Source organism: Phasianus colchicus, chromosome 3 (genome assembly GCF_987193195.1).
Source record: "Phasianus colchicus chromosome 3, bPhaCol1.hap1.1, whole genome shotgun sequence".
NCBI lineage: Eukaryota > Metazoa > Chordata > Aves > Galliformes > Phasianidae > Phasianus > Phasianus colchicus.
In genome coordinates, this window is record NC_143438.1 from 8,138,918 (window position 1) to 8,211,006 (window position 72,089).

Sequence of the window (72,089 nt, forward strand, 5' to 3'; positions counted from 1 at the left end):
CTTTCACAAGTCTTTAGACCTAAAGTGGCAAAAACGTAGAAACCACTTTTTTCCACTTTTCCTTTGTGCCCCATATAATGCTAGGTGTAAAGCTGGCACCTGAACAACAGCAGCTCCATCTGCATAGCAAGCCATTATCACACACGTTTTGCCTTCAGCACGCTATCAGCTCTGCAGTAAGAAAGCAGGGATGGCTTAAGCTGCTATCAATCCTTCCACCAGGCTTTTCTGTTTACTTTTTTCAACTTCTGCTGCCTTTTCACTGAGGTGCGGCGGTGTCACTTACAACTCCCCCAGGATATGTTAGATAAATACACAGCTTATTCAAGCAGCCCCGACATCCTCTTGGAGCAGATGAAAGCTCCCTCTCAGCTGGAAGATATTTGCAGCAGCTCAGTGCCCAGCTCCCTCCCTGCCTCTGTCCCTGCCTCCCTCTCTGCATCCCTGTGGTTCCAGGCCAGCACAGGGAGGTTGGGTGAGGCATCTGGTGCCATTCGTGCGTGATGGGCTGTTGGAGGGATGGCCTGCACCTTGGGTGGAGGGTGTTGGGAGAGCAGCTGCAGCTCTGCACTTCCCCTGTGGGTATTTTAAAGCAACTGTTTATCTGCTTACTTCCAAGAAATTCTTGCTTTGTGACTTCTGCAGATTTAAAGTCACATTAACAGTCCCTGCGTGTTTTGTTTTCTTTCTCTCTCTCTCTCTCTCTCTTTCTCGCTTTCTTCCTTTCCTTTCCTTCCTTTCTTTCTCCCTTTCTCCCTTTCCCTTTCTCCCTTTCCCTTTCCCTTTCTCCCTTTCCCTTTCTCCCTTTCCCTTCCCTTTCCCTTTCCCTTTCCCTTTCCCTTTCCCTTTCCCTTTCCCTTTCCCTTTCCCTTTCCCTTTCCCCTTCCCCTCCCGTTCCTTCCTTCCTTCCTTCCTTCCTTCCTTCCTTCCTTCCTTCCTTCCTTCCTTCCTTCCTTCCTTCCTTCCTTCCTTCCTTCCTTCCTTCCTTCCTTCCTTCCTTCCTTCCTTCCTTCCTTCCTTCCTTCCTTCCTTCCTTCCTTTTTTTCTGTAATAAATCTAAGCAAGGCAAACAAAATGATCCTCGGGCCTCTTCACCTCAAGTCCTTTCATTCCAATAACCTAAGGCATCTTCCCTCATCTTCAAATATCTTGGAATAATGTGTTACTGTGACCTGAGCCTTGCTGTATTTGCTGTTTTTCCTCGCAGCTCAAGCTCCTGGAGAATCTCAGATTTCATTAAAAATATTTTTGAAGCAGATAAGTGCTCTCAGAGATCAGCCTGAAAGCAAAACTTGAGTGCAAGTAGGAGATCAGCAGCCAGGACTCAGAGAGCAGACACACACAGCTTTTAGCTGTTAAGACACGCTGTGCAGCAGACTCTTCACTTTCTTCTTGCTCCTTCACTGTGGAGACTGAAGGAGGATGGTTTTGCTTTGTGCTGAAGGTGCCAGGCTAATTCCCTGCTGCTGGAGAAGTCTGTGAATGTTGTGTGGTGTAACCCAGGAATGATGATTGTGTTGCTAGTTATAAGATTTTTGGGGGAATGGGCAATGACATGAGTCCATCACCTCCTGCACACTTGGGGCTATAAAAAAGAAGGAGACAGACTCTTTAGCAGGGTCTGCTGTGAGTGAACAAGGGGAAGTGGTTTCAAACTAAAAGAGGGGAGATTTAGATTGCATATAATGAAGATTTTTACAGTAAAGTTGGTGCAGCACGGGAACAAGTTGTCCAGAGTGTTGGTGGATGCCTTGTCCCTGGAGACTTTCGAGGTCAGGCTCGTCCAGGACCAGGGGAAGTTTTGATAAAATGGCTGTAATAATATCCATTGTGCAAGCAAGTCTTTGGGTAAAAACAAAGGTGCTATCAAAGCTTTTCTTACAACTTTTTCCCCCTATGAATTATTTTATTTAATTAATTTTATTCCACCTGTATTTAATAGGAAAGAAATTCCAGCCCCAGCCTTGATTCAGTTTTGGTTAGATGGCTTGTCCATGTTCCCATTAAGCCACACATTCAGATCCATTTCTGTGGAGCTCTGCTGTCACCATCCTTGCAGCCTTTTGGCACAGCCTTGATTTATTCTGCAGAAGCACATAACTGGCTTGCTACCTTTGCACCAAAGCTCATTCCCAAAAATTACTGCTGCTCAACCTGGGCTTGACATCAAGCTTATTACTGGCTTGTGGTGCACTGTTGTTTTTTACCCCCCATCTTCTCTCTTCCTGTCAGTCACTGTCATCATCTCAGGGACCTGGCACAAAGGCTGGAGCAACACAATGTGCCTGATGTGGGCTGGAAGCCAGCACGTTTTGTGTGGGTTAACTGTCCTCCTCGCAGAGCGCATCCCTCAGTTCAGGCATATGCCAGCAGTCAGCTATTCCTCTGCACCTCCTCCACTCCCGTTATTCCTCCCACTCAGACTTTCATGCTCAACCCAAGTTGATTAAAACATTGCTGTCATTATAAAGGAAAAAAAAAAAAAAGGACAGGGGATTGTGTGTGGGGGGGAGTAAAAATTTCCTTGCAGCTGCTGCTTCTGTCAGCCGGCAGGTTGCCTTTAAACTCGTCCTGATAGAAAACAGCAGCCTGCTCTGGCTTTCCTTTCCCTGCTGCTGAAGGGCTCCTGCATGAGACATTTCCACACCGTAGCTACCTGAAGGAGCCTGCCATTGGCACGTGATAGCAAGTGGGATGCCCGCCAGCACCCTTCTGGCTTCCCACAAAGGAGTGCATGGGGTCCTGCTCTCCTGGCAGAGTCCAACCCAGTCATACAGTGATGGGACGTGTGGAGATGGTCCTGTGCAGGCTATCTGATAGGGAAAGACAAGGCAGTGGTGTTACTAGCATGGCAGAACTCAATCCAAACCTTACAGCCTGAGATATCTGTTTGTAAGTTGTTATAATGAGCAGAATGATATACTTATTATCTTGGCTTGGGAGCAAATGTCATTCCCCAACACAATCTGCAGGAACAGCTAGTGAATTCCAAATCATGCAAACAGGGGAAGCAGATAGCTGGGAGTGTACCATTGCTTTGACAATAAATTATTACACTTTACAAATAAGATCAAAACGTGCTCAGCACAATAAGAAATGCCACCATCCTAATTCTGTACATGCTTTCACTCTCCTTTTTTCTTTACTATTTCTCAGAAAGTCCTTTTTCCTTTGGGCCTCTCCCCATGGCATTGATTCCCTTCTCACTGAAGTGGACAGAAGTACGTAAAATTTGGTTTCATAAGGCAGGAAAACCCTGGTGTGCTGCAAAATGCACTTATTAAATGGTCTTTCAGCCCTCTAAAATGTAAAAGATTTTTAAAAAAAGACAGAGGCAAATCATAGACTGAAAAACTCTTAAATCCTTGGTTTTTTTTTGTACTTCTACAGCTCAAGGCACAGAAAAAAACCACACTTCAGCTTGATGCCTTATGAGTGATGACTCACATTTTCAACGTGACAGCAATGAAAGAACAAGGGCTCTCCACTTCAGGCATCCCAAAAGGAACCTGAGTTTCAGACGCAGCGCAGCCAACTGTCCTACAAAGAGGAGATTTCATTTATTAAGAGATAAGTGGCCATTTTAAAAAACATGACAATTAGTTTTCCCATGATTGGACAATGCAGATTTTAGGACCATCTGTTTTATAGGATACAGCAGATATGAAAAGGAACGAGCTATTTAATTATTAGAACAGGACTGCCAACCTTTTTCTGTTTCTTTGTTGATGAAACTTGCATTCCAGTTAATCTGTTGCATGACTTGCTATCTTAAAGCTGAACTCCTGAACTTTTCAAATCATGGCACCTCATATTGGTCCAATACTAATTTCCATTCTCTATCATTGGCAATACATTCAATATTTTTCCCAGGAAAAAAAAAATTCAGGGAAGTGTTCAAATCAAATGACTTTTTTTAAAAAAATAAAAGTGCGTTTCGTTTTACTTCCAACTTTGAAATCAAAATAAAAAGTATTTTCAAAAGGACAAGAAAATGGAGCATAGGAGCATTGTGTTCTAAAACAGTTCTTATAAATTGTTCTTACACCTCCAAGCCTATTCTTCAATTAGATTTCCAAACAAAATATTGCCAACCTGTGCTGACAAATTCTCCCAGCATTGATTCAGTAGTTCTTTCCCCTCACGTGGTGAGCTGAGATTGCACAAGGATGAGAATGGGCATCTTAACTAAAAGGCCTCAGGCCAAACTTCACCCATGTATATAGATATATCTGATATAGATGGCCATCAGAAAAATGGTGAATGCAATTATCAGCTGACCAGTCCCAGCATGTTGATGCTAGAATTATACAAATGACTGCCTGATGAAAGGATGTACTTGTTCAAAGCACATTTGCCTAGCTCACTAATCTCCATAGATACCCTGTTGGGAAATCCTTTGAATCTGGTACCTGATAAATGAATTTGGCAAGTGAATAAATGTTCCACAAGCCTATTATTGAAATACAGTACACCTGTTTAAAGAATGCTGCCTTACATTTATTTTCATACTGCACATTTGCTCTTTAAAAGTGTTTTTTGATGATGGAGAGAGAAAAGCTGATGCTGAAACGGAGCCAACATCTCTGCATTGCCTGAAGGATCTGAGTGGATGTATCTTGAATAAAGAGTGTCTGGCTCACCACAGCTCCCTCTGCTCAGGACAGCAGAATTCCCCAGAGGCAGAACCCCTGCCCTAAGCCTGGACAGACATCTCTGTGAGTCCTGCTGCCCACACCAAAGGCCTGTGTGAGTTTTTTCCACCCTAGCTGTGGAAGTCAGTCACAAAGGGAAACGCTCTGAAAGGAGGGAGTGCAGATGTTTGTTGGTGGAGGAGCAGTAAAGGCGTGACTTCAAGCTAATCATAAAGTATCCTGTAATCTTTACAGTGAAAAATGGTAAGCATCACCAATGCATCTTAGTGAATAAACATCCACCTTGTCCACAAGGACTTCAGTCAGTGGGTACCAGCGTATATGCAATGAATTTTATGACTTTGACTTTAACATCCGCACTTCACGGCTGCTTTGATCACACAATTGATATTCCAGAGAGGTTGCTTGGATGTGGAAATGAGCTTCAGCAGAGGACTCTGCATAGGTCTGGTGAAGGAGAAAGTAGAAATTCCCTGGGCATGCCAAGGAGGAAGGCTCACAAAGACGCAACACTTAGGGCACAGGAGGGGAACCTCAGGGCAGACTTTTCAGACTATTGTTCTAGCAAATAGGTTCCCAGGCAGAACAATTTCTGTGTCATGGCTAATAATATTTATGGAAAGTGACCTCTACATTTGTAAAAATGAACATCATATTTTTTGAGGCACATATTAAAAGCCAGTGGTTTAATCAAGGAGGAACACCAACTTAATTCCCTTGAAAAGCTGGGAACCAGGGTTTGCACTTCAAACTGTGTGGGGGTCAACTACAAGCAGAGAAATCGTTCACTGTCTAGCAGATGAATGCAATAAAACTGTACACTTTCATAGATAATTTGCAAAAGAAAAAGAGGCTAAATTAATTGAATAAATTATTTCCTGTGAATCATTCACTTTGCTCTAATTAACAGGAGCTTGTGTGCTGTGCTCTTTCTGCAGTATCTCCATGGCTGCCCCTAAGGGTCAGTCTTGGAGAAATCCATCATTTTACTTTCAAATGTGTTTTCATTAAGTTATAAATAGGAATAACAACAAAAGAGGAAGTCTGAGGAAGAAAGGAGGAGAAATTATCAAGGGGACTTAGTAGCAGTTGAACTTCAATTAGGGATGGCATTCCAGTTCTTCATGGAAATATTTGAACTCTTGCCCACAGCACCTGGATGAAGAGCTTCCCACAAAAAAACTCCTCTCTTCCTAGGTGCCATAATTCCCCTAATAATCCTCCTGGACCCTATAACCCCAAAGCTGGCCTGCCCACCAACATCTCCCAGGACTGCAGCAAACATTATTAGTTTGTTCCTAGAATGGTTTCCAAGAAATTAGAGGGCAAGCACAGATTAGCTGCAATGGAAGGATGGGAGAATAAGGGGACACCAGCTCCCTCATGGTCTCCAGTAGATAAGCATGTACTGAGGCTGCACATAACAGTCGTTGCAATGCAGAACCTTCCCTGGTGCCACTTCCAGTTATGTAGGGAAGCATCTGTGTCAATATCATAATTGTAGAGGATTTACTGCATGGTCTTTTATTTGCTTTCTTAAACAATCGCGCCCATTACGGGAATCACTGTCTACCAGCAAAGCAAACTGGTAGGCCAGTCCAAAGGATCTCTGTGAAGAAGTGGGAAGCCCAGCTCTCTCTGGAGATGAAAAACTGCCACCTCAAGCCAAAACCAGGTCTCCTGCGAAGGACTCATTGGTGGGTATGGAGAATGGGGAAGAGATGGGGGTGAGTAGAGGGGCTGGCTGAAACCATCACTCTTCAGCCAGGAAAAAGAAGAAACCTTAAAGAGTTCAACCAAGGTCATGGATTTCAGGGAACATTTTTCTCCAACTTCAAGTTAGTAAACACTGGGGAATCTTTACTGCATGCTTTAACATTTCTTTTTCTGGACATATTAATGACTTCCAGCACATTTAGTGCCCAAGGGTCCTAACCCACATCAGAGCCCCACAGTACAGAATGATTTCATCCTGAAGTACTTATACAGTAATTCGGCAAGCCAGAGCGCAGGCAGGAAGGCAACGCTGTGACACAGAGGAGTGCAGTTCAATGGGTCAGAACTGTGAGCAGAAGTGAGAAGCCATCTCCTGGCACTGCACGAGATGGCCTCCTCCACCAGCTGGTCAGTCATGTCACCAGCAGGGAGGTCGTGTACTTCAATGGCTGGCTGCAGCTACACAGTGAGATTGCATGAGTCATGGCTTTGTGCTGTTCACCAGCATGCCAGGATTTCTTTTCTGTTGGCCTGAGAAGGAAGAAGTCTTAGGGGAGGTTTTTAAAAGTTCACACAGAAAGATCATTCCCTATTATAAAAGGACCTTGGGAACAAGGCAAATATTACACTGATTGGAGAGAAGCAAAATTAAGGCAAAGTCATTTCTCTGGAAAAATAACAGGGATTACGTTCCTGGAAAAAGCCCCTCCTGCTCCTGAGAAGTGGTAATCAAAGAGGTCAAAATAATTAATATGAAAGTACCCGTGTAAAAAGATGTGTAGAATCCAGTTATAAACACAGATTGCATAATAAAAACATTTTCTGACAAAAGGCAAAATTATAGTTACAGGATTCAGAACTGCTATCCAGAGGGTATACACAATTACCTCTTGTCTAGGCAAGCTATTGGAGGAATACATTAGCAACAGAGCAATTATAAAGAGGCTTATTTGTTTCCTGGCCTATTTTGTTTACTATGGCAAACACATCTTATATTCATAGAGACATGAGAGATGAGCTGAGCCATATGTTTTGGAATAAATGTGAAAGCATGCAGGCAAAGTAGGAGCAAGTTTGCTACTCAGCTCTCCTCTGGCTATAGTTTGCATTGCTCTGAGTTCATTTTAAATTGTAACCCCTCACATTCAGTGCTGCACAAACATGCAAGATGGCCTCCAGTTAAAATGTGTGTTTTTATTTTAAAATTTATTTTATTTAAACAAAAAATGCAAAGTGACCCAGTGGTGTGAGCCCACTCTGACCCCAAATTTCCTCATTTCTAAAGGGTTCAAATCACTAAGGTGGGTGTACGCACTTGCAAAGTTTAAAAAATATAATATGGAGGAAACAAACAAACAAAGAAACAAAAAAACAAACAGGAAAGCTTTGGCCAGATTCCTAAATTGAGGCCTCTGCTTTGTAAATAAGTTAAACTCCATTTCCTTTTGCTTAGACAGTGTCCTGTATTCTCAGGTCTTCGATTTCCTTCAGGCTGGTCAGTACTGATGTCAAAATTCATTCTGTGGGAAACCATAGCACGTATTATTCTGCCTGACTCAAAGGATGCAGGAAAGTCTTGCATCATTTCTGTCAAAGGGCACTACTTTACATAAATGTTTTTCCTTGAAAGCTGAAGTGGAAGCTGCAAAGATCAAAATGAAGGAGTGTGTAGAAATGCCTCAACTCACATTACAAATAACACTCTATAGGCTGTTACTTAAGATGAAGTGTTCAAGTGGGAGGGGATCTGAGTTTCTGAAGAGCCAGGCTTAGTGGTCCTTGATTATTGTAAATCATACAGCTACACTCCAAGTATTTCTTCAAGCTGCGTGAAGGTGCACTGAAGATCAGAAGGAAGCCTGATTTAAGACATTTTTCAAACAGCTAACTGGATAGCCAACTAAAACTCCCAAATACAAAGTTTTAAATAAAAACACATTTTTTTTTTCATATTGGGTTTGCATTTCTTGGTGCAATGTATATAAGACTGACCTGTTCTCTATAATGCCCATAATCTCCTCCTCTACTCAAAAGATAATAATCTGCTATGGGGGATTGATTTTATTTCTTCACAAGAAAAAAACTGCTTTCTTTCTTTCTTTCTCTATCACAGAAGTAAATGAAAGTAATGAAAATATTTCTAGTTCACATTTGGAGTTGGAGAGCACAAGCTGTTTGCACAGGAAAGTAGCTTGCCATACAATTTACTACTAAGAACTGAGTTTGATACAGTAAACGCTCTAGAGACCCAAGATATTTTTAATACCTGCATAACATTATACAATGTGCATAAGTGCTTTCCTCATTGGGAACAACCTAAAGTTATTTAAGTACTTTCTTCAATACTAATCTAAACGCATAATGCAAAAATAACAACATCCATTATGCTAATGCTCTTCCTAGCTTACGAAAAAAATGTTTTGGTGCCTGCTTCTTCTCAGCTACAGAACAACCACTTTCATCTAGAGTGCTGTTTATCATCTTCCTTTCAGAGCCAAAATATCTTTCTGGGACTGGTAGTTAAAACCATGTTAAAAGGCTTCTGTGGTTGTCCACAACATTTCATGCTTTCTCTTAACACCCAGAGAGATGAAACTCGACTTGCTCAAAGCAGATGATTTAGAAGACATTCGAGTCGGAACTCCCATGGCTGTACTAACATGCTCCTTACTTTTTAATCTCATCAGCTTGTTGAAAGTGTGGCTTTCATTATCATGCCTTTGACTTGTGTGATTTTGCACTGTATATAGTATTTCCAATGCCGGCCACATTCTAAGAAAAAAACCTTACCACATTATTAAGAAAGTCTGGAAGAGATTTTTTTCAGATTCAAATAATGGAATTTTTCATCTCAACTTCATAGACTGAGGCCAGGGGCAAATCCACCCCTCCACCTGGAATGATGCAGAAAGTCACCATGCTGCAGGACTGCTCAATGTTTTTTTGTCTTCTTCGTGATCCTTGCTGCATCTAAATGCCTACTTGGCCTGTTGCATCTTTGGTACCAGGAACTAGATGAGACATTACTTAACACACACACCAAAAAAAATTGATTAGTAAGGGAAAAAATTGATTAGTAAGGCAGAACAATCTATCTTCATGAAAAAAAAAACAAACATGCTAAACTTACTATATTTGAGTTGTGGAAGATGTGGTCCACATTCCTTGCTGTGTATTTGCCAGTTCTAGACTGCATGTGATGGAGACCATCACATTTCTGGTCAGCAAGGAGCTCATTTCATCAGTAATCATGCAGCTTGCATGCCTTGAGTTGGAAGAGATCTTAAAGATCACCCGGGCCATGGGAAGGGATGTAGCCACAAAATCAGGTTGTCCAGGGCCCAACCTGGCCTTGAACACCTCCAGATATAGGGCATCCACAGCTTCTCTGATCCTTACCACTCTGTGAGTAAAGAATCTCCTCCCAATATCTATTTTATATCTTTAAAACCATTGCCCTTTGTCCTATCACTATCACAACACATAAAAAGGCAGCCTCCCTCCTGTTTATAGGTTCCCTTTCAGTACTGGAAGGCTGCAATGAAGTCTCCCTGGATCTTCTCTTCTCTTGAGCCCAGCTGCCTCAACCTTTTTTTCAGAGGAGAGGGTGCTCCAGCCCTCTGATCATCTTAGTGGCCTTCTTCTGGACCCATTCTAAGAGCTCTGCATCTTCCTACTCTGGGGTCCCAGGTCTGGATGCAGTACTCCAGATGGGGCTTCACAAGGGTAGACTGGAGAGGGACAACCTCCTCACTCGCCCTCCTGGCCACTCCTCTTTTAGTGCAGCCCAGAATATATTTGACCTTCCAGGCTGCAAGCACATGCTGCTGGCTCACGTGAAGCTTTCTGTTGACTGGAAACCCCAACTCCTTCTCTGTAGGACTCCTCTCAATTAGTTGTTCTCCCAGTCTGTACACATACCTGAGAATACCCTTACTAAAGAGCAACACCTTGCACCTTATTGAACTCATTAAGTTCCTGTGGGCCCACTCCTCAAGCCTGTCCAGGCACATCTAGATAGCATCCTTTCCTTCCATTGTATCAAATACAACACTCACCTTGATATCATCAGCAAATTCACTGAGGGCACAGTCAGCTGTCTGCGTCCTTGAGAAATATTCTGAAGAGCAACAGTCCTGACACTGACCCACTCATGACTGGCTTCCACCTGGTCATGGAGCTACTGACCACAACCTTCTGTCTATGACCATCCAACCGTTTATCCACTGAATAGCTCAGCCTTCAAATCTGTCTCTCTCCAATTCAGAGATAAAGACGTGGTATGGGACCTTGCACAAGTCCAGGTGGACAACATCAGTTGCCCTTCCTTCAACCACTGACACCATCATTCTACATCTTCCAATGTAGAAGGCCATCAGACCGATGACACGATCAGCCCTTAGTGAAGCCATGCTGGCTGTCTCACATTACCACCTCATCTCACATGCACCTTAACTTAGCTCTCAGGAGGATCTGCTCCATGACCATCCCAGCCACAGACATGAGGCTTACCATCCTGTAGTTCCCCAGATCTTCTTTTTTCCCCTTCTGAAACTGAGAATGATGTTTCTTCTTATCCAGTCACCAGGGACTTCATCTGACAGCCACGACTTTTCAAATAGGATGGAGAACAGCTTGACAACCACACTAGACAATTCCTTCAGGGCCTCTTCTGACCAATGTGTCTGTAAAATTCCTTCTTGTTATTATTCACATCCCTTGCCAAGTTCAATTCCATCTGCACCTCTGCTTTCCTGATAATCCTTTTTTCAGGTGTTTTTGTTTGCCCTCCCATTTCTGATGCCCCTGGGCACAATTGCTGATCCTATCACCTCCCTGCTAACACCAGCCTCCCCCATCTCAATTCACTAATCCTACCAAACTGTTGACTTAGTTGGAACCTGAATCAGAAACCACTGGAAATACTGAAGAGCAATAACAGAAGTGTTGCCTTAAGACAGCTCCACTTGCTGCAGTCAGCAAGCAGGAGGATTCTAAAGTACTACACACTGCTGCAAACCTAGGTATCTCTGGCAGCACAAGCTGCAGACAGACGGCACTCAGAGCCACCCAGGGAGAATCAGGCCAAAAGATGCAGCTTTTTGCAGTGCCAGTTGTATCAAGTCAGCAGAGTTCAGTAACAGCCTTATTTTCCACGTCGGTGAAGATGTTTGGAGAAAATGCACTAAAACTAAATCCCCCAGTTTGACTTCTATACACTGTTTGATGGAACAAAACAGTTGCCAGACTTCAGTGAATAAGGAGTTATCTGAAGTTTTGCACAGAAATTAGACTCCCTCTTGTCCATGTTTTTAGCCATGTTTTTGAACCACATCATCCACCATTTCCAGCAACAGTAGTTATACAGCATAAGCAATAAATCAAATGAAATCATCTGCTCATTCCTCATGTTGCCTTCTTTTTTCCTCCTCCCCAGCTGAGCAACTGGAACAGTAGTAATACTGTATCTGCTGGTTTATGTCTTGACAAAATATTTGGAATAAAATGCCAAAATACAGAGCTGTGTCTTAAAGCATCAAGGGGCAATGGAAAGATCCTGAAAAGTTAATTCCTACCATTAGGAATGCAGTCAGCAGGTAGCTGGCATACAGTGCTCACAGCTGTCTTACTGCTTGGGAACAAAACAGTATACCAAAGACAGAAGGCATTTGTAGTTGTAAAACTAAAACTAAACAGTGCTGCCATTGATGCATTCCAATTAAGCAAAATAGCTGTATGTACATTCATATAGGTGACTTGATACGAAATAAGGAAGTACTGCTCTTTATTTAAGACCCAAAGCATATATTTAAAATGAATAAGAAGTGGACACACAAACACAATTGCAACCACAACTGCAATTCCATGCCTTGAACAAAGCTGAACCAAAGGGGCTTTTGGTCCAACCCATGGGGAGGGTGAATTATTCTCACCTCACTGCATGCAGACCCTGAGGGGCAGCAACCCTGGGAGGACTCTGCACTGAAACAGCTACATACAGCAAAAAGCTTCACCAAAGGGACACCAGGAGCACAGAACTTCTTAACACAAACCTTCTCTATGAGGACAAAGCTCATTCTTCCCTAATGAGTAAGGTGTTGAGTTATTCTTCTCTAATGAGTAAGCTGCTCTGCGTTCTTCTAACTGAGCCTCGATTCCTCCTTCCTCCCCTTACCTGCAAACTGTAGGTGCATTTCTGCTGAATATTTGCATCCTGTTCTTAGCAGAGCTAAAGCTACTCACAGGTAACATGGAATATTTTATTTATTATTCATTATTTTTTAATAGAAATAAATCCAGTGATGGTCATCTTTCCCTTGCACAAAAGAGCAGAGCTGTTTCCACAGAGCTGTTTCCCTCTCACCACCCCTTCCTTACCTGTATTTCACATCTGTCCTGTTAATGTGATTACATGAAATTTTGACAGGTAAACTTTACTAAAACAGAAATGTTTGACAAACAACCCCAAAGCACCCCCTCGTGCCCCAGTGTGGAGAAGAATAAACCACATAATAACGTACTCAACAGATTGCACAGACAGTATCGTGAGCAGACATGACATATTAAGAAGATTAAAATGAGAGATGGAAATAAACGAGGAGGAGGGCAGAAAACTAAGTGAAGGGGACCTGGATGTCTCAGAGGTGTTTGGTAGGATGGAGAGTCCATCACCTCAAGGTCAGCTGCTTGCATCCTATCCAGGCTCAGGGCAACACTGTTCAGACACTGTGTGTGATTGGCAATAACCGAGATGCAGTAAACTGTTAGCCCAGGGTTATCCTCAAAGGAGCAATGGTCAGACCCCTTCATCCAGATACGCAGCAGTCTGGATGTAGTGAAGTTATGTATTTCGTGCTGAAAAAGCTGAGGTGATGTTTTTTGTGCTGACCTTTTCAACCTGATTTTTGTTATGTACACTCAGGGAAGCGGGAGGAAGTTCAGGTGTTTCTGACAATAGCAGTGTGGCAAAGATCTCAGAAAAGTAGAACAATCTCACAGCAAAATGTAACAAAACATCCATTCTGAGTTTTTTCTTGAAGAACTATGTTGACAAATTAACACAGACCCAAAAAGATTTGTATTTCCACAAAATGCACATTTCTTCAAAAAAGACAAATGTTTCTGATAAATCCTTTTCCTGAAACCAGTGTTTAATCCTGTAACACACCCCAGCCTTTCTGTATGATATATTGCACGGGGGATTTCATGTGACAACCCAGCACTGCCATGGTCAGGCCATCCGCAGACTTGAGTGCCGCCAGACTCCTCTCTAAACTCTGTGCTGTGAACAAGATGACCCTGCATGACCTCCATAGAAATGACGTGTATATATGATCTCAATCTGACAAAAAATTATACTAATGTTAAGAAACTATGCATCTATACACGTGCACATGTCCTCGACTTTATGTGTATACACATGCACGTGGGACTGAGCTGTGCTAGCGCCTCACTTCAGTCTTCTTTTCCTCAAACACACAAACAAAGTTTCTGTTTATTTCTATAGCTTTTTTTTCAGGTTTTTATTCAAAGTGACATGGAAAAGGACTCAAGTCACTGATGTAGAACAAATCAAGTTTTCAGCAGGTAACAGAGTTTGATGACAGAGATGAGAAATTGAGTTGAAAACAGGCCCGGTTTGTATCATTTGAGACAAACCCTTTAGTATAAACCTAGTTCAGCATTTATCTAAAGGTAAATCTATGCCATATTTAGTACCCACTTAAGCCTTCCTGTGTCACGCAGCAAGATGACAAATTGAACTGCTTGCTTCATTAATTTACTTTTCTGGAGCTGGTTATAAGCAGTTTTAAACAAGATCCCATGCTCGTACAGCAAACATAGCTTTGCACGAGGAAGGAGGAGGATGGTATCAGTGGCAACGTGCCCCCGTCTGTGTTCACAGATCATAATCTAAAGCTGGTTACAGATTGACAGCCTCATTTCCCTGTAGCTTTCAAGGCTTCAAAATTGGTTTGGGGAACAAAAATAAAAGAGATTTCAGCTTTATTTAATGGAAACGTAGCACAGTCCGAATAGCCATTTGATGGTCAAAAATGTTCACCACGTCTTTCGGAAAAGGAGGAGGTCAGCACAAGGAGAAAGGCTGTGAGAAATTTCTTATTCTATCTGTATTCAGAACAACTCTTCGCCCATCAAATACAGGGAGGAACCTGATTTCCACATCCATAGGTATTAAAGATTCAGGTTAGCAACAAAGTTGCTATCTTCAGTCTGATTCTTCTCCTCCAGCCACTAAACGAGCAATTTAACCAAATTCAACTAATTGAAGGAAAGTGTCAGTTGGCTGTGCATGTTCTGAGCTGCTTTGCCATCAGCACAGCCCCGGGGAACAGGATTATTCATGCTTATTAATGTGAGTCCATTTAACTCTGCCAGTACGTGATACTCCGAGGCGCAAAAATTTGTGCAGCAAAGCTTATTTCTGGGGGAAAAAAATGCTCAGGCTTTATAAAATCTTTTGCATGCTCCGAGTTTTACTCTCTCCTTCTCTTGTGCACTTCAAGTGCAGGCTTAAGCCTTTGCAGGATTGGAGCTAACGATGCACCAAATTCCTGTGCAGTGCGTTGAGGTTGCTGGCGCTCAGTGCGCTCTGGGCTTCTGCCAGCCTGCAGATTCCCAGCTGCTGCCCTTCGTATCCCCAAGTACCCTGCTGCTGAGGGCCCCTGGACTCAGTGGCTCAATCTCCTGGGCCCTTGCCAGCTGGGAATTGTATCTCCAGATTGTCATCAGGCAGAACAATTTTTTATTATTTGTGTGATAACGTTAATCTGATTGATTTCTTTCCATTAGCTATCCGAAGGAGGCCTAAAACAATGAACAACTCTTGAAAAGGTAATAAGCTGGATTGGAAAACAAAGATAAGTTCCAAAAATACTGTAAGTCTACAGCCTAGACTCACTTATATCTATTCCAGTGACATCATCGTTACAGGCATCACTGCAAGACTGTGCTAAGAGCGAACTAAGTGCAGACAGAAGTGCTTCCTCCAAAGACACTCATGCCCAAAGCATGGATATTTGTTGTGTGAGAGGAAAAAATGGCACTGGGCACAGGGTTGGTTTGTGCTGTTTATAGGACAATATGGAAAGATCATTTCGTTTCCTGTGGACCAGTGATCGGCTGATGGGCCTGAGTGACCCCATGACTTCTCCTAATTCCCTAGAGAAGAATTGTGGGAGAATTTTTTTTCTTTCCTTTCTGTGTTGTGAAGATGCAGTGTTAAGAAGCTGGATATCTGAAACATTCCTATGTCCTCTGCTCTCTGACAAGGAGGTCACATTTAATGCCTCAGTCTTCCTATTCATATAATGGAGGTAGTATCACAGGCTCATATTTGCTAAACCCTGAGGTTATAAAGAAAGGGTAGCAAATAAGGGTGAATTACTTTGTCTTAGAACTCTTCAAAAACCTTTTCAGTAATATTTTAATGCACTTATTATGTCTCTACATATTTTCCATAACATCTTCCAGAAGCATATGTCCTAGACTTTATTTGTGATGTAATTGTGCTGTTGTCACTGTGATGTAATTTTATTTGGATTATAACTCCATCAGGAAAACAGTATGTCACTTCAAAGATGAGCTAAGTCTTTGATGGACAGCATAAGAGAGGGAGATGATCTGGGAAGGAGACTTCAGAGCTGCGGTAAAATTCGCCTAGTTTGAGATAATGGTTGGAGCCAATCGACACATTTAACTTTCTGTGCTCATCAATAATAGTCCAGTAGCCCATTTTTGAAGTCTTGCATTTTTTTTTTGTCTTATCATTTGATATGGCTCAACCTCCAACTGCTTCATCCTCTCCCATCTGATTTTCAACACCACTACTTTCATTGTGCAGCCTGTTTACCTCTTAGCTGAAAATATAACCTTGTTAGACTTCCTTATTTAGCTCACCCAAAGTAAGTTAAGTAAGCATTTTTGCTTGTCTTCAACAGAGAGTAAGAAAGCAGAAAGAGATAGGGTCAGTCTACTGTTAGTCAATCAAACCAAGACTGGACAATGAAAATTAAAAACCTAATTCACCACAGCAGGATTCTCAATAAATATGGAATTTTGACATTTTTTTCATTCCACTGATAAGAATCCGAGAAAGACTTCTGGAAGAAAAAAAAGAAAAAGAAATTAGAGTTTAATGACATTAAATAGGTAAAAGTTTTAGCAGCATTGCATAGTCTGATAAAGCTTTTTCTCCCTCTTACTGTGTCTATAAATTGTGTAAGAATTCAAACTTTCAGAAAGGAGTTTGTCCTAAATATAGTTAAAATGCCAAATAAGTGGAAGGGAGCCCAGCCAGAGGATTCTTTACTTAATCTCTCCTTGAACACGCCACTCAAGTCAAAGTTTGGCAAAGGATACAGTTGTGACATGGAACAGTTTTTTCCTAATCCCATTATTTATTCCTCATTTATAAAATGTATTACTTACAGAATATCTGGAGATATATGAAAAATGTAAATCTACAAGCATTACAGTTCTCTTTAGACTCCTTCCTTGTCAGAAATCTCTTTACATTCCTCACAGTCAGTAGGTCAGAAAGAGAGGTTGCAGATAGCTTCGTATCATGTGCTAGTACTTATTTCAGATCACTGGAAAAGGAAAATTTCAACAACTGGGGCCTTTCCACTCCAGAAATGCCTCTTTTACAGCCCTAATTTTAAGTCTAAGCTGTAATGCTTGTGGTTAAAATAATTATTTTAATGATTGGCCATCGTGTTCTGGCCAGTGCAACTCAGAAAGTTGTCACCCCCAACCTGAACTGCTTTCATAAAGTCCAATGCACTTATTGGAAGACTGATATAACAGTTTCCTTATAATTAATAATGCTAAGTAAATGGAATAACGTGCTTCAAGGCATGCGTTAGCTCGAGCGAGAAGTAGCCGTAAGTAGTAGTAAACTGCAAAGGAAGGACAAAACAGGAGAAGACCACTGTCAGATTGGATGTCAGTTCTGCATGGGGTGTCAGGAGCAGACACGAAATTGGTACACTCACTTTTCCCCAGCTATAATGTCCTAATACCATGACCAGGGTCCTCAGTGAGGACTCTAACTCTGGCTTAACAGCACTCTTGAAAGACAAACAAGCAAAGCTGTTGCAATCATTTCTCTTGGTGTGTATCTGTCAGAAAAGGTGATTGCCCCAATTATCAAGAGCTCTAACAATCTGACATATCTTTGTAAATTTACACCATCTTTAATATTAGTTTTATATTTATTAATACTTTAGGAAGATGTCACAATAAGGAAATCTGTCAGTATTAAATGGCACAGTATCTCAAAAAAAGTACAGAGGACTGTGCTGACTTTTTTAATAACACTGGCTTTCAACAATTTGTGACATATTACTTATGCTTGTAATGTCCTCATGCCTATTAATCATTTATTGCATTTTAAAATGTTTCTCTCATTTAAATTTGAACTAAATAAGTTCATGGGTATTATAAGGAGTAGAGAAACAGAAACTGAAGTAGAAATTCACTGATTTAAGAAAGTCTTTGTAATGTCTTCTGCGGTTCAGCACAGTCGTGAAGGCCTTACGAAGAGGGCCAAAGCTGGGAGTGCACTGGCTGACTGAGGACAGTACCACTCACTAATAACAGAAAATACAGAGGGGGGGAAAAAAAATTTCAATTACTTTAATTGAGTATATTGTGATATGCCGGGGACAGATGTGCTGCTTAGTACTGGGAAGTTTGTGTTTTCTGAAAAGCACAAGGTTTTGACAGATATTTATAAGCTGTGTAACATCACTACTTAGTCAGTAAGACAAGGTGCTAGTGGATGAAACACAGTCTGCTGTCCTTGCAGAAAGCAGGAGATGTCTTGCTGCTTCGAACTCCAACCTCTCAAACTGTAGCACAAGAACATGAATAATAGGTTGGGTCAAAATATTTACATTTAAAAATATTAATTTGCTTCTTTCCAAGAGGTTTTCTAAGCCTTAATGTATTGCTGTTTTTATTTCTTTGATTCATATCCTAGTAACTCTAAACAAACACGCGCTTGCACATTCACAGCCAATCTAAACATCCATTAAAAACCACATCTCGTGTAACTCCCTGCTTCCTTTTCTTATTCATGTTATCATTTGGATGCATCAGCTGGGAACACATCTGTCCTACTTGATGATAAATCACCTAATTCCAACTTTGGTGCATTCAAAACTAAGGAATAACATAGTATTTCTGTTTTACAGTAATCCTGCAAACAATTTATACCCAAAAAAGATGGTATATGGTTAGATCTGGAGGCACATATTGCTGTTTTCAAGTAGCTAATGGGGAAATAGTTAACACAGAGAAAGTAGGAGATGAGTTGCTCTTATCCTCAGTCCCTCTTGGGTTTCTAGTGAGCTAGGAATAAGACAGACGAGGTTGTTTCCCCAAAGACAGCCTGCTGAGTTTACCAGCTTTTCAGTAGGTTGCCTGGACAGAGCTGCAAGCAAAATCTCAAGGCTGGTTGCTTCAGAGATACCAATTGCTGATTAAGTTGGGGTTATTTCAATGAATTCATTCATTCTCCATCACAAATATCTGCTCTCTTTCTGGTGTGCTAAAGCCTTGTGTCTCTCCACGCCAAACCATCATTGTGCAACAGATGAGAACTGTCCTACCAGTGATCCTTTCAGTCTTTTGATAATCTCTCTGATCAGTATTCTTGGCAAAAGTACCAAGACCAGAGAATAACAGTGTAAAATATATTTAAGACATTTTAAAATTCTCCCATCCAAATTAAAAGTGGATTAAATACTGTCCTGGGTAGTTACTAATCTGATGGATGTTAATTCTACTATAATTCATAGAATTATGACAAAATAAATGCAATTTGATCATATAAAGTATTCCAGTTTCAAGTCAAGTGACATGCTAAAATCAACTCACATCAAAAACCTAGCTCTAGACATTTCTACAACAGAGGATCCTTTTTATGGGAAGCATTAACCCACTTTTGTGTTAGTTCATGTTTTGCAGATGAGTCTCCCAGAAAATTTTCATCAAGAGGTCCTAGTGAAAAAGTTCTGGAAGCTCAGTAAAGTTTTTTCAAACAACAGAATTGATGTACATGCCCAATCTGAGAGCTGGTTTGTTTCCACTGTGCACTTAAACTTGGTGTGTGTTGATTCATTTCTTACACAAACGGTAATCTGTCTGCTACCAAGGGAAAAAGTATTTTCATGCATTTAGTCAACTCTCTAGCTGCATCCTCAAATAGTCATCTAAGATTTACATTAGTCTTCTCAAGAGACATCTAGATGAGGTTCAAAAGGTGTCTGGATGAGGTGCTAAGAGATGGTTTAGTAACTTAGTGGTAGTAATGGTGATTGGAGGACGGTTGAACTAGATGATCCTGTAGATCCTTTCCAACCTTGTGATTCTATGATACTATCATGCACACTTACTTTATATTCCATTTATGGCAATTGCTACTAATAGGATTACTTGGGAAAACAGCAGCCTCTTTCCATGGGCTCTGCTTTCCAGGGCAGTGAGAACAGTCTCTCTGTGCTTTTAGAGTTTTCTACCACATTGGTGAGCTCAACATTCCCAACCAGGTTTCAGAGCAGTGGTGCTGCAACAAAGCTCATGCGTGTTGCTTGGAGAAACTCAGTGCTTTGAGTGGAAGCCAGTCTAGGAACACAGCAGGGGGGCAGTGGATGTTGAAAGCTATGAGTTAGGAAAGAAATCAAGAGGACGTGGGCCCGTGGAAAGGGATCTGAACACAAGGCTGTCATGAATTCAGAAAAAGCTTTAAAACTTAACTACCAAATGAGCTTAGCTAGATTTGTGTCCCCTTCTGTGTAAATCTTATTAATCTGACTGAGACATAAATAAAGGATATTAAACAGTAGGCACTGAAAAGCAGCTTTTGTTGCTTCGTTTTTCCATAGGGCAATCATACAAGAAGGAATGAGAGGTTGAAGGAAGAGGCATAAATGGTATATAGGCTAACTAAATGCTGCTTTTTAAAGACATGACAAGTGTTAGCTAACAGTTGAAGTCAAGGTAAATGAATAGGCCTGTGCAGAAGACAGACACTTCATACCTCAGAAGGTGCATAACAGTGCCTGGGTTGCAGTGCTAGCTCACTCATGGCCATGTGAGAGATGGAGTGGGGAGCTGGAGCCATCTTACAAACAAAGCCTGGGCTTCAGGCTGGAGAAGTCCTGGCTGGTTCCCAGCTTTGCTGCTTGCTGTCTGCATGGTAGCAGTCCAGTCACTTAGCCTAGGAATAGGATAAAAGAGTGTAGCATCTGTAGTGACGTAGTGATCTCACAGACATGGGATGGGGCTTAAAAGCCAAGGTCTTTAAGCAGAAAAGATTCTGGAAATGTTGGGTGTTAATTATCTACTTAGAATGAACAGTAGAAATGGGGCTGACTGTAAAAATACCTGAAGCTGTCTCTACCTTACAAAAATGTAGTTCTCATTTTTATGACAAAACACTTCCTCAGCTCTGAGTGTCAGCAGTGCATTTCTCACTCCAAGTATTTATCTAGTATAATTAAGTGTGGAGTAGTGTATAACACTGCTGAAATGCAATATAAATTAATTCTACATTCATAATGTATAGTCACAAGATTGTATATTCATTACTTCTCAATTTTTAAGCGTATTTTTTGGCACATTTCTGCAACAACCTCCTATTTCACTGGTTCTTTGCCTGAAAAGTAACATCCAACCACCTATTTATAAATGTTGTCTATCTATAGCGTCTTTATACCCCTATCTATCTTTTCCATTTGCATGATGCATACAGTATGTATTTTCCACTTGGTGGGAAAACAGATGAGCAATGCTTTGCTTCTGCAGCTGCTGATTATGCAGAGGGGAGACTGCTGCAATTTTCCCAAAGGGAGCTTAGCAAGGTTTCGTTTCTTTTTGTGGTCTGCCTCTTCAGCCAGCAATTCACTCATCACCTTGACCATGAATCCCCTGTAAATTGGCATTTGTTCAGCCTGTTTTTAGGCACAGCACTTAACAGTGGTCTTAGGACGTTTCTAATTACTGGATAAGGGGCAACATGTGACAGGTTTATAGTTTATTATACTAGGGTGTGCCAAGTTGTAACAATATTTTGGGTCAGGCCAGGGTCTCAAGAGATCATTAAAAGCTGAAGTAAGCCACTTGACAGTAAATACCAGCACAAAACTGAATTAGATTCCTGTAGTTCTGAAAGAAAAGAAAGCCAACTAATTAGCTAGCTGCCTTGGTTGATTTCACTGTACTATTATTTTGCTCTTTTATCTGGCACAATGATGTGTTCTGATATTTTACTGGTTGTTAGAAAAGACCAAAGCAAATAAACCTTCACATGCTGATGGAAATCATGCTCTGGCCAATGTTAGAGCATTTATTTCTATTTCACAATTTTAATAACAATGGCACACAAACACACACATACAAAAAAAAATCTACCAAAAAAAAAAAAAAAAGATCTGCTACAGGAAAGATAAGGATTGATCAGCTGGTTTCCATAAAAACAGGTCTTTGATTCTTTGCCCATATTTTGTTCCAAATTTGCTGAGGTTAGCATCTTGACTTCCCCTTTCCACATAGCTTCTCTGAACTGCAAGAGGAGGCACTAGTAGGCATGACCTTACAGCATCTCCAAGGACATTAGTTATAGGCATCTTGGGTCTCATCACCATTGCTCCTCTTTTTCTCTAATGTCTCTGGGTTGAAAACCAGGGCATTTAAAACTATACTCGTTCTGAGTATGAAGAGGCTCAGAGGTATCTGGAAAAATATCACTTACTTTCTCTAATGTGTTCATGTTTAATAAATTACTTAAGTTTCTAAAGGAAAACAAGAGTACAAGTATGTATTTGAGGGCCATCCTACAGGAAGAGCCCTAAAATGGGCTTAAGTTAACAAAAAACCCATGGCCCACATCTGAAAGCTATAAATTGAAAACTAAGTAAATGGACAGTTGCAGGAAGGACTGGAGTGAGCCATGAGGTTTGCATCTAGATATGAATTCTTTCCAAGTTGCTGAAAGCGAATCAAGTATGTATACCTGAATTTAACGTAGAAAAATAAAGATGGGAGCTCTTTCCAGGGTCATGTATTGGAAAATTATCTCAAAATACAAGTGTTCCTTCTAATACAACTTTGTTGGAACTAAGGTAATTAATTCATCCCTTCCTCCTCACTCTTCCCTTTTCTCCTAGGCATTTCTGCATTTTCTTTTGATCTGTGACTTTAAATCCCAGCGTGTTACACTGCTTTCTCTGGCAGCTGCTTCTCACACGGATGGTTTCTATCCATCAGTGAGCCTGTGGCCACCTTTCACCTCCTCCTGATGTCAGCTCACTGGTGCAAGGACCTTGTCCATCATTCCGTCCAACTTTACTCATGACTGGGCTCACTGAAGGCTAATGATTATTCAGTGCCAAGTCATTGATGCTGTAGGGGATGCTCTGATGGGATGTCAACACAACACCTCACCAGTGCCAAAGAGAAGCCCACCCCACCTCCCATCTCTCCTTTCCATCTCTGCTTCTCCTGCCAAATGGGTAAATCCAGCACCTATTAGACCCTCGCAAAATAGCAGGAAAGCAGCCAGCAGGCAAGCTGAGGGGCTTCCCTATTGTGCCCATTATTTAGCTGAGTGGGGCAGGAGAAGGGGAACAGAAGCATGAGGCTGGAGGCAGGCAGGAGGAGAGGGCCACAGCACTGACTGGCAAGTCTGGTGGAACAGTAACCATGCAGAGGAAAATAGACACTGGGAAATCAAAGAGCCTTTTTTTCTTTTTTCTTTCTTTCTTTTTTTTTTCCTCAGAGGCCTAAAATTAAAGTACTCAGAAACACACAAAGAAATGCCTAAGTGAGAAACCAAGTCAATGGAACAAGGCCAATTTAAACTAAGTAGGTTTGATCCCTAAAGCTCATGAGTTATCTACACAAAGCTTCGCACTCCAGCCACATACTTCCCAAAGTATCAGTTCAAATGCCCTATTCTGCACCACTGTTGCATCAGAGCACTCGAAAGACCCCCTTGTAGAATAAGACCTGGCAGACACTGGGGCTGAGATGTATCCTCTTTGCTCGCATGGTTTATCTTCCGAGAAAGGCAGCAGGCTTTCTCAGTGCAGGAAAGGGAATATCAAATTAATTCAGGCATGCACTGAAGCACTCAGCACATCTACCACAAAGCTGAACTGAGCTCAGCCACAAAGCACAGTACTGCTTTTTTGTGTGCCTGCAAGTATGATACAGTTATATAGATGGATTTGAGGTCCTCACAGTGTATTTTCATGTTCCAGCTGACAAAGTGGCCAACATCTCCTAAGCCTACAGAGAGTTAACCTTGGTTAACAGCAAAAGGAGGGGGAGAAAGCAAAAAACACCTTACAGAGTTGTGTGCTATTAAAACTAGTAAGGTCAATATCGCTGCTCATTGTGCTCATAACGAGACCTACCTTTTTCAAGTATTCTCCTTGACCTTGTCTAATCCAAGTGAGGTTCTCCAGTAGTTGGTCATACTTGCAGAGAAAGGGAATGTGAGTAAAAGGGAGAGGGAGGGATGGGAGCAAACAGGAGCAGGAGGTTCACTCTGAGCAGGATTACAGCACGTGCAGTTTTATTTCATGGTCTGCCAAATACCCCTCGCTGTGACTCTGAATGGAAAATGGGATAGAAAAGTGAACTAGAATTTACAGAGCCTTTGAAAAGCAACCGGTGTCAGCATGTGTTCCAAATATGCCAAGTACTTCTTTCTTGAGAGAGAAAGCCTCTTTGGGCTTTTATGGGGCATGCGACAGTGGGCAGAAGACAACAAACAGTGTGTTGCTAAAGACCCAGCAGAAAGAGAAATCTTCCCACTCCTCCCCACCTATGAGTCAAGCAGGAGGAAGCAGGATGACAGCTATTTTTGTCGTGTGTGCCAACATTTGCTAAATACAGCTTAAAAATCTCACCTCTTTTGGATGAGACAGAGATGTGATGTACAGCCTGTTGGGTTCTTGCTGGGTAGGTGGCTCCTTTGAGACAGTAGGTCTCGGTTGTGTCTTGGACTTTTCTCCACAATGGGGAAAGCTAGAATTTGTTTTGCATCTTGAGGTGAAATGTGATTTTGTCTCATAACCTACTGCCTCTTGGAGTTGGGTTTTCAGTATCAAACTCAGCTGGCAGCAGCAGTGCATCCATTGTATGGACATCTTCCACAGCAGGGCCATGGCTTGAGCTGCACCATGTGGGAAAGACACTGCACAGTAGTTTTGAAAACCTAAAGAAAAGCCTCACAAAGCATTGCACAAGGTAAGAACGTATGTAAGCACAGGGTCCCTACTGGACCACAAAGACAAATCAAAAAGAAGTGCCGAGAGCAGAGAAAGGAAGCCAAAGGAGGTGAGCTCTGGGGTGGCTGCTAGACAGGAGTGGAATTTGGGTGGAATTATACCCATGTGTTTATAGAGAGGTTGTATGTTATTATTCTCTCTCCTCACAAGCTCTGTTTATTGTTCTTGGAATAGGATAAAGAGAAGAAAAATTGGATTTAAAAATAACTTGCATGGTCTGATGTACAAAGATAATATACAGGACAGCTTCAGACATAGATTACGGGAAGGCACAAATATATATTTAATTATGTATTATTTTTAGACATGAAAAGTATGGAGAGTCTGCTCCTCTGAGCACAGAAGTAGCTATGCTCAGCAGTGTTTTACCCCACTAACATTGGAGGGACATGAGAACTCTTTGCACAAGCCTATGAGCAGTGCCTGAGACCCTTCTAACCTGAAGCAGAACCAAGTGTGTGCTTACAGTACTTGGCTGGATTGTAGCTGAACTCATCTTTAGGTGTAGCCCTGAGCAAAGGGCACATGTCTTCTTATGGGGCTAACAGACACACTCAGTGCCTCTCCCACCTATAGCTGAGCCTGGTTTCTATGGCAGTTGTTGAGCTGTTAGCATCTTTACAGAATGTCGATTCAGATGATTCACTTTCAGTCACAGCAGGCCTGAATGTGAAGTTAAAAGGCATGTGTGCATGTCTGTGTGTGTGAGATCCATGGCACCCTTGATTAATGCATTGTTTTGCAGAACAGAAAGTTTGGATGCTCCCCCTCTAAGTAGCTATGTGAAATGCAACAGCGCAAGTGGTGTTCCTAAAATTAAATATGTTCCAGGAAATGGAAAGGCTGAGATTCTCCTAGCAGTTTCAGCTTCCTCACACTATTCATAGTGTAGCTGTGAAGGCATGTATATTAGTGCACAAAAATAAGTTCCTGACAAAAAAAAAAAAACCCAAAAAACACAACCACACACAAGAGGGGGAGGATGAATGAAGGAGACAAATAGTCTAAAGATGAAAAATTCCATTTGGATTTGCAAACTTTTTCTCATCCTTTCCTACAGAAAATGGAACCTCATGATCCGACACAAAACAGTTTCAATCAAATGGAAAACGTTTACAGAAAGCTTCAGGTGACTGAAAGCAGTGTCCTGTAATGCAAACTGCAAGGCTGCTGTCACTCTGGCATGAGCAGGTCTGTGTCAGCAAGACTCCCTCACAAGAAACCCCATGCTGCAATCACCCCACAAGCAAACGTAATGTCACAGGATATAATGTGGCATTGCTGGAGCTTAGGATTCTAAGCTGGTACTCAGAAAAGGGGTAAAGAAAAATTCGATCTACTCTGGGTAGTATATCAATACAGCAGTGGTGTCATTATAATTAAAAAGAAAATACTCTGATGAAAATGAATCTGAAGAGGCTTTGAGTTTCATTTGGTCAAATTTTGACTGCAGCAATGTGACTTCACAGTACTTTGCAACGAGCAGGACTGGAGTTAGAGTGTGGAAGTGTAGGATGAAGGGTACCTGAGGGCAGCCTTCAAATATTACCTGCTAATATTTACCTCATCTGTCTCCTTCTGTATGGCACATATGATTTTGGCATATATCAAAACACGTTCAAGACAAAACGCTATTACTCTGCACGTGCTGCTTGTTTGAAATATCAAGCACAAAAGGACAAAATCCAAATGATGATGATCATAAGGAGACTCAGGCACTAAAAGTGCAACAATGTTCTACAAGGACGCTGCTGTCTCGTCTTCCGGACACAAACGCTGTCAGCATACTTTAAATGTTAAGTTTCCCCACATAGTGCGTGGTTGCTATGAGCAGGATATAGGAAACAGCTCCCTGTGCCATCTGCTTTGGCAACACATTCTGCAGCGTATGCCTTGCATTCAACTCTGCTCTGCATGGGCACGGACACTGCATAGATATAATACTGCACGCATGCCTCTGCTGATATAGATGTGGATCACATTAATTGCGTATCTATTTTTCCCAATCTGCTACAAGGATATAGATAAAACATCAATCTGTTTTTCTCATAGATACACCCTTGCTCTTCACCTTATTTCAGCTTCGAAACTCTTATTTCTGGAGGAGAAAAAGGAAATCTGGTGCATTTTGTTATCTAGCTGCCAGCAGCCCAAGCATGCCAGGGTTATGATCTCCCCAGAGTCAGCTGCATGGCAGTTCTCTGGTTATTTAGGGCCCTGGTGGGGGCTGAAAGCCAGTCATGCACTCTAAATGTGCCTCAAGGCTCCTGGTGGTGGCACATCCATACAGAGCAACCCCACAGCCCTCCTTTGTGACTTTCCTTCCTGGTCTAGACAGGGCCAGGAGAGATACACCATCCAACCGCTCTGTCCTGACTGCATTTATCATCACCTGGAATGTAATGTCAGGGCAGGACCTCCAATTAATGAATGGCAGCAGTTACTGCTCTGCTTGGAGCTCACTACTTTCTGGACAGCATCTGTCAGCTTCTGAAAAACCTCCCTTTCCAGAGCAAGTCTGCATTTGCCAAGAGAAAATGAAGCCTAAGCGATGCATGGAGCTGGGCAGGTTTGAGGAGGAGGACATTTGATGTGGCATCAGAGCCTTGCCAGCCTGCTGGCATACCTCCTGTCAGGCTTTTTGGTGATGCTGCTTGAATTTGGGAGGGAGGAACAACTGTTTCTCACAGGATAGCAGAACAGATGTGATTGCTGAGCAGGAAAGTGAAGTAGGAAGCTTTGCTGGTGAAGCACTGCCCTTTTGTGTCCTCTGGTCACAGAGGTGTGAGCACAGCACCCACGGCCAGGCCTTCGTGCCAGCTAAACATCTGTGGACAGAAAAGGAGAGCTGGACCAGCCTGATTTAACATGTAGGATCCCAAATTCCCCCTCGTGCTTTCCCTCACTCATTGCTCTCTGGAGGCTTTCAGCAGGCAGGGATTATTGGGTAGGATTTGGGGAGGCACCTGAACTTGCAACAGCTTTTATAGTGCAGACCTGGCACCCCACACTGCCCAGGCTCTGCAAATCCTGCCAAATAAAAGTGAAACAGTTGCACCAATAAACAGCTTGGTCCTTACGAGCTTTCAGAGCTGATCTCCATAAACCTAAGGGTGCTTGGAAGGAGAGGTTTGACTGCCTCAGTTTGTCTGCTGGAGACAGGGCACAGCCAGAAGCAGACAGGATCAGTTCCTTCCCATCCCAGACCTATTTGTGTCCCTCCCAGCCAGTGACAGAGGCCCAGCTACCTGCAGCAGTGCCAGGTTTTATTTGGAAAGAAGCCAGTTCACAGGATTCATTCATTCTCCTTTGCAAATCAAAGGCTGAGGGGCAAAGGGAAAAGGAAAGAACGGGAACCTTGACCATTTCAGCAGCAGCCGGGTGGTATTTAATTTTCAATCAAGAACCTAAAACAGACTTCAAAGGGCATTGAAGCTGACAGTTTTGTTTTCCCAAAGAGGAGGAGGAAAGATGAATAAGCGAGGAACCAGATCTTTCTCAAAATAATTGCAGCCTTGACATACCTAAATTAGTTTGTAAAAGAAAATTCGGGGGCAGTTGCTCTTATTCATTAGAGATGAGGCAGGACTGCAATACCCAGTTAATCTAAGGCAGCCCAGAGCTACTAAAATAAAATAAAACAAATCTTCCTTTTTCTCCAGTGGAGTCAGAACATACTTCCCTCCCTCTTCCTTTCTTCATTTTAACTAAAAGTCATAACAAATACCCTCAGCTTGAAGGGGGAAGGGGAGCAATGCCTATTAAAAACATGTCATGAGTTCCTCCTCCCACCTTACATGTTCCATTGCACTTATGATAGATTGCACTGTCGTATGTGTAATAGGTTTTGCTACAAATGAGTGAGAAAACAAGTATCTTTGCATTTAGAAAAGCATTATTTAAACACTATTAAAGCTCTTTGATGTTGTGTTTTTTGTGGTTTGGTTTTTGTTTTTTTCCATCACAGAGGAAAATAAGCAGTATTTGCTCTGATGAGGCTTACCAATGCTCCTCTGTTGCAGCTGTTTTATCTGCATGCACGTGAAGCACTGCCTGCTGGGCCAAGGAGACTCCAACTTGGGAACTTGGAGCCTGAAGAAGTGGAGCAGAAACCAGAGGGGCAGGAGGAGAGCAGTGCCAAACACCAAGAAGCCCAAGTCATACCAACTGTCACTGCCCACCATAGATTTGGATATGGCTTTGTGGCATGCCAGAGGAGCTGTGCTGGGTTTGATCTGAGCTGGGGTTGCAAGGACACGCACGCAGGACTAAAATGGATGGGTTGTGACTGCATAGCATCCATGGTGTACGTTCCCAGGGCTTTGAAGGGCATTTGTTCTGTTAGAAACCTGCATTCAGAGTCCCATTTCCCACGGAGTGAAATCTTTAAGGAAGGCAAAGGGCTAAAATAGAAAACAAAGCTGTTTGTCCTTTCCTGCCTTAACTCATGATGGATGACAGGTAATGGATAAACAATACTGTCTATATGCTTGTTTGGGCTTAGATAACCATGCAGCCCTTCTTCCTTTTGGAGCTTGAGGAGATGTTAGCCACTGAGAAGACAGTTTTCCTTCTTTTCATGATACCCAGGCAGCTGGCAGTAAAGTTTCCTCTCCTTGGGCTGGCTCCGTCAGTGAGATAAAAGCTAAACAAAGAGGACAGAGAAAAGCTCCTCCGTAAACAGAGATGTCCATGAAAGGGGGATTCTTTGCCTGGGTGTGCAAGCAATAAACAAACTGGAATGGGAAACAGTCAGTTGAGCTCATACAGCTCTTTTACTAAAATACCAGCATTAGAACTACAGATAAAATTATCATCCCTAGAGAAGGTAAAGATGCATCTTTTCTTTTTTTCATCTGTCTCTTCTTTAATTAACAGTTGATTTTTTTTCTTCATTACTGAAAGCCTTCCTGAAAGCTACCTACCTACCCTGAAAGGATTTGCAGTGGATGGGAACTGCAGGCCTGTCCCAGAAGCAAATAAGAGCTTTTTGAGAGGAGGGAGAGTAAAGCACATCTCAGTTATCCTGGTCCTGCCCCTAACATCTCCCTGTTACTCTGGGAACATCTCCTTATCCAGGGGCTGGGTGGGATATTGGAGATCTCGTTAGGAAAATGCTCTGCCATATTTCCCAACCAACATTACCCGTGAACTTCAGGTAATGATTTCATAGCCATAGAGAAGGTCCTTTCCCAGCAAAGAAGAAGGTCCTTTCCCAGCAAAGTCTTCTTCCATGATGCTGGATACAGAAGATTGGTCAGAGCTGGTTGGGCTGCAAGGGGCAGAGCCAATCTGTCAAGAGCCTGCCATAGACCTTAGCAGAAGGTAATTATTACCAAATCTTGTTAATTTTTGGGTCAATAAACATCATGCAAAATGGACTAACAGGAATAGGATTGCTACAGGAAACATGAAAAAAAATATTTCCCAGGTCACAGAGATTCTGAAGATGTTGTGGTCCTCTGGTTCACCTGAACTCACCCTGACATTTTATCGGTTGCTGTCAACAATGAGCAAGAGCAAACAACTTCTTGTGCTCATGACTGGTCATTCCTTTTCACAAGAGTGTCAGTGGTCTTTAAAATTCTAATCTTTATTCTTGCTGAGTTAAACTTGACTCATGAAAACTTGAATGGATCAAAGCCCAGATTTATTTTGTCTAGTATTTTTTAAATAGCAGAACTCAAACACAGACTTCAAAAACAGCCTGTTATTAATTTTATAAACAAGTATTTGTGAATTTAAGCAAATGGATGGGTTTGCAGGGAGAACTTTTGACATGCCTTCTAAATCTGTATGTATAAATATAGAGAATACATTAATAAATAGAGAGATTAAGTGATTGCCAGAGTTGGTAGGAAAGTGAAAACTATTAAATGCACAAAGTTTTCCTGTACTTTGTCTGATATTGGACACCATCAAACAAAATGTTCATTCTCTGTGAAAGCACAGACAAAAGTATCACAGAAGCACCATGACAGAAGCAAACCTTTCTGCACAGCCACATTGTTTTTCTTGGATTTCATTCAAATGTAAAATGAAAACAAATTCCCATAGCCGGGAAGCCACGGCAAACTGTGGATGTCAGCTCTGACTTCATCCCTGTGTGTTTTCAATGGAAGCCTTGGCCCAGGAAATTCAGCACGTGCTCAAACCCCGTCCCAAATGCTTTGCCAAGGCAGGAGCCCTGAGACAAAGGAAGGACAAAAGGATAATGTCTGCATGAAAAGGGAACTGCAAACATCTTTCCTACATTATGCTTCACTGCAAAAGGAAAATCCCAGCACGCTCCAGGCAGCATGATCCTGCAGTCCATCACCCAGTAACACTTAGGAGGCAAGGGTTTGGGTGACCAGGAGCTGACAGTGAGTACAGTCCCTGAAGTTTAGGGTCAGGGATGTCCTCCACCAGCCAAGTTGCCTGGTGAGACTGCAGGGCCTTGTGATGGACTGGTTCCTTGCAATGAAAACGGTCGCTATGGTAACTCCAAGATTGCACACATCAACAGATTTTAAAATATTGGCAGTTTGGGAAGTGACTGTTTAGGCATTTTAATCAGGCCTGATATTTACACATTTAAAGGTATCAAATGCTTAAAATAAAAAAATAAATTAAAAAAAAATCAACAAAGCAAGCAGAAAAATCTGAGAGAACCTAAGCACTGCCAAATTAGAAAACAAGCCCTAAATATATTCTTGACAGAGGCACGTTTGAAAAACAGCATCTAAACATAAAGAGGATAGAGGAGCAAAGACAGAAATCGCTGCTCCTGTAGAAAACAGACAGACCATCAGCAGCAGCACCACTTGCATCTACTGACACCACTCTGCCAGTCCATGCCACAGATCCCCTAGAGGAAACCACCAACAGGGTCCCACCACGAACCTCTGCAGGTGGCCAGAGGACTCCTGGGTCCTGGATGGATTTGAAGGCTGCTGGCCATGGCATGTGCAATGCAACAAGCCCAGTGTTCTGCACGTGGCTCTGCTTGGTATCAATCTCAACTGTTAATCTGTTTCCCATATTTTCAGTGTGCCATGAGTATTGTGAATGCTTGCACATGCAGAAGTGATTGGGAAGGAGGTGGAGGTTTTGAAAGCTGGGCTGCAGCCTTTGAATCTGGGGCTCTATCTCCTGGGAGGGCAGTGTGAAGTTGTAGGATGCATACTCAAACCAAAGCCTTCAGATGAGAAATTGATGTCAACACTGATGATCAAACTGCAAGCTTCAGTTTCAGACTTAATCGCTCCTGGGAGAATATAAAGCAGTTCACATGTTTACAGCTAATTCAGGTTTCTAAGGTGTTTATTTACAATTGGATAAAGCTAGAGACGCGAAGAAAGACTGCCAAACTATAAAGTGATACTAATTTAAAAAGACCCTTGAAAGCTTTGATCCTGGAGCACCATCATGTTTCAAAAGGGTGCAAGCTCCGTGTTTGCGGAGCTTGACAGCCCTTGTGCCATAATTAGAGAAATGACTGTGCACACTGTTGTCAAGGAGGAAGAAACTGCCTCCAAATCAAGGAAATCCAGAATAATGTAATTGCAATTGGTGAGCATCTCTGTGCAGACATGGGAAAGGAAATTTTCATGCTCACAGACATCATCTTCAAATCCATGACGTTATCCACGAAATCCCTTCACACCCTGACACACCTTCAGCTCCCACAGACTCATCGTGCTCTTCTCCTTACACCCTCATTCCCACTGCAAAGTCTGTACCTGTCTGCACTTTCCTCCCATTTGTGTCAAATCAAGACCTACCTTGTGCCCCCTGCCTGCCTGCCACCCCTGGCTACTGCTTGTACCCTCAGAGTAGGGTCCCTCTCTCCTCTCCCCTATCCTCCCTAAAAACTGACGTTTATACATCCAACCACTGTCTGGAAATGTTTTCTTTTAATTGCATCTGGCATGCACTCCCATCTTGCACTCAACAGAAAACAGTGCTCAGTGTTTTTTAACCACCTTATCTTGGCAAACAGGTGGGACACCGTTCCATTTTGAACTTCCTTGACCTGTCAGATGTCCATAATCCTGCAACTGAGGACAACCCACAGGCTGTCTCTTGTCCCACACCTCCAAACATGTTCACCCTCCCTCTTAGACCTCTCTTAGCTCTCTCTTGGCTTTTCAAACTAAACTGAGTAAAAGAAGAGTTCCCAAACTCCTTTAACACCCTCTTTGGTTGCTGTATCAGAGCATCTGCTCTGACTTTATGCTGCTGTTTGGTCACTGTGTTCACTATACATCTCTCTATATTTTTGCTTCCTGCCCACAGCTCAGTTGCGTAGATTGTCTCTGCATGGTTTCTCTGTGTGACTCTATGCTGCTTAAATTCATTCTCCTGCATCTACATCGCTGCATCATCCTTTTATCTGGTGTTCTTACACTTGCTCAGCCTGCCCGTTCCTAGAAAACTGGTGGTTCTTGCTCATTATTTTGATTGCACTATTTTCCATTTCCCTCCCTCACACCATACATGCTGGCTGTCTTAAGTGTTCATGCTGACTACTTGCACATTAAGTCTCCCGCTCAGTTTGATTGTAATTTTTCAAGTAAGCACTTCCACAGTTCCTTCCAGGAGCTACTTCTCCAGTAAGAAATCCACACTGATGCCTCGTCATCCCCCTTCTCATCTTTAAAACTCTTCCTTATCACAGCATTTGTGCCAATATAGCCACCAGTAACTATTAGTCTGCAGCTCACAGTGCAATGGTTTGTGCACACACCACCACCTGCCTACAACCACCTCTAGACTTGTGGTCAAGTTGTGAACTTCTGTGGACAGTGGCAAGGTTTTAACTGCACTCAGACCAACCTTTGCTACTCGTGCTCGGCACCTCTGAGAATTTACTGCATGACCTGAGAAGTTCTGTGATTCTATGATTCTATGACAGTTGTCTCAGATTAGCCACCTTGATTTTAAAGCACAAGGTCTTCACTTAATATTTGCATAACGTGCTGAATTAATTGACATGAAAATAATTAGGTTTGCAAAGAAAAGAGGACTTAAAATAGTCACTATTTTTATCAAATACTTAGAATAAATAAATTCATGAACTCGTTTTTACTCTAAAACAAGTTCTTTCTTTCTGTACACCTTTCCTGCTTAATTAACTACCATATCAATAAGCCAATGAAATTATGGGAAGTTGCATTTACATAATCAAACCTATTTAAAATCAATCTAATTAAGCTGAGTGCATACCTCTAAGTAGACATTTAAACCAGTGTAATCCTTACACGCACTGTTTTCAGCTTGCATTGATAAATCACTGTAAACTGATTTAAGCAAAGGATTAAATTGGTTTATGTACATCTCATTAAGATGTTTGTCCTGGTTTACTGAGATTCACATTAAACTGATTTCTGGAAAAGTGGTGCAAGTTTTACACATGAACCAAAATTTGGTTTCCTTTCCTTGCAGTTCCTTTGAAAGTCCTAAGTCAAGATCCACAAGCCATACAGTGATGGGGTCTGAAAAGATGATGGGGCACATGATGCTCATAACCCCCAGGTCATTTCCAGGCTTTCAGTCTCTTTATTACCAGGAGGAACTTCAGGTCAGTAAAAACATCAGGAAGGAATGAGGAGCAGTCAACTTAAGCTGACCCATCTCACCAGCTCAGTGCTCTGGTGAGACTGCAGGAGTGACCCTAGTGAGTGCCTCTCCCAACATCCTTTAGTGTTTGTCATCCCAAAGCTCTCAGATCCTCCTCTGTGAAAATTTATTATGAATTGGGTAAGTTGTCCAGCTCACGCTGTGTTGTGCTCATTCCTTGAAAGCTGCATGAGAACCTACTCTCTGTTCCTCCAGACTCAGCATGCATGGGGATCGCCACTGGTGAGAAGAGGAAGGGTTTGCAATGTGTAAAATCTACTTTCAGTACACTTTCCTCACCAAGGTCAGTAGTGCTTCTCTTTCACTCTAGGCTGCAGGTCTGCTGGACCCGCAGGCTAGAGTAAATATTTATTTTTTTAATTCCCAGATCAGATTCACTTGCAGAGAAGAAAAGAAGCAGCCAGTTTTGAGGAGACAGCTTCTTGTCACAAAATCTTAGCTATTGTATATCATCTGTATTATCCTGCATCTAAGGGCTTTGTCTGACTCAGCTGTAACCTTTCAGAGCTTCTGAATGAAGACAAGGAAAGTCAGGAATTAATCTTTATGCTAAAGCTCTTTAAGCCATTTTCAATTGTGACATTTCTTAACCTATAATTTAGCATAATATTGTGGGGTGCATCATGCTGTGGAACTAACTGTTCTTAAACTGTTCTATTTTAACAAGTGTATTTCTCCATTTTAAGGTTATGTCATGGTGAAAAACAGTCTTAATTTTAATGAAACAAATATTTTTCTCTCTTCGTGTTTCTATGGTGAAGGTATCAGCCTAAAGCCTTGAGGGTGCTGCTCTTTTTTGCAAGAGAATGTCTCACTCATAATTTAATCATTCAGTTGCACAGAGTAAATTTGCAGCCCAAATTACTCTGAAGTGGTTGCCTGGCAGGAGGGACATTTATGTCCATTACACTTTCTTATCCAAGTAATGGCTAAGCACAACTAGGGGATGTGGCACAATTTTATAGCTTTAGCCTTTAGGAAGGTCATTAGACCGATCAAGAAACACAAAGATGATGAAGAGGGGAGTGCTGGATCCCTTTCAAGCTCATCAAAATATGGCTAGCACTGTTATTTCCAGTGGAAAACCCACAACACCATGGATTCATAAGCCAGGTGTTAGGAAGGATTGAGACATCCATGATCTGATTTAGGAACAGTATCTCCCTCTCAATGCTATTGTCTTGGTTGCTGCACACATGATACTTTTAATCTGCTTGCCAGCATATGTGTAATGCAAAACGATCTGAAGGGCTATTTAACCTTGTCGTTCTGCATGCAAGCAGAGATTTATGTCTGCAGAACAGGAAATTCAGTAAAATGGCAAATGTCTTATGCCAGTAAACGGGCTGCTGAACATGGCTAAACTTACTCAGAAGGAGGTAAAATCCTTCTGTTGCTTACGACGATTCGTTACGATGAATTCCTCTCAATTCTTTGAACTCTTTTTTTGCCAGAAGAGGGTATTTAGATCTTAAAAACAACAGCTGATAGAAGCTGGAGATCAGATAATTGAAACCTAAGCTTCATCCTGGTCTGCAGAAAATGATTATTTGTGAGTCTGACATCCCCAGCAGTAATCTTGAGCTCTAAACTCGAGCACAGAATACTGGCTGAATACAAATACAATTAAATTGAGAGAGAATCTAGCCACGTGCTTAAGTACTTGAGTATCCCAGTCAGCAAGACTGAAACAAGCACTTCTAGTGGAATTCATCTTGCATTTGCAACACACACACAAGTATCTGAGAGCAGCGCGCACACTTGTAATCTGCACTTTCTAAATTCCCCCAGCTGCAAGCGAACAAATGTCATCAGTTTCAACAGAAGGCAAATCAGGTAGGCACAACACAGAAACCTTTTTGAAAATCTGCCAAAACAGAATCATCTTGAGATCTAGCTGCCATTTAGCGCACAGACTGTTTTGCGTGACGAGGATGCAGACAAAACCATGAAAAGTGAACAGCTTCATCTGGATACATTTCTAATCAATTCATCTGAATCCTCATTTGTAGATGAAACAACGGTTAGCACAGTTGTCTACGGAACTAAATGTAGATCAATGAACACCTCATAAACTGGTGGTAAAAAAATCTTGCCAGGGAAGCAAGATGTATGCTAATCCCACAGGGCTCCTTAGCAAGGATGCTTTCATAGTCAGTGCTTTTTTTTGGAGTACATTTTCATAATATCCCTGAGAGGGAAAGCTGCATGCTGTGTGCAGGCAGGGGCAGAGTTCTTCCCCTGTGCTCATCCCCCCAGGAAGACCCAATTTACCTCTATTCCAGCACTTCAGAGTTAAGCAATATTTAGAAATGTCAGAAGCAGCTTCCAAAACCTGTTGACCTTAAGCCCAATGTCTTTTTTGGAGATTTGTCTTTTGAAAAATGTCTTGTATATTGACAACTATGGATATGTCTAGACAAGAGCTCAGTGTGCTTTCAGAAATGTCTTTTAGCTACCGTTCTAAACTAAGCAGAATAAGTTACCTTTTGATATGTGATCATGCATTCATATTACATCACATAAATGATGTCAGAAAAACAATATATATGCATGTAAGTGATATATCTATTTATATATATAAATATGCACATGTGCATTTTATAGATATGAAACACAGTTTGGTACATGAACGTACACTCAGTTTGTGATCCAAGTGTCGCTCCCAGGTTTGAATTTTTGTCTCTGTGATGTATCTGGGAAATGAAAACCTCACAAATCATTGGGGTCAAAACTGCTGTTCATCTCATCCAGTGGGATTTTCCCTGCTCTGCCCTCTCCTCAGTTCTGCTTCTAACCCAAGATGCCCAGACACTATTTTACAGCTCCCCTAACCTTCAAGCCCAGGTTTATTGTAATAATTTGCCTTCTGGCTCGCTGCCCTATTCTTTGTGCAACTCAAGAGACATATTTCATTGATACCTCCCAGAACTGCTCTATGGACAAGGGCACTGGAATTTCCTCATACAATAGGTTTTTCTTAGCTTTCATCCAGCAGTGGAGCATCCGAAATTCCAGTACTGTATCTCAAACCTCGAAATTTCCAGGCCTACAAGCCAATTCATTTTTTGTTCTCCTTATGGCTGTTGCTAGATGCTTTAATAGGAAGGGAGAAGGAAGCCCTTGCTGTTGAACTCACAGGCTGCAAAGTTGTCATCTTAACTCCTGCTTGCTAGACAGCAATTTAAGTTTTATATCCCTTCCTGGGAGCACAAGGTGTAAATATAACCTCTCTGGATAGAATTTTGCATATAAATGTGCAGTTCCTAAATGAAATTTGCTGTATTCTTGACCATGGTGACCTTCTCTGGTAACTAAGATTTAAAATTCTGTTTTAGGGGAAAAATCCTTTAACAATGTTCAAATTCATCACCTTTTGATTTTAAGGTCTATTTTATCATTTTTATTTTATTAGGTGGAGAAGAGATGCTTCAATTCAATGCTTTTTTAAGGCTACTCATTCTTGCGTAGACTTTTATCTTGAGATCTCTTATTTATCTCCTTTCCAAGCAAAAAAACCTCAACCTTTTCACTCTGGGAACTGGGATTGTTCAGTCTGAAGAAAGGAAGGCTCAGGGAAGACATTATCACTCTTTACAGTGCCCTGAAAGGAAGTTGTGGCAAAGTGGAGGTCCACCTCTTCTCTCAGGTAACAGCAATAGGATGACAGCTAATGGCCTTGAGTTGCACCAGGGGAGGTTTGGACTGGATATTATGAACAATTTCTTCTCAGAAGGAGTAGTAATGCATTGGAAAAGGCTGCCCAGGGAGATGGTGGAGTCACCATCCCTGGAAAGGGTATATGTAGTACTTAGAGACATGGTTTAATGGGAGATATTGGTGGTAGGTGGATGGTTGGACTGGATGATCCTAGTGGAGACAGTGGCTGGATTTGTCTGGGAGGCAGCCAACAGGTAAGTCATTCTCCCCAGTGAACAGAGATACTCTACCTTCCTTGCTCTCCCTGCTTGCCTGCACCATGCCCTTCTGACGCATCATACACGGTTGCCCATCCTGTTGGTGCTACTTTTGTGTTGTTGTGCTCCCTAGTAGCAGGATTTATACACACAGGGGTGTCCCCGTGGCTGTTCCGATGATTTCGTGGAGGGCTGTTAAGGTATTATGGTCAGGTTGTAATAGGACTCGATGATCTTTAAGCCCTTTTCCAACCTGAGTGATTCTATGCTTCTGTGATTTCAGAATGGTGTTGCCATGCAGATGGCAATGGTGCCTGGCAGCTGCTCCCTAACAGAGCTACTCCTCAACCAGCTGAGGCAATTCTCTGCTTTGGTTCGGAATGCATTTGCTCCAAAGCCAAGTACCTCTCCAAAAAGGAGAGGTAAGGATCCTATGATTCCTATGATTCCTAATTTCAAGCTTGTAATGTTACATTATGTAGCGTAAGACTAATATCCATCTAAACAGCTGCAGATAGGAAGTATGAAAAGAAATCCTGAATATCAGTGCACGGTCTATGCCATCTGCCTTAATTTGTAAGAAGTCAATTTGGCTTCATCTGGAGCACTGTGTCTAGCTATGAGGCCCTCAGCACAAGAGAGATGTGGAGCTCTTGGAGCAGGTCCAGAGGAGGGCCACTAAGATGATCAGATGACTGGAGCACCTCTCCTATGAAGAAAGGCTGAGGGAGCTGGGCTTGTTCAGCCTGGAGAAGGGAAGGATCTGGGGAGACCTCACTGTGGCTTTGCAGTACTTATGAACAGTAAGTTTGTAAGTAAACAGTACAGAGAAGCTTGTAAACAGGAGGGAGACTGACATTTTGCGTGATCTGGAAGTGATAGGACAAGAGGGAATGGTTTTAAATAAAGTGAGGGAGATTTGGATGGATGTCAGTGGGAAATTTTTCACTCAGAGGGTGGTGAGGGACTGGCATAGGCTGCCTAGAGAAGCTGTGGTTGCCCCATTCCAGGAGGCATTCAAGGCCAGGTTGGATGGGGCCCTGGGCAGCCTGAGCTGGTGCCTGATTTAGTGGGTGGCAACCCTGCCTGTGGCAAGGGATTGGAAGTAGTTGATCTTTAAGGTCTCTTCCAATCCAAACCATTCTATGATTCTGTGATTCTATGAATTAAAAAGTTCTTTAGACAATATCAGTAATGTGCAATGGGAGCATTGACTTGATTGTTACTGGCTGGGTTTACATGATGACTCAAATCATCCCTTGTAAGTGTTGGCAGCAGCACAGAGTTAGGTCTGTGATTATTACTATAAATTACGTTTATGTTGATAGAATTAGCAGTTGCACACTAAAGTAATATTTACATTGATACTAGTAAAATCAATGTAGCTCTAGTGAAAACATGTTCCAAAAATTCTCATGATGTGTGTCATAGGATTCCAGATGTTATTCCAAAAGATAGAAAAACCCAGATGTTGAGATGGTGTCGGGGCTTCTGCAGGGGCAAAGTCTGCTCCTTTGAGCTTCTCTGGGTGACAGAATGAGGAGACTCGCAGGGGAATCCAAACTGAGGCACTGCACAAAAAGCAGGATGCGATGCTAACATGTACTCCCTCTAGCTCTTCTCTGACATGGTTGTACAGTGTTGAATGTGCTGACTTTGGTGTGCTATGGCACAGTCCTTGTTCACTCTAAGTCCATTAAGTGAGGATTAAGAAGGTTGGAGCCCGCAGCATTGCCACTGGCTAAAAGCACACAGAAGAAGACAAGATGGCCATACTCCTGTATCTGGCTCACTCCTGTGTTTAATTAGTGTGCTCAGGAGACGACTACGCCTAGAAACAAGCGAGTTTGCAATTTGGATTTCTTTGCCTCTCCCAGAAAGTCTTCTCTTTGTTCAACGGGCGTTCAAAAATTTATGCCTTTGGTTCTCTGAAACATCTCAGAAGACATCCTTTCACTTTGGTTCACAGACTAATACTGGCAGCAGTTTCCATTAAACCTTAGTTTAATTGCACTGAATAAATTACATTTTTACTGGAGGAATACCTGCAGGCCCTGGCTAAGCCATAAAAAGAACAAGTTAATAATAGCCCTTGGAGTAAACAGCTTCATGTCTCCATGCCAGGTACTTCAGCTACAAAACTTGGCTGGACAAGTCTCAAGGTGCATTTCTGCCCCTTTTTGAAGGGCTGGGATGCTTTGCTGCTAGAAAGCCTGAATGAGTGCACCCAGGTGGGCAGCTTAGTCTCTCCTTTGGACAAGACACTGAGCTTCCTAACTCTGGAACCAAGGAGGAACTAAGAGGACACACAGCAACAACATCATCTTTTGTTTTGGATTGCTGTAAACAAGGTGACGTATCAAGAAGAAATTAAACACAAATGAAGACTTGCAACACATAATTATTATAAATTAATACAGCTAAAAAAAACAAAACAACAAAAACAACCGGACTAAGCAAAGCCTTTGAATTGGAACAAAAATAGGAAGCTCAGCACCCTGCTGGCAGGGCTCCACTGAAGGCAATGTTTTGCCAGCACAGAATTTGGCTCTGAGTTTCCCAGCAGCAATAATAAAGCAATAGATGTACTGCCTAAGTAGAAGAGCAGATGCTGCTCTATGTATTTCAGTGTCATTCTCCCAAGGCCTTCCTCCAGGTGAGCCAGAGCTGTCGCAAGTTTGCTGCTGTTTCCCAAGTAACACGCTGATGGTTGAGTGAACCAAAGAGGCAAAGAAAACTTTATGCTAAGCATGAAAGTAAACTGTAAATAAAGTTCCAGGTAAACACATGGCTATGAAATGGAGAGAATTTACAACGTTCTCACCTGTTTTCACACGCGTGGCACAGGGAAGAGTGAGACTTGGGTTAAGTTTTAAGACTTGGGTTAAGCAGTAGCCTTCCACTGCTACATAACCAGGTCAGAAATAATCACTTGTTCTATGATGCAATTGCACAAAGGGGCTTCAGGTCACTCTTGCAGAAGACATGCTAAACAGAGCACAGCTCCCACGTTGCAAATTCCTCTGCACAACCTACAAAATGAGATTTTTCTGCCAGCGTCTGCTCTCCCCTTTGGCTAGCAAGCCTGTTCCTTTCCTGCTATGCTGCTGCTTGGGGAGGTGAGGCTGTGCTCAGCTGCCTTGCGGGTCTTATGCAGAGCACTTCTGCATGGCATGAGAAGCCAGAGCACACAGCATATCCAATCTCTATGCAAGATGTTAAGAGCCAAGAGAAAGTACAGAGTGCGGTTGCAGAAGGTACAAATGCCAATTTCAGCTGATGGAGGGAGACCCTGTGGAAACAGATACAGCCAAAGCTTGACTTGGCACAGTCTCCCCCCAAAAGTGATCCCACTCTGGAGCGGTCAGCCTCTGCTGTATCACCAGGGGGGTGGGTTTGGGGCTGCATTCCCCCATCTCATCACAGACTCCAGTTTGTCAGAAGTGTGAGGCCACTGGTAATGTAAGGAAATGACAATTTGGGCTGTTTTAAAATCCATAGTGTTTTGTTCTCTCTCTCTGAAAACACAACCTGGGGAGCAATTCTGAGCCTTGTTAATCAGAGAGAGCCTTTTAAAGAGTCACGCTGTCAATATAAAACTTTATGAAATTGCATTATAAATGCCACTTTTAGACAACTAGCACTTTTTAATGATGTTTTTAAATGCAGTCTTATTTTTACCCTTGCTAAATGGGAAGCAGCTAACTGAGGACAGATCAAGCCATAAAAAGATGCAGAGAATGACCTTCTTATTTACAGGAGGATGGAGATTCCCATCGCAAACCAGTGCAGGAGATCTGGCTCTTTGCTGGCTGCCAGCTTCTGTGTTTCTGTCAAGAACAGAGAAAGGGAAAGGGCTACTTAACAAAAGTATAGTCTTCCCATGAGCAAAAGGATTTGCCAGAATTTAAAAGGGGCTTTTAGGTGTTACGGTTAATAAAGCTATTTTTATCTGACTCAGGATCCCTTGCTGCAAAAACTAAGATACTTTGGATCCCGAGCCAGCAGTTACACTGCTCAGCAGAGTGCCTTATAGATGCTGCCTGGCTGCAGCCTAGGTTTGAAGGCTGTCTCATGGCTCAGCAAATTAAACCTCTTCCCTTGCTTACTAGTTTGCAGCAGTAGAGGGTAGAAAGCACATTCTGCTATGCAGGGCAGCTGACAGTTACTGTGGTTTTGCCCACCAACACTTGCAGCATGCCCTCAAATCCTGATGTCTATCCAACCTGCAATTCAGAATTCACTAAAGGGAAATAGCAGTGAATGGAAGCAACAGGTCTCTGATGTTGAGCTAATTATTCGTGCACAATAAGTATATGATAAAAGTATGGTGCTGATATGACAAAAATGAGGCTAATCACAAAACATTTCCTGCTAAAGCAAAAGTTGGAAGGAAATTTGTAAACAGAGACTAGAGTGACTCTGGTGTCCTCTGCTCTCTCTGCATATCTTGGAGGTGAGATGTGATATGTTCCAGAGACTGAAAATGAAGAGAAGACACAGACGTGGACGCATACACACATGCATTAATTGTAGAGGAAACTTTGCTGGCATACAGTTTTCTACAAATAAAGCACGGAGGACAATGTGGGTAAATTTAGGATTTCTAATTAAGATGCAGCTGAGAAAACTCCCAGCCATGTGCAGAGAATGGGTTCCTGCCTAAATAGGGCTGAACAGAAACGGAAGACCACGCCAGAAAGCTCATCTGCAGAGCCACACTTTGCCTTCTGGGCTCATCTTTCTTCTCACACATCATCATGTAGATGAATGGGGGCCAAAGGAGGAGGAAGGCCCCACATGAGAGCAAGAGCATTGAACAGTCACATCAATTCTATGGCTCACAGCTCAACAGGGCAAAATGTGACCACTTTGTGTGGTGGCCAGTTTCTGCTATCAGGAGTGGGTTGCAGTGTGGGTATTTACCAAGAGGATGTCCATGAGCATCCTAAGGGCTTGTTTGCTCTAGATTAATTTGACCTTGTGTAGGGATAAAAAGCCTTTTCCTTCCAAATCACAATTAGGCAACTTTCTTCCGTCACCATTTTTTTGTTACTATTTCCCAGATCATCTGGCAGCCACAGCCTGCTGTAGCTTACTCTTAGAAACAGATGCATTTCAGCCTGGAACCAGTTTCTCTGTGAATGGCTTGAGATGGACACTCTTTATTTTCTGTGAATAGCTTTGCTCCAGGCAGCCATCCCTACTCTATCACGGGCTGCAAGGCCAGCCCTCGGCCCTTCACCTTTGTGTCTCCAATGCTTTAAAGTCAGAGGATAAAGAAAGGGCTCCATATGGCTGCCATGGGATTTTCTTTTGGGATATTTCCATTCCCACTCTGTCTTTGCACAAACCTCCCTTCACCATAGAGTGTGAGGGCATTTTATAAAAACAGTTACGAACCTGCTGAGATCACTACCAGGATACAGATGGATAGCTCAGCAGAAACAGGTAGATTAGATGGTGAGATAAGATAGATTAGTCAAATTGGCCCAGAGCTGGCAAGATCAGGGCCTGTTGGCAATGGCACGTGGGAAGCACGTTTCCCCTATCCCTATCATTATCCCTTTTCCTATCCCCATTCCTATCCCCATCCCACCACCACTGCCTTCTCCTCTCTTTGTGCTGTGCTGAGCCAGAACAAAACCCAGAAAAGAAGCTATGTGACTTCTACCTTCCAGCACCCTGAATGTGGAAATAGTAGGTTTTGGCTGGGGGCTTTTCTTATTGTTCCTAACCCATGGTCCCAAATGAAAATGCTGGTTTGAATCATACAGTGCATCTGGGAGAATTATGAGCAGCCTTTTTGTCTCTGAGGCTCATTAAGGAAGTGTTTGTTGTGCACACATATTACAGGCATGCTGGCCTTTCATTGTCATTGCAGCACGTCTGCCCACACATTCCTCTGCTGAGATAGATAGTAATGAGCAGCCTATCCAAAACTGCAGCTGACCATCATAGGCAAAGGAACTAATAGAAAATACTCCCTGCTTATTGCATAGTCAGTTTACCAATGCAGGAGAGACCTTCACTTTTGGAACATTTCTGAGTGCTAAATTTCACCATCTCTACAGATTTTTAGTTAGATTCCTCCCACTCCTTTCTTCTCCCCCAAGGAAAAAAGAAGAGAAAATGAAAAATCCGCAGACACTCTGGTTTATGTTTCTTGTTTTATAAATGCAGTTCCAACAGCAGCACTTGTACATTCCTTTACCTTTGGCTATTTGGTTCACGTGACCAATGTGCTGCATTACAAAAAAAAGCCACTCTTGAGAGGAGAACAAACATACTACTTTTTTCCATCCCAAACTGCCTTTGCTTGATAGCGTGCTCCAATTCCAGTAGTAAATGGGTGAGCACTTAATGAGGCTAGGGGAAACCAAGCCTCGCTTTTTGTCCTCAGGAGCTGAGACTTTTGTGTGCAGATTTGGCCAAATGATCTAGGCTCCCTGTATCTTTCTGAGTTAGTGTAGTGCCCTGTGCCCAATGAGCAGTCAGTGGAGAGGATGCAATTGAGTGGGGTGACTGAAGCTCTCTCTCCCTCCTTCTGCTGCTCATGTCTGCAGGCTGCTGACTCTTCCTTCTTTTGACCTACTGGTTTCAGGGGCTCAGTTGGAAGACACCTAGCTCTGCCAAAGAGGTGAGGCTCTCTGTGCTGTGTTAGCCCTCTAGATTGTCTGGCTCTGGGCTCAGATGAACCATATGGAGGAAAGGGGCAGCCAGGGACAGGAGAGATGGGGGGAGCGCTGCCCCTCTGAGCAGCTCATAGACGATTAGTTCAGCTTAGCTATGGCCTTAAATGACACCCTAAGCCTTAGAGAGTACAAATCAGGTGTCTGGCTAAAGAAGATGATAAACTCAGTCCACGGTCTTGCATTGAGGTCTGCTCAGAGTCTATAATTCTCTCATTAAACAGCACCGCATAGAAAAATTTGAGGTTTTCTTATTACTCATTTATTTACAGAAAAAAAATTAAATTTATCAGAGTTTTCTCATGAAAGGAAAGAGTGAACATTAAAAAAAAAATCCTAAGTCCAAACATTTTTATACAGAAATCTCAGAGCTGTGGAGTTTCATGGAGACCAAGCACCTCACCTCTCTTTTAGAGTCCTTCTCTGAGGCAAGAAAATCTATGCTCAGAGTGTCCCTCAACAAACATTTCTCTGGTTCCAGTGCTCAAGCCCAAAGTCTTGCGCTTAATCTTTCCCATTTAACTTAGGCTTTGTGTCCAGGTCACACTTCCCTAAATGTATGTAGCTGCTGTGAGTAGAGAAAGGACCTAGTTTCACCAAAAGAAACCTACCAGTGATGATCATCATGGTGGGTCCCTTCCAACTCAGGATATTCTATGTTCTATGCTTAAGACCTAGAAATAGTTGATGTTCTTTAGAAGCACAGGTGCATGGAGAATTTCACACCACAGCAAAGCAACCCCTCTGAAGTATGTTCAAACTAATTCTGGCCTGCATAATACCTTTGGATGTTGACACTCAACTCTACTTTTCCATTGCTAGCTGTCTCAGCCATAGCTAACAGGTATGACTGCTATACTTGATAACAGGTATAGCACACATAGGAAGCCCATAGCTATCACATTTCATCACACATATGGATTGCTGTAGTCTTCTTCTGATGGAAAAAATAATGTCTTGGTTACTGGCTGACTTCAGCAGCTGATAGCCCAGAAAGTATGGAAAGTGGCTCTTGATCCTGGATAGAGCAGAAGTATGCAACGTGTCTTCTCTGGTACAGCAAGATTTTGTACTCCAGAATTGAAGCTGCTGAGAACCTGACACAAATATTAAAAATATCATTCATATCTGATTATATAATAAATTGAAATACTTTCCCCTATAAAATGGTTTCTGTCTGGTTCAGAGCAGTTAATGTACAGAAGAAGTTATGTTAGGGAAAAAAAAAGAAAGGCTAGTCAGCTGTTTAAAGGTGTGATATCTATGAAAAAAGCCAAGTCAGAAGTGTATGTGATTAAACCAGCCAAGTTAAACAAGGTACAATTAAAGCCACTGCTTCCCCACATCTCCCCAGAATTTTCAAATAAGGCTTTGTGAATCCTAAGGGACCGAGTTAGCCCTAATTGCATCTTGTTTAACTTAGTCAATTAAAAAACAAACTCTTCCCTGCATTGGCCTTGTCTGCAGATATCACACCTGTTCTGCTTCTGACTGTTTTCTTCAATTTTTAAAGCATATATACCATATATTATTCTTACTTTTGAGAACATTTCCAGAAATGCCCTTTGGTTAAAGCTGATCACAACTGTATGAACAGTATTTCCAAATGAGCACCATTTCACTGGAATGGTGGGAATTGTTGCTGTGACCTATGATACATTCACCTGTAGACTGTTTAAGCAGTGAACATGGATAGAATTTTCAGAAGGACTCGGGAAAAGACCTGGAACACCATTTGCCTGAAGTCCACTTTCCACTAGGCTGGAATTTAGCTGAATACAGGGGAAGTAGGAAGGTGCTATAAACATTTCAGATCAACAGAGCAGGTGTTTTTGAAAGGAGAAAAAGGCTAACCTCTGAATAGAAAAGGGAAATTATAGGATAAGCAAACAAGAGAGAGAAATATAGCCTCCTTTCCCTCTAAGTTGTAACATGGAAGGGAAAAAAGGAATTTGTTACTAATTTTAAATTATTGACTAATCTCATCATTTGGAATTTTATATACCTCTACCAATTAATAAAACAAACACAATGTGTTTTTTTTTTTTTAGAGGGCAAACCAGTTCTCTCCTTGCAGTAGGATTTTTTTTATTTTGTTTTGATAAGTTTTAAAGTAGAAAAAGCAGCTTTTGTGGTTATGTGGACATCTCAGTCAACAATATAGTCTCAGAAGCACATCTAGTGCTAAGTTTTATTACCATCTACTCCACATTTGCATGAGGATTGCACATAAGACCAGCCTCAAAAGAACCCCACCATGTCAGGATAGTCTTAACTGTCTATTAAACAAGATGATGCACAAAGACAAAGGAATAAAATATCTTTCTTCCTACTTTGGAGAGGGGCAAATAGGCAAAATGACTAGAAAAAACAGTGACAGAGTCATGCCAAATCCCTTAGTAGTGTTACACCACCATATTATGCTGCAGACCATCCCAGCTTGAGAAACAACAGGTCAACATGCCACTTGGGAAGGAGGAGAACCCATGACTCTAACCTCAGCTCTTCTCAAGATCCTTCTCAAACAGCTTCTCCAATTTATTTTCCCATAGGCAATATGGGTATAAGGCTTCTGTGTCTCACTGAGTTACAACTGATGTCAGCTCATCATCTTGCCACCTGGAAAAAGTCATGCCACACACACAATTGCATACAGGATGCCAAAAACCTACAGGTTCTATTTTCTGGGTGACAAGAAGAGCACATGCCTTTGTCCAGGGGTGCAGCTCCAGCACAATCAGGCTTCTAATGAATTATGAATGATTAGGAAAAAATCTCTTTAGTTCAGCTTCACATTCCGTTTCTTAAAAATCAAACTGCTATGGTAAACTTGATTAAGAGCACATTTGGAAAATATTTTGATTGCTGTTTGTTGAAGTTTCCTACACATTAAAATGCTAAGGAGCTTTAAAAAAAAAATAAAATCACAGATGACAAGATGCCTAAGAACGTATGCTAAGCAACACAGAACAATAATAATACTCCCGGAGAGTCTGATGAAAGTGGCACCCATTCATGTAGGGGAATCACCAGGTGGCACTGTAACACACAGTTTTCCAAATTCTTTCTGTAAGTGGGCAAGAACTACTTGGTTAATGAAGAAACAATACTTTCTTGTTCTTGTGGATCAGTAGTTTGTGAGTGGTGGTGAGAAGGGGACCTGTGACAGCTGGTTGCTCCCTCTGCTCTACCTCGAGCTAAAAACTCAGGTTGACTCATGGATGGGAACTCATTACCTGCCTAGAGGGTGCTTGGGTGTATCTGTGTACATCTTAAAAAAGATGTGCTAGAGAGATACGTCGTCTTCTGTTTTTCTTTTGTGTGTGTGTGATTTTGAAACATTCTGCTAGCAGGGAATGCGTGCATGTACATACACATGTATGTACACATACACATGTGCATCAGTTCAATTAATCAAGGCACAGAGACTTCCCTCAGGTTACAAAGTGAGGCAGTGGCAGAGCAAGAAATGGAAGCCAAGAAATCTCTCTAATAAACAGCTGTAACAGAAATACCTTATTCATGAGTGAGTCACTAACACATGCGTTGATAACAAATAAATCATTCTTGGAGAGAGCCTTAGTTTTGATTTATATCACAGTTTCAGTAAATACGAAAGAACTGCCAAATTCGCCTATATAAATCCCAGTGATCTCATATATTTCAATGAGAAGTTTTGGAAAAACAGAGAAAAAGAGCTTTTTAGAAATAATTTTTTAGCTTATTAATACGATGCTCTGGCAAAAGGTTCTGTTTTGAACTCCGATGGAGGAACAAGCATTTCAGAGGCCTGCATGTGACAAGGTATAATTATTATCAGGGAGGAATTAAAGGAGATTTAGAGAAAAAACACTGTACATATTTTGAGTTAAATAACAATTTGGCCTCATTAAAACAGGTTTCCACTTGCGACTAATTTTATTTCTGGTTACAAAGGCCACCATTTGTCTGAGCAAAGATGAAAAAGTAGCTGTTAACATATAGCGCAAATGAGAGTAAAATTGGAAGGGACATGTATGTTAATGAGCATCTGAGTGTTCTACAGTGTGCAAAAGCAGGCAGGAAAAAAAAACATTTCCCTGATATTGTTGAAAAGCTAGTGATTATTTGGTATTTCAAGGAATGCCTTCAACCTGCAGCCTACTCTACATAAAAATACAACTGCTTGCAGCGTGGGGGTTTACCTGAGCACATCAAGGATAATACTAATTTCTTGGTAAGGTATTAATAATTCATTGGCAGTTTTGGAAATCATTTCATTTCCTTGCAGTAGAAGTTCTGGCAAGGAGTGGCCATTAATGGCACACTTAGAAGTTACCCTGGGCAAGCAAGCACTGGTGTCTTTACGTGGCAATGCGCTTAGCTAAATCCCTGGATGGATATTCAAGTTGCTGTCCTTCAGTGCAGCATGTACCACTGGGCTTGTAAACACTGCAGAGAGACAGCTGCACTGTTTGCAGATTTATGCAGTGCATATGCTCATGAAAGCCAGAGGGTCCACATCATCCTAAAGCCTGAGCAGAATTTGGCCTAACAGATTCACAGTAAGACTGTACGGTGGTGTTTTGTGTGCAGGACTCCATAATGAATACTGAAACTCTTTTCAAGTGAAGAAAGCTTACTGTAAGCTCAAGGCTCCTGTTACTAACAGCACATGAAGGAGCTCTGTCTGACAGTGACTTAAACCACAACAGGCCTATCCTTTTTGAACACAAAGCCCATGAACAGAAGGGCAGAAGGATTTGCAGGCAGGACACTGTTGGCTTGTCTCAGCAACAGATGAATTTTGTTCAGCAAGTACCCAGATCTCTGCCACATGTCCCCATGTACCACCTGCTGGCATTTGACCTGCTCTGTGTGCAGGCCCGTGGGTGCCTTACAAGTCTATGATCAAGCTGTCTTGTAAGAAGCTGAGCCATTCTTATACTTCTCTACCCATAATGAAGAACAAGCTATCACCATCCATTTGGAAAAGGCCATGGAAAGTGTACATCAAGTTATCCATAATGGGGTTTTGTGACTGCCTGAATTTGCAGTGGAACTCTGGTCTGTCTGCTGCCTGTTCCACAAGCAGAAGGAGCACTCGCACACAGAGAGCCTATAAAGAGCTATTATCTCTAGAGCAATAGTTTTGCTTGGTTGTGGAAAAATCTAAATGGGGGTCAGTAATGACTCAGTCCATTGCTCTATTGTTTTAAACGTTGCTGTGTTTATTTTACTCCTTCACATTCTTTATGCAAAGAAATACTGAAATAAACAAGAAGCATGAACAGTTGTGTAGAGCCTGCCAGAATTCCCAAATATTTCATATTTTGGCCCCCAGGATGAATTCAGCCTCCAGACCACCTAACTAGAGAACAAACTGGATGTTTCAAATGTGTTTGGCCAAGATTGCAAACAGTTTTTTGAGCTAAATCATTTTGCACTGCTCAACTAACTAAATTATCTTCAGTGCCCTCCTATTTTTTACACCACACCTTGACAGGGTGGTCTTCTGCTTGCACATCAGCCAGCAGCAGAAATCTCATGGAAATACTGATGTTGTGACTGCATTTACAGCAGCATTGGCCAGACCCAAAGCTCATGGAGCCCTCCTGGCTGCAGCTGGAGATAACTGGCAGGCTGTCATCCTGGCAAAAGGCTTGGAGATAGGGAGCCAGGTCCAATAAGAGGTTTAACTATCACTGCTTGCAAGCCCTTGTGCAATCAAATGACCTTTCTTTGAGCTTTATCAGCTATCGCATGCAATTGTTGAACAGATAAGTGTGGCACAGAGAGCTGATCCATGCAGCAGAGCCCAGGCAACCCAGCCATTTGTTGAGACACGCAGCTCAGACATGTTAAGTATGAGATAATTGTCCTGAGGTTCACATTCACGGCTCATCGATCTTACCAATGTGGCATTAGATACACTGCCCTGCTGAAACAAATGTTTTTTCTCTTCTTTTTGTATCTGTTTCTGCTCTGCCTCTAACACTGCCACCTCTGTGTTCTGTGCAGGTGTAGTTTGCCAGGCTGCTTCGTCCCTTCCCTGGTGGGAAATAAATTATTTCCTTCAGCAAAGTCAACAGACTGGTCTCATGCCCCTGAGTTTATTTCAGTATGTGTTTTCTAATTCATTTTTTTCCCCTCCCCTTCTATTATCTAACAGGCCTCTTTTGAAAGAGGTATCTTCTTTCTTTTTTTGTGTTTGTGAGATTTCTTGCACTAGGTAGGCAGAAATAGTCCACATGTCCTGAATTTACACTGTTGACTTGTATTTTTCCTTGATGATGTAGCTAAGTCTGCTGAAGAAATAGGCTATCAAAGTTGATAGGCTTAAACACATGGGTTCATCTTTCTTCTGTTCAATTGTCTGCCTGGACGCACAGCTCCCTACCTAAATAAAGTGATGCTATCGACAGCACATCCTCACAGTAATTCTTTTACTGCCTATATTTTAGTCAGCATTCACAAATGCTCTGTTTCTGTCCCTATGTCAATGTGTGGTTGTTCACCCTTCCTGGCCAAAAAGAGAGAAGAAAAACTCTGGTCATGCTCCTGCATCAAACATTTGGAAAGAACAGAGAAGGAGCCTGTGGTTCCATCCCAGGGAAGAAGATCATGAAGATGAACCTCTCACAACCTTGCTGCTCTGATTCACCAGCAGCTGGCAAAGCAAGACAAGTTGCAGTAGAGGAGTTCAGTAGAAAATATGCTCTTTTATGTTAAGATATTCAGTTCTTCAGTGTGAAAATGCTGATAGTCACCATTTCCTTCTCCTATTTTCCATTTCTTATGGCAGATGGTGACAGTTGTACCTTGCAGTGAAGTAGCACCACGCTAGTAGACTGACAAAAGGCTTTAGAGGACCTGGCTTGCACATTAGTGAGCCTGCAGCCTACAAATCCAACAAAGCACCAAGTGGAAAAGTAATATAAAGCCTTAAGGAAAAGAGCCATTGTGATCTAAGGCTACACTTCCCACCCATCCCCTCCGAGAAACCAGAGCCCTCCTCACTTCGTTCTCAGATAAGGTACTGAAAATCACATTAGGCATTCCCTTAAGCATTAATTTTTGCCTTTCATTATAGGTTTTAAAGACAAATATCTGCAATTGAACTTTGCCTGCGTGCACCATCACCGTCACTGCATGTGCTGTAGCTGGGGAGCCCAGCAGGCTTCATCCCCAGGAAACAGAGGGCCTGCACCAACACATTTCCATGCTTACCCCCACCTCGAGGCTCCCTCCTCTTGTGGATTCTCATATGAAGCACAGCCACGGCTCAGGGACCTGCTCTGAACAACAAAAGCCAGGTTTCACTTCAGCTGTGCTTTGCAATTGACCTTTTGACAGCTATTGGATAGAAGCAAGCAGAACACTGGGCAGAAGCACTTCCCAAGTCGGCCGTACGGCCCCCCATCAGTGTCATGGAGAGGAGAAGGGCCTTCAGCTGCACCGTTTTGTGAAATAGTAATGTTGTTAGAGCTACCGAGTTGTCCTCAAGAAAGCTTGAGGAGGTTTATCTTTCACAGCACTCCTTTCAGGTGAATTGGCAACACGTCTGACTCAGGTCCTTGTACATGGCCTCCCCTGAGCCCTCTCACCCCCCTACTTGTTACTGGCTTCCTGCTGATTTACAGCAAAACTTTGACATTTGGTCTGTTCTTTAATAAGGGCCTGTGACATTGCCCAGGTATGAAAGAGGGGAATAAAATTATGTGGGTCAAAAATGGTATAGCTCTTTGAAGGTGAAGACAGCAGAACGGTGCTTCAAAGTCCAGAGAGAAAACCGATACCCACAGAAGGTTCTTTGTTCAGCAGCTCTGCTGGCATAAATCTCCCTGCTGCAGCTCTTTGTACCACCTCTAATTATTTGAAACTCATTTATCATTCGAATGTCAAGTAATTAGAACTGGTGTGAAGCAACCAGAGAAGAAGAAGGAAAGAAAGGAAAAGGGAACGGAAGGAACAGATACTATAGGCCGTTCAGTTGAACAGTTTTGAGCAGGAAGACCTTATTTAGTCATCTTGATAAGGAGACTTGAATAATTCTTGATGTTCAAGGAAAAGCAAACCAGGTAGCTTTATTGTTCATACTCCAGCAGTATCTGAAACCCCTGGGCAGCAAAGGAGAAGTGAGCTGTTGAAGAATAAAAACTTAGCAAAGAAGATCCAAAGCAAACGTCAGAGCCCTGATGCTTCCATTTGAAAAAGAGCTGCTTGGGAAGGCTGCCTGCAATTCAATACAGCGTTACAGCTCTCTGGTGTCAGAGACCTAAAAAGGAGCATATGTGCTCTCGCACACACTAAATGACAACCTGAGTTCCTGCACTGCAGCATGAGCAATGCAACCATCAGGCACTTTGTTCAAAATTTCCTGAAAGGCTCAAATCCTGCCCTAACTTACCCTTGCGCAAAACCACCAACTTCAAAAGGATTGCAGGAGTTAGCAGGAAAAACAGAGTATTTCTTGCTGGGTGGTGCTGTATTGGTCTGGCCAGGAGCCAGCGCAAAACAAACCCCATGTTGTTATTATTTCAGACATCCAAAAGTTCTTCTTTAGAATTAGACAGGGTAATTCACTCCCCCCAACCTTCATTTCTCATATTATTTCTCTGCAGAATTGAAGACAAAGTAAATCTAGGCTGTTTTTTGGTGTGTGGAATTATGTGCTGCCCTGGGGTAGGGCAGGATATGGGAAGACGACACAAACTTATAGAGAAAAGCTATACCTCACTAACATGACATCTGCACCCAGACAGGTGGTGATGAAGAGTGGATAAAAGGGAAGGACATCACTCTCTTTTTACTTAAGAAAGCTCCCTTAAGAGCAAAGAAAAGGTTGAGAGGAAAAATAGATTAAGATGGATGAGGAGAAGAAACATAAGGGACTTAGAAATGGGTTAGGGAACAGAAAGCACACATGCGGAGTGAATTTTCAGACTTACGCAATGGGATCTGTGTTATCAAGTACAGGGGTCAATATGCAATAGCAGCTGATGCCAAAGACTCCATACAAAGATTTTGAATGGCCCCAGGAGAAAAGAAAGTGGAGCAGCCCCATACCTTCTCCTAGTTCAGCCCCACAGGTCACTGCAAGGCACATCTCGCCCAGCAGCAGGCCCTTATCTTGTGCCCGTCAGATGATGGAAGGCACTTTGCCATATTGAGCAACACCACCACCTGGCACCCACAGAAACGTTACTCCTGTTTCTGAACTGTAATTTGGGCAAGGAAGCACTGCCTCGTATGCCACCACTGGCCTGGAAAGCTGAGTGAGCTGAGGAAAAAATGCTCCAGGGCTGCCTGCAAGGAACTAGGGGGGGAATCATGGCAGGAGGCATGCTGATTGAGAAACACGTTTTCTATGGATGCCTGCTGGGACCATGAGCATCAGCCCAGGCCAGGAAAAAGAAGATGCATGAAGCAAATAAGGGAGCAAATGCCCTGCAGCAGAGAACTGGGCTCGTCACCATCTCCTGCCCTCCTGCTGCTGATCTGGGAGCTCAAGCCCCATGGATGACAGGCAGTGGTTTCCAGCTTGCCTCCATTCCCTTACCCCCATCCTCAGGCAATGACATCGGTGCTAAAAATACGCTCGTGCAGCACTTGGTACAATAGATAAGCCTGGCAGAGCACTTGAGGGAGACGCTGCGGCTTCACATCTGCTTGTTAAAAATATCCCATATTATTTAAAAGGAAAAAAAAAAAAAAAAGGAAAAAGTTTCTTGTGACTAATTTCAACAGTAAACCATAGGATCTTTTTACTTCTCCTGCACTCATAATAATTAAATGGCTAATTTCCCCTCTTAAACTACCTTCGGCCCACAGAAAGAAACAAAGGAAATCACAGCTATTCAGCTACAAAACATCTTGTTAAAGCACGGCAAAGAGTTATGCAATTAACCCCACAAAAGCTGGAATTTCACAGTTATATCTAACACTCCGAGTTAACAAGAACAGGCTTTAAATTGAGCCTTTTTTTCCTGTTTCTGTTTGCTTGCACAGCAGTCACAGCTAAGGTCAGGTGTCGGACCAGATTTAAGCCATAAACGTCTGTTTCCCTGTTTTTGTGAGCCGGAGTGTAGCACCGCATTGTGATTTAAATCAGCCGCTGGGCGCTTTGGAGGAGGCTTCCATGAAACCAGCAGACAAAGAATATGATTGATTTTGTGGCACAAACGCCTGCATCTCTCCCTGTATTGCGAACGTTGCCGCAAGAGCACTTGATGCTGTCGTGCTGCCTGTGCAATCGGCACGTCCTATGGCTTGATTTTGAGGCTCCTGCCCGCTGGCTGAGTCACATCCCCTGCAGTGCACCTGCACGGCAAACATCCCGTTTCCCAGCCCCGTTCTGATTTTTTCAGGCCATTGTCTGAGGCTGCTGGGGTGTGAGGGATTTTTAATTTTGTTTGATGAAGCAGCAGGGAGCCCTTCTCTGCGACACGGATTCAGGAAGGCGGTTTAATATGCGTCTGACTTCAAGCACACGGCTGGTTCCGTTTAGGTGAATGGAGCTGGGATGGTCCTAGAGAGATTATTACATGAGGTGAGGAGGTACTTAAAGCAGAGAAGCTGTGACCAAGTCAAAACCCAGCAAAGGAGACCACGCCGCAGAGAGATGCTCACATCTGAGCCAAGAACCTCAGTACACAGTGGGCAGAGGACTCAGAGACTGCCCACAAAGTTTGCACCAGATTTGCAAATTCTCATTCCATTATCTTCCATTTCCTCCCTGGTTAAACACCCGCAAGGCATGCAGTGTGGGACTTGCTGGTGGAGCCTGGGGATCCCCACAAGGGATAGCATGGCTCTGGAACACCCCACGGAGCTGCATCCCCAGCTCCCACCCAAGAGCTGAGCTCTCATAGAGGAGTGTTCGGTGGAGAGCAGCAGCAGAACAGCACGGTTGCATTAAATGAGATAGAGCCATGTCTCTGAACTTGATGGTTGGGGTGAGGGTGCTCATTTACCTACTGTAGTCAAGTGCCTAGACTGGCACTTAGGAGTTTAAAATGGGTATTCGTGGGCCTAAGTGCCTGTCTGAAAATTAAAATTTAAAACAGGGTGCCTTCATTTAGACAATCAAGATTGAAAATTAGAGTGAGAGATTGCATGCCTGAGGATAATTTAAAGTGCAGGCTCATTACAGATATTTTTATTGTTTAAGAAAATCCTTCCTCACTGAAAATGGGGCAATGACCAGAACTCTGGAGGCTGAAGAAATCTATGGTGGCACTGGACAATTTTCTTGATAAGATGAGCCACTAGATGACACTTTGCATAATAATATGATGGACTGAATATTTCCATGCTGCATTTTAATTTTCTGGCTTGATAAAGCCTTTTATGGGCTGATCCCAGGCAGACCACCAACCATAAAGCTAACGAGGGCCTTCCCAAACTACCTGCCTTCTTGGTAAGGCCTTTGGGTATGTCAGTCAACAGAAGAAAATAAAGAGCAGACAGAGGAAATAAGCAGGAGGAGGATGACCAGAGAGGAAGGATGAAGCTGCAGATTGGGAGCTGGGTGAGGGGATGCATTGACAAGGAGGCATCACCCATGAAAGAAGGACTATGAGATGAGACACAAAGAAATGAGGATGGATGAACAAAGCAGCAGCAGGACACAAGGAGATAAAAACCGGTGACAAAAGTAGGAGTGGGAACAAGGAAGAAAAAGGCAGGAGGGATGGGGAAGATGGAGCAGGGGACACGAGCACCACTTGGGAGGAATGAGAAGTTAATTATCCTCTCGTAAATCCATAGCAATAAAAAACACCAATATTTCAGTCAGGAGGAAAGCTCCAAATGTTTTCCTAAGCAGCAGCCTTCAAAGACGAGAGAAGAAAGAACAGGGGAGAGCAGACAACACGACAGTGTGTTTCAAGTTGGTTTCTTATATTTCATACAGTTTATTTATGTAGCATTAAATAAAAAAGCAATAGAAGCACATCTTTTGATTGCACTATGAGGTGCGCTCGCCACTGATTAAAGAGCTGACTTTAGAAGGAGATGTATCTCTCCATACAAATAGAAAATAGCTGATTTAGATTTTTTACATTACACGATTTATTTATCTCTGTTTAAGAAAACAAATACACATATCCACTGGAATTTTCTTGACCATTTATCAGCATTTCTCCCTGTGATGTGGATCTAAATACTTCAGTTTTTGCTGCGTTTTCTATATTTATGCTCCAGCTGGGAAGTGACCAAGAACATAAGCATTATCAGAAAATACTGCAGTGTGCAAGTTACTTGCACAAGCACTGTTGGGTTGCATGGTTGTTGTTTTTTTTTTCTTTTACACTCATTTTCTGAGTGACTTGTTGGTTTCCAGTGAAAGCAACTAGTTCCAGTGGAGTCTAAAGGTGTGAAGAGTTGGTATGAAACTGCACGATGGCTGTGTCCAGTGGAGCTGCAAACATGGAGGGAAGTTTCTCTGTATCTTGCAAGCTGGCTGGCTGTACAAACTGTTATTGATGCAAAGCAGGCTAGTGGGTGTTGCATCTCCATTGCAGCTCATATGCACTGGAAATGACTAAAAGACCTTAGTCCTGCAGGTCTTTCATGATTCCATTCCCATTTTGTTTGGTCCTGAGCATAACCTGGATGACTGCATATCTGTATAGATTGTGTCAGCCCATCTTGTAGGAAAGCAGTTACTGCTGGCTCATGTTCAGCTGCCTGTCAGCTAACACCCCCAGATTCTTTTCCTCCACACAGCTTGCCAGCCACTCTGCCCCAAGCCTGTAGCAATGCATGGAATTGTTGGGACCAAAGTGCAGGATCCAGCACTTGGTCTCAGTAAAGATCCACATGGTGGTGGAAATGCAGCACCTTACTGCTGCTTACAGGTGTTAACAAAAAATTGATGGGTACAAACAGATCTCTAATTGTAGCCCACTCCTTCACAAGGTAATGTAGAGCCAGCATTGTTTTTCACAAAACATTTCCTCTTTCCCTTAATGATACTTGTTTCTCTTTTGGAAAAAAGAGATAGCAGTTGCTGGGAATCTAGAACACAGCAAAGTCATAGCAACAAAACAAATTAATCTAATTTACCAATGAGATTGGTCATATTTTAGAGGTGAAAATCAGTTTACAATTTCCATCTGTCCCCATGGAAGTCAAAATATGCTTTGACTTTCACGTCTATGTCTGACAATCATAATCCATAATATGATGATAATACAATTTCCCTGCACAATGACAAAAAGGTACCCAGAAACACAGGCATGTGTTTATCAGTTCCCTCTCCCACCTTGCCAAACGCAGACATTTTAAGTTAAACACTCCTGCCATAGACAAGTTGTACAGCACCTAAACGCATTTGCTCTTTAAAATGTGATTTTAGGCTCCCAGATGCAGGTTCTCAACTTGGAAAACTGTGAACTCACTGTTGTCATAACTTAACACATTCGGCCTCTTCACTAGGGGCTGGCATCCAATTTCTGTGCAGAAAGTGAAGCAAGGGGCTTCACATCGTTTGCTATAAACTGATACTTGTTTTAGAGCAACTGGAAGCCTTGGCTGAAAAGATACCTGCAGAACAGTGCACCAAAAGGGAGTTACTTTCTACTGATCATTCCCTTCTAGATTTGCATGAAATAACAAGACCAAGCGAATGAAAGATGTTACTCAGGCATAACTCACTGAACTCCTGTGTAAAAAAGTGCCAACAGAAAATTACAGAATTCCCAAGTTGAATTTTTCTTATCAAATGAAGGCTAACAATTTTATTTTTATATTGATTATTTCTTGCATTCTGAGGTCCTTGAATGAAGGGCATTTTATAAATGTAAATTTGATGGATGGACTGATACATTTATATTCATGAGAATGTAGCTGGAGCTAAGCAGGTTAGTGTTAGTTTACACTCCAATTTTGTCAATAATAATCAGGAAAAGGAGGAATTAATGGTTCACTCTCATAATCTAATCATATCAATGCTATCCACTAACCTGTGCAATCCAAAAGCATATCAGTTATATCAGGCTTGCATAAGCAATGACTTTCCAAATCCACAGTTAACATGTAGAAGATATTGCCTACATGTTGGCATCCATGTTTCACCTACCATTTGTTGCAGGAGCACTTTTGTACAGCAAAGTGCAAACAATTCAGAGTTAATATCATTGAGGGGATAAGCTATGACCATGAACAAAAGGATAAGTTTACACAACTGAACAGATGTTCATGCCATAGAGTGATATAAAATGAGAAAAAGAATTGTACTAAAGCTGGATTCAAGCTCATTTGCCTAGGAAAGGCTTATAGAAAAGAGTAGTACTAATGCTACTGGCAAAGCTCTGTGGTAAGCATGGTAACACCCTGCAGCAGCAGAATCTATGGTAAGAGACTACCATGTTGCACAGCAACACCAGTGGTCCAACAGCACTTGCCAACACTCGCCTTAGAAGCACCAGACAAACACCATACGTTGTTATCACCCAGGCTGCCTAATATTTTCTGGTGCAGAAGAAGCAAAGCAATGCTAACACTGGCAGCTCCTGGCACCCTCTCTGCACTATTAGACAATGCCTTCTTGGTGGCCCTACTTCTGATTTCCCCAGTGTTGCTATCAGTGCCAGTGGTACAATAGCAAGAGTTTTCTCAAGCAATATTATTCCACTATTCAACCTCCAGAATCTCTGTTTTCCTCAATGCAAGGGTTCATACTGTGAGATTTTTTTTTTTTTTCACCTCATTCTTATTTATTTTTTAACTGAACTAACATTTAATAAAACAACCCCTAAAGCTGTTGGGTGAAGAATAGGTATTTTGGCTCTGGCTGGAGATAATGCTTTGACCACTGTGGAGAGGAAGTGTGCATTGAGCCTGACATCTGTCAGAGGCTGTAGCCCTCTGCTTGCCTTAGCCAGGAAATGCAGCCCAATTTCTACGCTCCTGTGGTCTAACTGACAAGCCGATTTCTCAAGCCTCTTCATAAGTCCTGATTGCTAACATCCTTCTTTCTCAGGGACCTTTCTTACAAATAAATGTGATACCGCAACTCTGAGGCTGTTGTTGTAAAGACGATAGTGGTTCTCTTTCTGATCTTTTTGTCCAGTTTTTTTTTTTTTAAAAAAACAACAGCAGCAATGGGGATGTGGACCACAGCACATGTTGCTGCTGCTGCTCCTCTCACTTGCATGGAAATCAGAAAATAGCTGGGGTTGGGTGGCACCGTAGTAAAAATCAGACTGCCCTGACGACCTCAGGCCTCTGAGCACCACTGCCATCCACACATCTAGACGGGAATTAATGGAGTAGTCAGAAATGAATGTATGTGTTCATTGTATTGTATTGTATAACATTAGTGCACAAATTGCCCAAGTGACCTCGCTGAGCACTCGTGTGATGAGAACACCCTTGTGAAGTTACAGCTGTTTTGAACTATTAAGCGTTCATAAGCCAGACACGATTTTCTTGCAATGCTGCTGCTAAATGAGCGGCTGCGTATTGCATTAGCATTCCCAGATGCCCTACCTCAGCTCAAAAAGCCTGGGGGTAAAAAGACAGGAAGGCTCTGGGATGCACTTCTGTGCCTGAGAACGATGGCGCAAATCACCCTAATTGTTTGTTAGATGAACAATGATCACTAATTAACATTGTTAAAATGTCATCAATGATCACTAATTAACATTGTTAAAATTTGTTAACAAAGGAAATTTAACAATATCTTAATTAGGAAGGATTTCCAATTTGTGATACAGAACATGTTAGACAAACAAGGCACAACTCTCCCTTTGTTTTTCAGCTCTGCAGCAGGAGATATTACACGATATGACACAACGCCTTCTGCATTCACCATTTATCATTCTACGTCCTCGGCACAACTCTGCTGTATAATTACAGCTGGGGCTAATTTTACCTGTGTTATTGTTTGCCCTGTAATTTAGAGAGAGCGGGCCGTGTTGACGCTACGTGATGTAGTCTAGGGCGATCAGCTGGCTCTCTGCCACAGGACTACCGCTCGCATGCTCCTGGAATGAAGCGCGTGCGTTGCGAAATAAAAAGAACCTTTCAGTGTTTTAATTTACTTAATGATATGGTGCGAGGGTAAGCAGCTTTCTTTGGGTTTTCTTTTTCCAAACGTAATTTATCAGCCGCTAACCTTTCGGGGCTGTGCTCTGCTTCAAAGCTGCCGTACGTTGTTGGGAAAAGTCCCCTCCTATTATCTGTTACTTAATTATTAAAAAGCTTCTACTCTGTTTTCATAAATTATCTATGTATCAGGGAGGTTGGCATACGAGGAAGAAAGACGTGCATGCACACATGGATGGAGGCTTGCGGAGGCTGTGAAGTTAATTATTTCTGATGGGAAATTAATAAATAAATAAATAACTGAAGAGATTTCGTACAGTTCTGGAGTCAGACACCAAAAAGATTTTGAGAACTTCCATAGCAAATTGCCTTTCAAAATAGCGGAGAGAAACTGGGACAGTCTCCTCGGTTACACTCTGCCTGGCAGAGTGCTCCAGAAGGCTGAATTGTCTTGAAGGGAGCCCGAGCGTATCTCTGCTCAACTCCTGTCACCCGATCAGAGGGAACATCATTTGCCTGTTTGTTTTGGTGGAACTGATTTTCCCGTAAGGAAATACAGCCTGATGGTTAAGGCTCTGCTCGTTTTCATACCTAGCGATATAAACACATCCTGCGTCAGCACGAGCCTGCCAGTCTGGGCTCTAATTCTGAGTCCTATGTGGCAATCATCTGCTAAGGGTGATGGATCATCTTTTCTATTTTGCTTTTTTCATGTTCTCCTGTGTGCTTTCATCCTCTAAACTTCTTTTTTTGAAGGACAAGGAAGATTGGGATTCAGGTTTGCACAGAAAGTCTTCAGGCTCCTGCCTTCTCCCCAGACACGCTCAGCAACTCTTATTCCCAGAAGCAACCCAACAGGGTGTCAAGAGACATTACTTTTCCTCAAATCCACTTCTCACATTCAGATAGCCCTGGAAGGCCAGGAAAATGTGTTTTCTTCCTCACAGAACCCCTTTGCATTCATTCTGGTTCTCAATCACAGAGGCAGGATGTGCACCTGATGCTGGGTGTCACTGGGGAGGTTTTTGGGATGGGAAGGTTTCTTCAGCCTCTCCATGAACACATGTAGACACAAGAGTGTCTCATCCCCACACCAGTTCTTTTTTCATTCCATACTCGCCTTGGGAATAAAATTATCAGAAGTAATTATTGTCAAGGTCTTGTCTTGTGTTCCAAAAGCATTACTGGAAATCCAATAACATTTATTTTCTTAGGAATGACGTTGTTTGGCCCATGTTATCTAGGGACACTTACTTCATCCCTTCTCTCTGTTCTCAATACACTCACAAAATGCATCACCTTAACGCAGAGCTTCATGAAGCCATTCTGATATTTGTTCTCGGTGTTTCTAAAAAAGATCCTGCTTTTTTTTTTTTTTTTTTTTTTTTTTAATTAAATCAGTATTACCGTTTTTAAAAGACTGATGTATTTTGTTTGGATGTTTAATTTATTCAGACTCGGTTACCACAGCTATAATCAGAGGTTCTTGCATGCATGCTACTCATGCATGAGACAAAATGTGTTTTTAGTCCTATCAGAGCCACCACCTGCTTCTGTGTATCTCAGAACATTTTACCCGATTTTGAAAGCTCTCATCTGACTCCCTGCATTTTGGTTTGTGACCTCCCATTTACTTCCTCTGACTCTACCACATGTTCTTCATTGTGTTCGGTAGCTGGGACTGTCACCTCTCCCACCATACACATGATGGAGATGTTCATCTCTCCAATTTAATGTGCTACCTTTATTTAAACCCAAAGATCCTCCTCAAATTGAGTTATTTTTTTTCCACAGCATTTTATATTAAGTCACTCCGACTCCTGTGTACCACAGATGAAGTTTAGTGCTGGCCCTTGATCTGCTGCTACATTCACTACAACACACAAATGTGCATAAGAGGTATCTATGAATGTCGTGCTGATTTTCCAGAACTCTGCTATAGAAAGCAAATAGTTTACAGCAGCTGCAGACTAGCTTACTGCAGTGCAACTTTGCTTTTTGTTTACAAATGAACCATTCTGTTTCCAGAATTTTACTTGGTCTCTTCAGTGGCCAAAAATACACCTAGATTATGTTAGTGCATAAAGCAGCAGTCTCTAAGAGTAGGCATCTCTGATCTATACAAAAGTAATGGAGTGATGCACTACATACTCACATCAAGCATTATTTTATACAGCATAGCTGAGACTACATAATGCAGTTCAGATTCTTAAGAATTTAGATAAAATAATAGCAACAATAATAATTTAAAAAATAACTATACTTAGCTGTCAGTTATCTCTACCCCCATCCAAACAGGCAGTGAAATGGGACAGCCGCAAGGGATTTTTTTCCTTCCATATTGTTAACTTTTCCAGGACTTTTAAATAACTGCAGTTTACGAGGAAGAGCTGGATGAGGGCACTGGGTAAAGGTGGATTGTACTCAGTAAGGCTGCGATGAGCACACAGCGGTCCCCTTCCAACACCAATACATGCCTTTGGAAGAGAAGTCCATAGTAGCAAAGTCAGCACTGGCAAACTTTCTTCAACAGAAAAAAAATGGGAATATGCTTTAACCCCTCTCACCAAACCCTCTAGTACCCCAAAACATATTTATTTTCATAGGGATGTACTGAAATATAAGAAAGCATGAAGGCAAAGGTTAATTATAAGATGATGAAATTATATAAAAATAAATGTAATTTGTTTTTATTTTGAATATGCATGTGTTGCAAACAGATGGGAAAAAAACCATTGCAAATACTGGAAGTGGTGTAGGTTGGCAATAAAAGATCACTGAGGTCATCATCAGGCACAGATGGTAAAGAAATAGGGAGGCAAAAGAGATTCAGGTGCAATAGGCTGAATTCCACTGAAGCAGGAAAGACAACAACAGAGACCAATGGGCTCTTAAGAAATCACAAGAATTAATGACTTCATTTGCTTTTTTGTTTATACATTTCTTGATGAACTGAAACAATCTTAGTAGTATTTGTTTTCAAGCTTCAGTTCATGGTCAGGCCCGTTTCTAACATAAAAGAAATTAGCTATATACCTTCTCTAACAATTAAGACAGACTTCTAACTGTTAACTGTCATTCCATGTTTCTACTGCCTCTCTCTCTTCTCTCGGCCCTCCTTCTGTGCATTCAGCTGCATGTAAATCTCTTGAATACCTGTCTCTTCTGTTCTGCCAAACCCAAGACTTACATCATCTTTTCCCCCAAACTCCTAAGAGCTGTGATTGCACCCCTTCCATACTGCTTTCCAAACACCAATAATTGCCTTGATAGTTATCAAGTCCTATGCAGCAAGAATGTTTTCCAAAGCATGTCGGATGTTGAAACTCTTCCAAAAGTCACTCAACCTGCAACTTATTTGCTTTGCCCATCAAGCCAACTAATTGCATCAATGTTTGTCATAAATAAAACATTTGAGAATTAGCAATCAATCCTTGGGCTCTTGGTTGCGTAACTGAGATGGTGGTAGAGAAAAAGCAGCTTGAACATTTGGGTGCAGATCAGCCAGAGGAGATAGGCAGATAAATAAGAGTGTTAGTAAGGATCAGCAAGACTTAAATGCCAGCTTACTTGCACAACAGTACTGTTCATGACTAAAGCTCACTGCTAATCAATTTTTGGGAAATCACCTGCGCCCTTTTATTTGAAAGCTGGTGAACGTCTAGCCTTCAATATTTTTTGGACCAGTTATCTTCACAGATAAACCACTTGTGTTTTTAATGAGTCCGCCTTTCTGTTTACTGATCTTACACTAGATTCCTCCACTTTAACACAACCAAGAGCTGATACAAATTCAACGTTTGACAATGTTGATTGTATTTCCATCTTTTTTTCTACGGATAGTCATTTTCTTGTACTTTTAATTGATATTTTCTGTTAGGGCTGAAGCACTCTTTTTTACGCTGCTGGTCTTTTAGAGAAGTTGTGTGCTGAAAGACTGCAAAGCAAAAGAAATCTCTTAGACTGCACAAGCACATGATTTGAACACCAGTAGCCCTGACAAATTCGTATTTCACCCACAATCTGTCTTGCACTGCAGCCAAAGTTACTTGGTGTGCAGTCCCACGCTATTGCAATTGTTAGCATTTTGTTGATTGTCTTTTCTCCTAGATGACTCCTAAATTCTACCGACTGCTTGCAAATTTGGTAGCAGGGTAGGAAGGGAAAAGGGATTAGAAAGTAAATTGTTCAGGTGTGAAATCAGCAATTTGGAGACATTTTTTGGAGACATTTCTTCAGGAGCTGCAGGGATGTGAATGATATGCTGGGTTTGCTGAGCACATAGCTGCTGTGTGCTGTTAGGACAGATTGCTGAATGTGCAGGGTAAGTTAATGGACAAAGAGCAGAAGTGTTACTGCCTCATTTCCCAGAATGCCCCCAAACTAACCCTGAATGGAACCTTCTTCCAAGCCAAGACTTCTCCCCAAGCTAAACAAGAAATAAACCTAATGGCGAGCCTGTGTGAGAGGTCATCTTCTCTACTTGATTCTGATCCTTATAAATCAACTGAAGTTTGACTTCTAAGCGGAAGATGGAAGTTGACTTTGAAAGATGACTGCTATTAGAAGAAATATCTGAATTCTTAGAGGTCTTTCCAAACTCTTTCAAAATAACTAGTTTCTGATGATTCAGCAACCTGTCCATACGGGACAATTTATAGGCATTCTTCTGAGCAAGGTAGAGGCACAGAGGAAATACTACTTAGAAAAATAATGTATGTCTCCTGCACTTTACATGTTGAAAAGGTTTGACTGTAAATTCCATTTTTGACATTCATCCCAGAGCCACTTTAAAAGCAACCCAGACTCAACAGAGAGACAGTAAACACTAAATCATAATTACCTCATAAAAGGGGAGCTTGTTTCCCTGAATGCCTGAAATCTGGTTTTTCTTCACAAAAATATCATAAATCTATTGTTCTACTCTGTTTTATTTAAGGCCAATTAGTGTGTGTGTTGAAAGAAAAAGAAAGAAATACAGAAACAACACTTTCCCAACTTTATTGTCATTCATCAAATGTGAAACTGATTCTCTGCTCTCATTAAGAATTGTTCATTAGAAGACAGCATATTCCGTGAGAGCTGAGGTCTTACACTAACAGTGAACTATGGAAAATCTCTCCCATTTGGCAGAGCCCACATTAACATTTCTTCAGCAATGACATTTCTTTTTACTGCAATCTAATGTTGTATGTGTTACTGGACAGACAAAAACAATATTTTTCAACACAATCTTGACTTGGTTTTAATATCCTACAGGGTGACATCTGACACTGTACTGAGAGAATAACACCTCTCTGGGTAATCTTTCCAACAGAGCCTGAAAATGAGCAGTCTGTGCCATTAATATGGCCAATGTAATTAGCAGAGCAGTATGACTGATCTTTTCTCTTTTTTGAATCAACATTTCCTAAAGCCATTTCTCCAGCTGAAGTGACTTGAGCCTGTGGAGTCAGGGGAAGCTAAAGTTGAGCACCCTCAAATAGGTCTCAGTGTCAAAGCATAGAGCATAGGTAGGGAGACCAAAGATAAGAAAGCTGTCATCTTCGGACATGATTTCTGAAGAAAGATCATCATCCAGTTACTAAATTTTTTTTTTTTAATTGTTTCTAGGTGAAATCAGATGAAATTTTTCATGCCACAATGATGTTTCACGTGAAGGAAGCTTTTTACTGTATTGGGAGAAAAAGAAAACAAACTTAAACTGAAAGGAGATTGAGTTCTTCACATCAGGAGAGCCAAAATTCTGGGGGATGAGTATCCAAATTGTATGTTCATGTACACTGGGACTCCAGTAATGACTAGTTTTGATACAGTCACAGGATAATCTTACCTCTACTCATTCTGCTTGTGTAGGAAAGGCTCCTATCCTTGCAGATGATCAGAAAGACCAGCATCACAGATATGAAAGTCACCAGAGATGCTTTTGAGAAGGTCTGATATCCACCAACTCATGGCCCTGCTGCAATGCAGGCAGACAGCCTGAGCTCCTGAGTAGGGAACTAGTAAGGATGATGATGGCTGTTGGCCCGCTGAGAGCTGTACCTACCTGGTGCCTGATCTCACCTCCTGGGAGAATAAAGAACTGTCAACAATACCTCCTGGCATGCTGAAACCACACTGGTTCTTTGCTAACAACAGAGACCTATTTCCCCACAAACCACAGAAGCAGTATTGTGGGGTCCTCTCTCCTCAGAAAATGTTCAAGCCTTTGGGGTTTGCACTGACCTTCAACGTGCAGTGTACTTGATTCAAGGCTGACAAGTCTGTATTTGGAAGTACTGAGGTGCAAATTTATTTTTGAAATATAGCTAATGAAAGACAACGAACTCATCCAAATGAATGCAAAAGTCTTGACTCAAAAGCACCCCATCATAGCAAAAGACACAGCTGTTAAGAAAAACCTAGTAAACATCCTATACATTACTAATAGTCACTATATCTTTCAGCTGGCAGAAATGATCATAAATAGGTTCTATGTTGCACACAAACAGGGCAAAGAGGCAAAAGGAGCAACATCATTAGGACTGTGCTGATCATTAGCACTGTTCTGCAGGAGCATTATATCAAGGCACCTGACTTAGCCATAGTGTGAAGCATTGAATAAAAGCTGAGAAAAGGAAAACATCAGTTGTTGAAAATAGCTGCATACAAGATGGATTTAAAAAGCAGGCTGGATTTGACATTGGCACAATAGTAGGGAAGTTTCAGCATACCATGGAGAGCAAAAAGATAGCAACAAACAAGGTTGTAGTCTCTCCAGCAGAGTGGCAGCAAGGTATGGTGGGCCCAGGCTGGGATGATCAGAAGTGAAGTTCTGAGCTGCAATGGACCGGTCCCAGAGGCAAAGTCAAGGGAGGCATTTCTTCTGAATTCCCAACAGTAGATGGATTTGGATCTACTTCTAGTTCTACTTTTGAAAAATGTAGAAAGGTAGGAAAATTCATTTACCCACTCTGTAAAATCAGTGTTGTTCTTGTCACATATCTGATATTTTATTATGCAAGGTGTGGTTTCTGTTGAGTTCTGGATGAAAAATACAGAAGGAATACCATCCGCTTTGATTCTTTATTACTGCAGTTCTTGGCCCAAAATAGCCTCCCAGAAAAGAGAGTATTACAGTTAGACTGAAATCAACTTCCCTCTCTCTATCTGCCTTTCTCAAATAAATAAATAAATAAATGTGTGTCAACTTCAATTACCTTAATTCAGCAATGGTGCAATAAAGCAAGCTATATTTAAGCCATACTGAAGGCCATATTTCTATGTTTCCTCCTTTATCACTCCTTAAAAGAGCGCAGTGGAAGAGAAAACTCTTATAATTTTCCTCAGCAGTCTTATAAATCTTTATCAGTTAATGTTTCAATGTTTATCAGTTAATTATAGATCTTTATCCACATAATCTTTTAAAATTAAGCATTCTAAATGCAGAAAGTATTACCATATATTCAAACCACTGAGTATTAATATGTAAAACTTCCCTAAAAGATTTATTTTTAACATTTTCATTTAAAAAAATATTCGCAAACACCATCAATATCATTTTTGCTCACACAATGGCATCATGCTGTGATTAAAGTCCTTGGTTTGAAACACCCAAGGGACTGACAGCAGCCTTAGAGCTGTCATCCTGGCATTGAAGGTATTCAGAGGAGGGAAGGTAAGGAGGAGGAAGGGTGAGGAGAAAGTACACATCTCTGAGGAAAGAAAACCACATCATTAAGTAAAACAGAAAAGGCTATGCAAATGCACACTTATCACCAGAGGAAAAAAAAAAAACGAAACAAAACATGCATTGCTGTATTCAACCACCATTGGAAGTGTGACTGATCAGTGATAATGACTTAACTGAACTAAAGGAAAAAGTTCTAGGCTACTAACAAACAATACTCTTAACATATATGAACAATTACAGTTGACTTGCCCTGGTCACCAAGATGCAGGTGAGAAGAAAGCCAGTCTACATCCCCACAATAACAGCATTCTTCAGAAGTGCCAGTACAAGAGAAAATGCCAACTTAGCTGGTATCTGCCTACAGATTAGAGAGAGCAGTCTATTTTTAACATAAAAACTCAAAAAAGCAGATCAAGTTCATAGGACAATTCAGTCTGTAAGGAACCCAGGAGGCCTCTAGTCTTACCACTTGCTCAAGAAGGGCAGCTATGCTATCAGGCCAGGTTGCTCATAGCATTTTCAGTCTAGTCTGAAAGCCTACAAAGATGGAGACTGCACACTCCCTGTGAGCAAGATCTTCCTCTGCTTGCCCATCCTTGTGAGGAAAAAGGTATCCCCATGGGATCTAAGCTCTATGGGCCATTGTTTTTTTAAATGTCTAGCATAATGGTGTACTTGGCTACATCTCATCCTCCTTCCTCTTTCTTCTCCTTGTGGACAATCTGGGCAGAAATACACGCCCAACATAGATGATGATGCAAAAGTTATCTTGAGGGCTTGCAGGTAACAGCTCAGTAGCATCCATTTGGAGAAGACATGCTGCGGGTATGGAAGCTTAATTATAATGGTGCTAATTATGTCACTGCTAAAATAATAAACCTCTCATAAGCCTTATTCATTGAAACTGAGTATCTTAAAGACTAAAGGAAGATGCTACCCCAGTGGGTATATGCCTGCTATCTGTGATAGATTTTTCCAGAATTGTGCTTACTTCAAGTTTAAACTATTTCAAGCAATTAAGTTCCATGAGTTGTCTTTCAGTGGTAAAAGTTCTCCTAGCATTGAATTGATTTTTCTATCACTTTTCTTGCTAGAGGTCGTAATCGGGATTGATAATCATTCTACTAGACACCACACAACTTCCAGGAGTTATCTTGTCTGGAGATTTGTGCCATCCACACTAGCATTTAACAAATGTAAACAGCCATGCTAGAGACCGTGCAAAAAGAGCCAAGTTCTGAGCAGGGCTGCCTTTCTTGCTGGTAAAACCAGTGCCCCACCTGTCCTTATTCAGAAATGTGATGAGCACAGGCAGCGCCTTCATTTGCTGATGGAGGACAGAAGAATCACAAGCTGCAGGAGTACAACACACCAACATAATTAGCCCACTTGTAGGTGCCCCTTGATTTCATGCTGCCTGCAGCAGTAGCCACTGGCCCCGTGCAACTCTGCAAGGACAGAGCAGCCACCAAGGCTGATTCTCAAGCCCTGTCCCCACTTGGCAAGTAGCAGCATTCTGCCCTCCTGTTCCTCCATAGTGCCCTGGTCCCATGGCCCTGTGGCTCCCACAGGCCCTGCATGCCCTCCCAGCCCTGCTGTCCGGCAGGCATCCTTTGCCACTCCTTCTCTGTCCCTGGGTGAGGCTGACAGGCCAGGCGTGCTGCCAGCAGTTGAGGCACGATTACGGTCACACATGCTGGAAGTTGAGAGAAAGCATGTGGGATTTATTTTATTTTAGGGGGAGGGAGAGGGGGGAGAGGCACTGGAAGGCTTTTAAGCAGTCAAGGCCTCTGACAGAACAGGATTGAAAGCTATGCACCATATTTCACATAATTCAAGGCTGGACTGCATGCATGTGTTATTAGTTCTCAAAACCATTGTGTACGGCAATTTCTCCATCCCCAGTGAGCTTTTCTGACTGCAAAGCCAAAGGAATAGTTGGTACCAAGCCAGAGGAGTTCAAGAATTTTTCCTGATGGAGGGAGGGAGGGAAAAAAGGGGGAGAATGTGGGGTAGAAAGCAAGAAAGGTTCTTCTAAGAGGGCACTGTGATATTTTCTGAATTTTCCAGTGCCTTGTCCTACAAATTGCATCTCTCCCCCCTATCTCTCCAGGTCAGGGACAAATTCACACTAGGACAGCGTGGTCTGTCCCATGATGGTGCCTGTCCTCAGCTTCCCAGGGACAGGGATTGCACAGCCATGGGGTAGCAGCAGTCAGGGATGCTCTGACAGATTCCCGGGGTCCTCACAAATCAAGATAAATTCATTACCACAGCTTTGACAGATGTCTTACACTCATCTCTAGAGCTTAGAAAGGAGGTGAGAGAGGAGGAGAAAAGAGGAGAGCTGAAAGATTTTTCAAAGACTATTCAAACACAGTTTTTTTTTTAAAGCAAGGCAACAAATCAAGGTGGGGAAAATACTTCATACCAAAACATTTTTAAATTTATGACTTTGCTTTAACCACAGCTTTATTTCTCTGTTCGTCTCACACATGTTTCCATTATTGTCAAGAGAATGAACTACATGCATGCCAAATCAGGTCATTCACAAATATAGAACGAACGTCTGTCATTACAGATTTACCACTCCGACTACGGCATATCCCTTCTGTCTATAAAAATCCCGATCCATTAGCAGGGCAAGCTCTTTACATGTCAACCCTTTAGCACTGCCTGCACCTCAGCAAACAGGAGGTGCTGCCTTCCTTCGATAGGCAAGCTTATACATTTGCTTAAATTGATGTCAGGGTGTGTGGGTCACGTCTACCTGCTCTACAACAAAACCAAATTTCTTTGTGTGGATATTTACAGCAGGCTGAATCTTGGGTCAGCTCTTCACAAATTCTGGGTAAGACCCAAAGCCAGATCATCACCGCTCTCATCTTCCTTGAAGATGACATAATGTCTCCAGATCACCAACTCTCTGCTTTAGCCTTGGACCAACCAGTGCCTGAACTCAGCCTAGCATCTAACTGATGATTCCTTCTACCCGTTCAGCTTCAAACTTTTAGCTTGGAGAAGAGAAAGCTCCTCTTGTGGAGCTTCTAATTGTGGCCTTCTAATACTTAAAGAGAGGATATAAACAGGAGGGGGAACAGATGTTTACAAGGGTGGATAGCGATAAGACAAGGGGGAATGGTTTTAAACTGAGATGGGAGATTCAGATTAGATATTAGGAGGAAGTTTTTCACTCAGAGGGTGGTGACTCACTGAAACAGGTTGCCAAGGAGGCTGTGGATGCCCCATCCCTGGAGGCATTCAAGGACAGGCTGGATGTGGCTCTGGGCAGCCTGGTCTGCTGGTTGGCGACCCTGCACATAGCAGGGGGTTGGAACTGGATGAGCACTGTGGTCCTTTTCAACCCAGGCCATTCTAAGATTCTACGAAGAAGTACCTGCACTGTCTAAATGCAATCTTGCCAACTGCTCTGCCACCATGCGTAACTT

General features: G+C 42.1%; 1 long non-coding RNA gene across 2 annotated transcripts; it reads right to left on the reverse strand.

The window, feature by feature from the left end:
- Window positions 1-15,899: 15,899 nt before the first annotated feature.
- LOC149918392 (uncharacterized) lies at window positions 15,900-41,161 on the reverse strand. 2 transcript variants are annotated; one of them, XR_016464943.1, is made up of 3 exons: window positions 41,063-41,161; window positions 20,440-20,619; window positions 15,900-16,495 (listed from the first exon to the last, which is right to left on the reverse strand). It is a non-coding gene; the product is annotated as an uncharacterized LOC149918392 (long non-coding RNA). The 2 variants fall into 2 exon arrangements; XR_016464944.1 differs by lacking the exon at window positions 41,063-41,161 and adding an exon at window positions 38,272-38,540.
- Window positions 41,162-72,089: the final 30,928 nt, after the last annotated feature.